The sequence below is a fragment of the Anolis sagrei genome, chromosome 12 (assembly GCF_037176765.1).
Source record: "Anolis sagrei isolate rAnoSag1 chromosome 12, rAnoSag1.mat, whole genome shotgun sequence".
Lineage (NCBI taxonomy): Eukaryota > Metazoa > Chordata > Lepidosauria > Squamata > Dactyloidae > Anolis > Anolis sagrei.
In genome coordinates this window covers 6,124,531-6,196,619 of record NC_090032.1, presented here as the reverse complement: position 1 = coordinate 6,196,619, position 72,089 = coordinate 6,124,531, and the positions used below count along the sequence as shown (strand labels likewise).

Sequence of the window (72,089 nt, the reverse complement as noted above, 5' to 3'; positions counted from 1 at the left end):
TGGATGGCCATCTTTCGGGAGGATTTGATAGTGTCTTTCTGTCTGGAAGAATGGCTTTAGACTGGATGGCGCTTGGGTTTCTCTACTATGATTCAGAGGCTGGATGGCCATCTGTTAGGAGGGCTTTGATAGTGTCTTTCTGCCTGGAAGTATGGGTTCAGACTGAATGGCCTTTGGGGTTCTTTATGATTCAGAGGTTGGATGGCCATCTGTAGGGAGAGCTTGGATAGTGTCTTCCTGATTGGAAGAATGGGTTTAGACTGGATGGCACTTGAGGTTCTCTACTATGATTCAGAGACTGGATGGCCATCTGTTGGAAGGACTCTGATGGCGTCTTCATGACTGGAGGAATGGTTTTAGACTGGATGGCCCTTGGCATTCTCTACTATGCTTCAGAGGCTGGATGGCCATCTGTTAGGAGGGTTTTGATGGTGTCTTCCTGCCAGAAGGGGGTTGGACTGGATGGTACTTATGGGAGCCAACTCTAGGCTTCTATTATTATTGTTAAGCAGAGGCTGGATGGCCATCTGTTGGGAGGACTTTGATGGTGTCATCCTACCTGGAATAATGGGTTTAGACTGGATGACCCTTGGAGTTCTCTACTATAATTCAGAGGCTGGATGGCCATCTGTTGGGAGGGCTTTGATAGTGTCGTTCTGTGGGGAAGAATGGCTTTAGACTGGATGGCCCTTGGGTTTCTCTACTGGACATCCATCAGTCGGGAAGGCTTTGATTGTGTTTTTTTGCCTGGCAAAATAGTTTTAGACTGAATAGCCATTGGGATTCTCTACTATGACTCAGAGGTAGGGTGGCCATCTGCTGGGAATGCTTGGATGGTGTTTTTGTGCCTGGAAGAATGGTTTTAGACTTAGGTTTCTTTACTATGCTTCAGAGGCAGGATGGCCATCTGTCGGGAGGACTTTGATAGGTCTTCCGCCTTGGCAGAAGGAGGCTGGACTGGATGGCCTTTGGAGTTCCCTTTGTCTGCCCTTAACCGAATGCCATGCGAGGTCCCCTTGAATCCAGAAATGCCGTCCATTGTGTGGCTTCCTAAGCAGCGGGCGAATTAGTGGCCCATTTGTAGGTCACCCGGCACTTAGTTTTCTAAAGATAGATCTCGTAACGAGAAGGCAGCGAGCCAAGACGAAGGTCAGCAGCCGCCACGCCAGGAAAGGAAGGTCAAGGGAAGAGCCGAGGTCTCCGAAGGAGAAGGCGAGACGAGGCCGATGGGTTTGATGGGATCGCCCGGATCCATGTCCTGTCCTTACGCGGTCTCGGGATCTCTCTTTCGTGCTGGTTTGAGTCCTCAAAAGAGATGACGAAAGCAAGCCGGAGCCGAGACAACAAGCTCTAGGCTTGAGTTCGGATCACCTATTCTCAGGGCGTTCTATATCCGCGGTACATCTAATTGAGGCACCATTATCTTGAAGGCACTCAGAGACAAAATGGAACCAGTTTACCGAGAGAACAGGCCTCGAAATGCAGCAAGGACTCAATATCCACGAAAATGTGACTCGACTCTAGGTTTGAGTTCGGATCACCTATTCTCAGGGTGTTCTATATCCGCGGTATATCTAATAGAAACACCATTATCTTGAAGGCACTCAGAGACAAAATGGAACCAGTTTACCGAAAGAACAGGCCTAGAAATGCAACAAGGACTCAATATCCACGAAAAGGTGACTCGACTCTAGGTTTGAGTTCAGATCACCTATTTTCAGGGCGTTCTATATCCGTGGTACATCTAATTGAGACACCATTATCTTGAAGGCACTCAGAGACAAAATGGGACACCCAATACCAAGAGAACAGGCCTCGAAATGCAGCAAGGACTCAATATCCACGAAATTGTGACTCGACTCTAGGTTTGAGTTCGGATCACCTATTCTCAGGGTGTTCTATATCCGTGGTACATCTAATTGAAACACCACTATCTTGAAGGCACTCAGAGACAAAATGGGATGTCCAGTTTACTGAGAGAACAGGCCTTGAAATGCAGCAAGGACTCAATATCCACGAAACAGTGACTCGACTCTAGGTTTGAGTTTGGATCATCTATTCGCAGGGCGTTCTATATCCGCGGTACATCTAATTGAAACACCACTATCTTGAAGGCACTCAGAGACAAAATGGGACGTCCAGTTTATCGAGAAAACAGGCCTTGAAATGCAACAAGGACTCAATATCCATGAAAAGATGACTCGACTCTAGGTTTGAGTTCGGATCACCAATTCTCAGGGCGTTCTATATCCGTGGTACATCTAATTGAAACACCATTATCTTGAAGGCACTCAGAGACAAAATGGGACGTCCGGTTTACCAAGAGAACAGGCCTCGAAATGCAGCAAGGACTCAATATCCACGAAAAGGTGACTCGACTTTAGGTTTGAGTTCGGATCACCTATTCTCAGGGCGTTCTATATTCGCGGTACATCTAATTGAGACACCATTATCTTGAAGGCACTCAGAGACAAAATGGGACATCCAGTTTACCGAGAGAACAGGTCTCAAAATGCAGCAAGGACACAAAATCCATGAAAAGGTGACTCGACTCTAGGTTTGAGTTCGGATCACCAATTCTCAGGGCGCCCGATATCCGCGGTACATCTAAATGAAACAACATTATCTTGAAGGCACCCATAGACTAAATTGAAAACTATAGGGAAAAAGTGTAACAAGGACATCCAGTTCACCGAGGTCTCCGAAGGGTAAGGTGAGATGAGGCTGATGGGTTTGATGGGATTGCCCAGATCCATGTCTTGCCCTTACGCGGTCTTGGGATCTCTCTTTCGTGATGCTTTGAGTCCTCAAAAGAGGTGAAGAGAGCAAGCCAGAGTCTAGAGAACAGGCCTCAAGGTGCATCAAGGACTCAATATCCACGAAACGGTGATTTGACTCTAGGTTTGAGTTCGGATAACCTATTCTCAGGGTGTTCGATATCCGCGGTACATCTTATTGCAACGCCATTAACTTGAAGGCACCCAGAGACTAAAAATATTTTGGTTTGAGTTCTGATCACCAATTCTCAGGGTGTTCGATATCCGCGGTACATCTAATTGAAACGCCATTAACTTGAAGGCACCCAGAGACTAAAACCATTTAGGTTTACATTCGGATCACCAATTCTCAGGGCGTTCAATATCCGAGGTACATCTAACTGAAACACCATTAACTTGAAGGCACCCAGAGACTAAAACCATTTAGGTTTGAGTTCGGATCACCAATTCTCAGAGCGTTTGATATCCACGGTACATCGATTTGAAACGCCATTAACTTGAAGGCACCGAGGGACTAAAACCATTTAAGTTTGATTTCTGATCGCCAATTCTCAGGGTGTTCGATATCCATGGTGGATCTAATTGAAACGCCATTAACTTGAAGGCACTCAGAGACTAAAACCATTTAGGTTTGAGTTCGAATTACCAATTCTCAGGGTGTCCCATATCCGCGGTACATCTAATTGAAACGATATTAACTTGAAGGCATCCAGGGACTAAAACCATTTAGGTTTGAGTTCGGATCACCAATTCTCAGGGTGTTCGATATCCGCGGTACAAAGAATTGAAACGCCATTAACTTGAAGGCACCCAGAGAATAAAACCATTTAGGTTTGAGTTCGGATCACCAATTCTCAGAGTGTTCGATATCCATGGTGGATCTAATTGAAACGCCATTAACTTGAAGGCACTCAGAGACTAAAACCATTTAGGTTTGAGTTCGAATTACCAATTCTCAGGGCGTCCCATATCCGCGGTACATCTAATTGAAACGATATTAACTTGAAGGCACCCAGAGACTAAAACCGTTTAGGTTTGAGTTCGGATCACCAATTCTCAGGGCGTTCGATATCCGTGGTACATCTAATGGAAATGCCATTAACTTGGAGGCACCCAGGGACTAAAACCATTTAGGTTTGAGTTCAGGGCATCCCATATCCGCAGTACATCTAATTGAAACAATATTAACTTGAAGGCACCCAGGGACTAAAACCATTTAGGTTTGAGTTTGGATCACCCATTCTGGGGGCGTTCGGATTGCCAATTCTCAGGACGTCCCGTATCCGTGGTACATCTAATTGAGACGCCATTAACTTGAAGGCACCCAGGCACTAAAACCATAGGAAAAAGTGTAACAAGGACATCCAGTTCAATGCAAAAAGCCAGCTCGACTTTTCAAGCCGTGCTCTTTGCAAAGCCTAATAATAATCTGCCAACTCTAAATAGCCTTCCTCAATAGCGCAGCCAGGATTTAAGACGATCCGGTTCTCTTTGTCCAATGCAAACCTGGCACCGAAACGAAGCTGGGATCAATGGGGGGAAAAATAAATCCCTGCATCAAGGGAATGTCACACCTCCATGGAGCCAAGCACGGCAAAGGCCCTGCGATCCAAGGCCTGCAGAATTGGCAGCCGTTCCCCGGCTCGAACTCGGCCAGGTTGAAGTAAAAGGAAGCATTGTAGGATCGTACCGCAAAACGGAATATTTTGGGACAAGGCACCATTCAGAATTTCCCCCTCGCTTTCCTCTATCTACAGACATATTACTATCTATAGACAAGCTGTCTGGAGAGAAGGCCCCAGATTGTGTCTGGCCTGGTGAAGCTAAGCAGGGTCAGCCATGGTTAGTGCCTGGATGGGAGACCGCCGAGAAATTCCGGGCTCCGTAGAAAACCATATAAAAATGTATGGGATCTCCATAAGTTCCAGAGAATGGGATAAGGTGCCTTTGAGCCACAGGGAGATTTATTATTATTATTATTATTGTTATTATTATTATTATTATTATTATTATTTTGTTGTTGTTGTTGTTGTTGGACTATCACTCCCAGATAGTGATGGAGGATGCTGGGAGTGAGAGTCCAAAAAGAAGAAACTTCCAAAGCCCAGAAGGGCTGCTAAATATGTATATAGGCTTTATATATAAACACTATCAATCTCTACCTATATATTTTATCTGTCTATTATCTATCTATCTATCTATCTATCTATCTATTATCTATCTATCTTATCTATTATCTATCTATATCATATGTCTATATATCTATCATCTATCTATCCATCCATTTGCTGTTGGTGATATGTTCACAAGGAAGGAGGGAGGAAAAGGAAAGAAGGAAAAGAAAGGAAGAAGGAAAGTAAGGGAGGGAGGGTGGGAAGGAAGGAAGGAAGTAAAGGGAAGGGAAGGGAAGGGGGAAAGGAAGGAAGTGGATGGAATGAAGGGGAGGAAAGTAAAAGAGGGAAGGAAAGAAGGAAAAGGAAGCAAAGTAAAGGAGGGAAGGAAGGAAAGGAAAAAAGGAAAGGAGAGAGGGAAGGAAGGAAGGAAGGAAGGAAGGAAGGAAGGAAGGAAGGAAAAGGGAGGAAAGTGAAGGAAGGAAGGAAGGAAGGAAGGAAAAGAAAGAAAAGTAAAGGAGAGAGGGAGGGAAGGAAGGAAGGAAGGAAGGAAGGAAGGAAGGAAGGAAGGGAGGGAGGAAAGGGAAGGGAAGGAAGGAAGGAAGAGGAGGAAAGTAAAGGAGGGAAGGAAGAAAGGAAAAGGAAGAAAAGTAAAGGAGGGAAGGAAGGAAGAGAAAAAAGTAAAGGAGAGAGGGAAGGAAAGAAGGAAGGAAGGAGGGAGGAAAGGAAATGGAAGAAAAGTAAAGGAGGGAAGGAAGGAAGGAAAGAAGGAAGGAAGAGAAAAAAGTAAAGGAGGGAAGGAAGGAAAATAAAGGGAAGGAAAAGGAAGAAAGGACGGAAGGAAGGAAAGGGGAAGGAAGGGAAGGAAGGAAGGAAAGGGAAGGAAAGTAAAGGAGGGAAGGAAGGAAAAGAAAAACGTAAAGGAGGAAGGAAAGGAAGGAAAAGGAAGAGAAATAAAGGAAGGAAGGGAAGTAATGGGAAGGAAAAGGAAGGAAGGGGAAGGAAGGGAAGGAAGGAAGGAAGGAGCCACAAAGAGAGCCTGCCCACGATGGCCTTTTCCATCCTGCCTCTGCACATTTTCATACTGCCGTCCTTCTACGTACTTGTGAAAAATGTTTATTTTCTTGCCTGTGCGCCGTAGAGGGCCCTGTGGACAACATGTCCCCGAAGCGTGTGCCGTGGCTCTTCTTCCAGCCCAAGGCTTGGCTCCGCGTCTGCTGTTTTCCGTGTAATTTCAACCCCTTGGCACGGAAAACCCCGCTAGCTTCCAAATCTGGCACCAAAAAGCAAGAGGGAGAACAAGCAGGGAGCCCGCCTGGCCCCTCGGCATCTTCCCCGCCTCACACCATGTGCAAGCACTTATTCTCTTTTGCTGGTCCCAAAATGTCGTTGTTGTTGTTGTTGTTGTTGTTGTTGTTACCCTGCAATATCTCTCAAAATATGTCAACACTCTAAGCGTAGGCCAACAAAGGGCACGTCCAACTTCTCTCTAGATAGATGGATGAACTTTTTGGATAGGATAGCCAAACCCATCAGCTCGATATCACCAGCATGATGGGAGTTGTAGTGCTGCAACTCAAGAACGTGCCCACAATGAGAATCCAGTATATGCTATTACCAAGACACAACCCTTCTCTATCCTCATTCACCAGCATGATGGGACTTGTAGTATGACAACTTGGGAAAGTCACCGCAACTCGAAAGCTAGCAATTAGCAATTCTTCTTTCTTTACCAGCATGATGGGAGTTGTAGTACTACAACTTGGGAAAGTCCCCATAACTGTAAAGTTAGCATATGCTATTCCCAAGTAACAATCCTTCATTATTCACCAGCATGATGGGAGTTGTAGTACCACAGCCTGAGAAAGTCCCCATAACGGGAAATCTAGCATATGTTATTCTCAAGTGACTAATTTTTATTTCACTCACATGCATGATGGGAGTTGTAGTACCACAACTTGGGAAAGTCCTATAACAGGAAAGATAACATATGCGATTCTCAAGCGACTAACCTTCATTTATCACCAGCATGATGGGAATTGTAGTACTACAAGTTTGGGGAAGTCCCCATAACTGGAAAGCTAGCATAGGCAATTCTCAAGTGACTATCCCTCTTTATCCTCACTAACCAGCATGATGGGAGTTGTAGTATGATTCCTATTTCTCCCACTCACCATCATGATGGGAGTTGTAGTACTACAACTTGGGAAAGTCCCCATGACTGGAAAGCTAGCATGTGCAATTCTCAAGTGACTATCCCTCTTTATCCATGCTAACCAGTATGATGGGATTTGTAGTATGATTCCTATTTACCCCACTCACCAGCATGATGGGAGTTGTACTACAACTTGGGAAAGACCCCATAATATAAGAACTCACATATGCTGTTTTCAAGTGACTCTCCTTCTTTATCTCAGTCACCAACATGATGGGAGTTGTAGTACTGCAACTTGGGAAAGTCCCTATAACTGGAAAGTTAGCATTTGCTATTCTCAAGTGACTACCCTTCTTTATCCCCACTAACCAGTATGGTGGAATTTGTAGTATGACCCCTATTGACCTCACTCATGAGCATGATGGGAGTTGTAGTACTGCAACTTGGGAAAGTCCCCATAACTGGAAAGTTAGCATATGCAATTCTCAAGTGACTACCCTCTTTTATACCCACTAACCAGTATGGTGGAATTTGTAGTATGACCCCTATTGACCTCACTCATCAGCATGATGGGAGTTGTAGTAGTACAACTTGGGAAAGTCCCCATAATGGGAAAACTCGCAGATGCTATTCTCAAGTGACTCTTTTTCATTATTCACTAGTATGATGGGAGTTGTAGTACTACAACTTGGCAACATCACCTGCATGATGGGAGTTGTAGTACCACTTTTCGAGAAAAATGTCCAGGACTGGAGAGAAGCTATTTCCAAGGAACAATCCCTGTTTTCGAATTGTTTCGGATGAGAAGAAGCAGCAGCGGGATGGGAGCAGGGAGCGATGAAAAACACCGGATTCCTTTCTGGGCTTGTAATCGAAGGAAGCGTGTAATTTATTAGAGGCAATTACAGGTCTGGAAGCTCTTCCTTAGGAGAGAAAGGCTCCAGGAGTCAGTGGGGAAAGGCTCGCATTTGGGGGGAAACACAATCCTTCTTTCAGAGAGGCCTGCTCTACCCAAACTACAACTCCCAAGTCTCCATAGCAGGCAAAGTGGGCTCAGACTGCATCAGTTCTATGGCATTGCTTGAGTGTGGTTGGGAGGGCACGTACGTTGCATCCCTTGCCTTCTTTTACTGTTATTATATTAATTTACTAGCTTTACCCTCCTTCTTTCTTTCTCTTCTTCCTTCCTTCCCTTTTTTCTTTCCTTCTCTCCTTCCTTCCATCCTTCTTTCCTTCCTTCGCTTTTTGTGTCCATCCTTCCTTTTCTCTTTCCTTCCCTCCCTCCTTCTCTCCTTCCTTCCCTTTTTTCTTTCCTTCTCTCCTTCCTTCCTTCCATCCTTCTTTCCTTCCTTCGCTTTTTGTGTCCATCTTTCCTTTTCTCTTTCCTTCCCTCCCTCTTTCTCTCCTTCCTTCCCTTTTTTCTTTCCTTCTCTCCTTCCTTCCTTCTCTACCTCTTTCCTTCCTTCGCCCGTTCCCTTCTCCTTTCTTCCTTCTCTACTTCCTTCCTTCCTTCTGCATTTTGTTTCCATCCTTCCTTCTCTCTTTCCTTCTCTCCCTCTTTCTCTCCTTCCTTCCCCCCTCATTCTTTCCTTCCCTTTTTCTTCTCTCCTCCCTCCCTCCGCATTTTGCGTCCATCCTTCCTTCTCTCTTTCCTTCCCTTCCTCTTTCTCTCCTTCCTTCCCTTTTTTCTTTCTATCTCCCCTTCCTTCTTTCTCTACCTCTTTCTATCTCCCCTTCCTTCTTTTTCTACGTCTTCCTTCCCCCTTTCCCTTTCCCTTCCTCTCCCTCTCCTTTCTTCCTTCTCTACCTCCTTCCTTCCTTCCTTCTGCATTTTGCTTCCTTCCTTCCTTCCTTCCTTCCTTCCTTCCTTCCTTCCTTCTGTGTTTTGCTTCCATCCTTCCTTCGCTCTTTCCTTCCCTCCCTCTTTCTCTCCTTCCTTCCATCCCTCTCTCATTCCTTCCTTCCCTTTTTTCTTTCCTTCTCACCTTCCTTCTCTACCTCTTTCTTTCCTTCCCCCTTTCCCTTCTGCTTTCTCTCCTTTCTTCCTTCTCTACCTCCTTCCTTCCTTCTGCGCTTTGCTTCCATCCTTCCTTCTCTTTCCTTCTTTCCTTCCCTCCCTCTTTCTCTCCTTCCTTCCATCCCTCTCTCATTCCTTCCTTCCCTTTTTTCTTTCCTTCTCACCTTCCTTCTCTACCTCTTTCTTTCCTTCCCCCTTTCCCTTCTGCTTTCTCTTCTTTCTTCCTTCTCTACCTCCTTCCTTCCTTCTGCGCTTTGCTTCCATCCTTCCTTCTCTTTCCTTCTTTCCTTCCCTCCCTCTTTCTCTCCTTCCTTCCCTTTTTTCTTTCCTTCTCTCGTTCCTTTCTTCCTTCACTTTTTCATCCATCCTTTCTTCTCTCTTTTCTTCCCTCCCTCTTTCTTTCCTTCCTTCCTCCCCTTTCTTTCTTTCCCCCTCTCCTTCCTTCCTTCTCTTCCTCTTCCCTTCTTCCCCCCTTTTTCTTTCCCTTTCTCTTTTCCCCCTTTCTTCCTTCTCTACCTATTCTTGGACTGCAACTCCCATCAGTCCTCCCAATCAATCTATTTACCTACCTACCTATCTGTCTCTATCTAATCTATCTATTTGGAGGATTGCTGGGAGTTGCAGTCCAGGAATAGGAAATTGGAAATATGCCGGGATTGGGATGCTCTCAAAGGAATCCAAGGAGGAGAAAGCTTGCATCTTGGAAGATGTGCATTTGGATCGCCCTCCTCTCCTAAAGGGCCTGGTCTAGGGGATGCTGGGAGTTGTAGCGTTCATCTCTGCACTTGAGATGCCAAACCAAACCCTTTGCCTTACCTTCTAAGGCAGCCGAAGCCCTTTTCCAGGCCAAACTCCATCAACTCTCCCAATGGCACCTTGAACCCTTCCGCAACAGGTGAAGCTGATCACCAAAACCATCGCTTGCACAATATTAAAGGCACAGACCCAAAAGTTGTGTCTATTCCCCCATTTGGAACCAAATTAGATGGATGGACATATGACGGGAGGGCTTGGATTGCATCTTCCTGCATGGACTAGATGGCCTTTGGGGTCTCTCATTTGCTATCAGCCATTGATTGAAGTTCTGGGTTTGAGCCTGCCACTTTTGGACTCTCGCTTGCTGAGGTGTTCCAGCAAGTGTCTCCGTAGATCTTGGAAAACTATGTCTTGATTTAAGTCTGGCTGATACCCAAACAAGGGATGAGCTGGAGATGTCTCTGCCTTGGTCCTTTCACTATTGGCTGCCACTTCCCGGCGGATGTCAGGTGGTGCGATACTGGCTAAATAGCGTAATTTCTCCAGTGGTATAGGGCACAGACACCCCGTGATAATGCGGCATGTCTCATTAAGAGCCACATCCACTGAGATGTGTTCCACACTGGGCATTCGTACTCAGCAGTAGAGTAGCACAGTGCAAGGGCAAATGCCGTAATTGTGTCTGGTTGTGATCCTCAGGTTGTGCCAGTCAGCTTTCGTATGATATTGTTCCTAGCGCCCACTTTTTGCTTGATGTTCAGGCAGTGCTTCTTGTAGGTCAGAGCAAAGTTTATGACAATTTCGTAAATTTTTGCATTTTATGCTTTTATTATATCTGTCGTTTTCAGGGATTTGGGGAACGGTCACCGCAAAACAATCCCTTTTGGCTGAATTTGGCAGCCAACTAGGGGTCAATTGGGGTCACTGTCCGGTCTCGGCCGGGACCCGGGCCCTCTTATCATCTTAACTCTCCACTTCGAGATATTTTGGACGCGAGAGCGTGGGTGTCTCCATCTGTCCCGTTGTTCAAAGAGTCCTCGGATCAGCGGCGGGCTGTTTGCTTGGGAGCCGTGCCCACCCTGAAGCCGAGCCTTGCCAACCCGCCGACCTTGGCACCCGCCGCGAAGTGTTTGCTTGAAACCCAGCGAGAGCCAAGTTCCCTTTTCGGCCCCCGTTAATTCGCCCGCCTCTCCTCCTCCTCCTGCCATTCCTGCAGCGGAGCCAAAATAAACTGGAGCCCGATGGGGTCATGAGTTAAATAATAATAATAATAATAATAATAATAATAATAATAATAGAACTGCAAAGACGCTTTCACAAGCCAGGAAAAGTGGTCCCATTGCTGATCAGCACACTGGGTGCAGCGCCTCAAGACCTTGGCCTGCACTTAAAAACAATTGGCACTGACGAAATTATTATCTGCCAGCTGAAAAAGGCCACCCTACTTGGATCTGTATTCATGATTCGCCAATACATCACACAGTCCTAGATACTTGGGAAGTGTCCTAAGTCAAGGTTAACCCAGTGCTGATCAGCACACAGGGTGCAGCGCCTCAAGACCTTGGCCTGCACTTAAAAACAATCGGCACTGACAAAATTACGATCTGCCAGCTGCTAAAGGCCACTCTACTTGGATCGGTATTCAATATTCGCCAACACATCACACAGTCCTAGACACTTGTGTCAGTCAAGGTGGTCCCAGTGCTGATCGGCACACTGGGTGCAGCGCCTCAAGATATTGGCCTGCACTTAAAAACAATCAGCACTGACAAAATTCCCATCTGCCAGCTGCAAAAGGCCACCCTACTTGGATCTGTATTCATTATTCGCCGATACATCACACAGTCCAAGACACTTGGGAAGTGTCCGATGTGTAATCCGATCAAGGTGGTCCCAGTGCTGATCAGCACACTGGGTGCAGCGCCTCAAGACCTAGGCCTGCACTTAAAAACAATTGGCACTGACAAAATTACCATCTGCCAACTGCAAATGAATCTGCAAGCATTATTTGCCAATACCTGACACAGTCCTAGACCCTTGGGAAGTGTTCAACATGTGATCCGATACAACAGCCAGCAGAGTGTCTGCTGTGGACTCGTCTTGTTGTGTTTCTAATAATCATAATAATAATAATAATAATAATAATAATAATAATAATTATTATTATTATTATTTAAAGATCGAACTGCAAAGACTCTGGCACAAGCCAGTAAAGGTGGTCTCAGTGCTGTTTAGCACACTGGGTGCAGCGCCTCAAGACCTTGGCCTGCACTTAAAAACAATCAGTGCTGACAAAATTACCATTTGTCAGATGCAAAAGGCCACCCTACTCGGATCTGCGCATATTATTCATCAATACATTACACAGTCGTAGACACTTAGGAAGTGTCCGACGTGTGATCCAATACAACAGCCAGCAGAGCGATCTTGTCTGTTGTGGACTCATCTTGTTGTGTATCAAATAATGATGCTGCTGATGATGATGGTGATGATGATGATCATCATCATCATCTTGTTGTGTTTCAAATTATGATAATAATAATCATCATCATCACCATCATCATCATCTTGTGTTTCAAATGGTGATAATAACAATAACAATCATCATCATCATCATCACCACCATCTTGTTGTGTTTCAAATGGCAATGATAATCATCATCATCATCATCATCTTGTGTTTCAAATAATAATAATAATAATAATAATAATATCATCATCATCATCATCATCATCATCTTGTGTATCAAATAATAATCATCATCATCATCATCATTATCTTGTTGTTGTGTTTCAAATGATAATAATAATAATAATAATAATAATAATAATAATAATAAACCTGCAGTCAAGGTGGGCAACTCTGGAAATCAACTAATACGCTGTCCCAAAATCCAGTGGGGTCTCCTTCTCTGGAGGTTTTGAAGCAGAAGCTGGATGGTCATCTGTTGGGAGGGGTTTGATGGTGACTTCCTTCCTGGCAGAATGAGGTTGGACTGGATGGCCCTTGGGGGTCCCTTACAACTATGATCCAAACTTCCCCAGAAGAATCATAAAAACATAGACCTACAGCCCCATTCTGCCAGGTAGGAAGACACAATCAAAGCACTCCCGACAGATGGCCATCCATCCCGACGCTCTGCTCGTCTCTGCATCCACCTTCTTGACCGAGATCAAAGATGGGATGAATGTGGTCTGACACCGCTTGAAACTGCCATGGGAGTTGTAGTTTTACAAGGTCTTCTTTCCCCAAGAGGATGGATCCTCACCAAAATGTAGTCCCCGGGATCCCGTAGCATGGCGGTTCAAGTGGTGTCAAACTGCATTAATTCTACTGTGCGGACGCACCCTCAATGTGCTTTATCCTCTCGCTTAGTAAGTGAGAAGGGCTAATCCTCTTTCTTCACCTTGATCTGAGCGCAGGCACCTTAAGGAAGATTTCTCTCTCGGTTTCCAAACAGGGAATTATCTCTCTCTTTAAGCCATTTGGTGGACGGTACTTAAGGGATCACGCTTAACGGCACTTTCCTTGGCACGCCACATGGGAGCTGTAGTTTGGCGAAGGTCCGGCACTCTTTTGCAGAGAAGACCATGTCAAACTATAACTTACACGATTCCATCATACTGAGCCATGACAACTTATTTATTTGTTTGTTTATGTACTGTATTTCATTGGCAAGCCTCATGGGAGCTGTAGTTTGGCGAAGGTCCAGGACTCCTTTGCAGAGATGACCACGTCAAACTATAACTTGCACAATTCCATAGTACAGAGCCATAGCAACTTATTTATTTGTTTGTTTATGTACTGTATTTCATTGGCATGCCTCATGGGAGCTCTAGTTTGGCGAAGGTCCAGCATTCGTTTGCAGAGAAGACCATGTCAAACTATAACTTGCACAATTTCATAGTACTGAGACAACCATTTTGTACATGAAACTATAACTTGCACGATTCCAAAGTCCTGAGCCATGGCGACTGGTAGCACTTTCATTGGCATACCTCATGGGAGCTGTAGTTTGGCGAAGCACCGGCACTCTTTTGCATGTGAAACTATATCATGCGGAGGCAACTATGTAAAACTATAACTTGCACAATTCCATAGTACTGAGCCATGGTGACTGGTAGCACTTTCATTGGCATGCCTCCTGGGAGTTGTAGTTTGGTGAAGCACCAGCACTCTTTTGCATATGAAACTATAACTTGCGGAGACAACTATGTCCAACTATAATTTGCACGATTCCATAGTACTGAGACGATTCACCATTTTGCACGTGAAACTATAACTTGCATGATTCCAAAGTCCTGAGCCATGGCAAGTGGTAGCACTTTCATTGGCACGCCTCGGGAGCTGTAGTTTGGCGAAGCACCGGCACTCCTTTGCATGTGAAACTATAACTTGCGGAGACAACTATGTCCAACTATAATTTGCACGATTCCAAAGTACTGAGACGACATTTTGCACGTGAAACTATAACTTGCATGATTCCAAAGTCCTGAGCCACTGGCACACCTCATGGGAGTTGTAGTTTCGCAAAGCACCGGCACTCTTTTGCATGTGAAACTATAACTTGCGGAGGCAACTATGTCCAACTATAATTTGCACGATTCCATAGTACCGAGATGACCATTTTGCATGTTAAACTATAACTTGCACGATTACGAAGTCCTGAGCCATTGGCACCCCTCATGGGAGTTGTAGTTTGGCGAAGCCCCGGCACTCTTTTGCATGGGAAACTATAATTTGGGGAGACAACTATGTCCAACTACAATTTGCACGATTCCATAGTACTGAGACGACCATTTTACATGTGAAACTATAACTTGCACAATTCCAAAGTCCTGAGCCATGGCGACTGGTAGCACTTTCATTGCCACGCGTTATGGGAGTTGTAGTTTGGTGAAGCACCAGCACTCTTTTACAGAGACGACCATGTCAAACTATAACTTCTACGATTCCATGATACTGAGCCATGGCAATTGGTAACTAATCCATTGGCAAGCCTTGTGGGAGCTATAGTTTAATAAAGCACCAGCACTCATTTGCAGAGACGACCACGTCAAACTATACCTTGCACGATTCCATAATACTTAGCCATGGCAACTGGTAGCACTTTCATTGGCACATCTCATGGGAGCTGTAGTTTAGTAAAGTACCAGCAATCTTTTGCAGAGATGACCATGTGAAACTATAACTTGCATGATTCCATAGTATTGAGCCATTGCAACTGGTAGCACTTCCATTGGCACGCCTCATGGGAGCTCTAGTTTAGCGAAGCACCAGCACTCTTTTGCAGAGATGACCACGTCAAACTATAACTTGCACAATTCCATAGTACTGAACCATGGCGACTGGTAGCACGCCTCATGGGAGCTCTAGTTTAGCGAAGCACCAGCACTCTTTTGCAGAGACGACCACGTCAAACTATAACTTGCACAATTCCATAGTACTGAATCATGGCGACTGGTAGCACGCCTCATGGGAGTTGTAGTTTAGTGAAGCACCAGCACTCTTTTGCAGAGACGACCACTTCAAACTATAACTTGCACAATTCCATAGTAATGAGCCATGGCAACTTATTTATTTATTTATGTACTGTACTTCATTGGCATGCCTCATGGGAGCTGCAGTTTGGCGAAGTACCAGCACTCTTTTGCAGAGACGACCACGTCAAACTATAACTTGCACCATTCTTAAGCCATGGCAGATCAATTGGGTCTCAAACTGCACTAATTCCTACAGTGTAGATGGCGCTTTGTCCCAGATTTTGGCTCTGCAAGGAGAGCGAAAGCCTAAAAGTATAATTTTTTACTTTCCGTCTCTCTCCAAGAACTTGCTCTTTTGCTGTGGCCAGGTTGACGTAAACCAGGCCGCATATATATATATATATATATATATATATATATATATAATGCGCCAAGGCAGATGTCTTCTGTCATTCTCAAGTCTATCAGATGCAGGGGAAGAGTGGGTGGGAAAACGAAGGAGAGGACAACGCTTGTCATTCCCAACGGCTCTACGCCTATCTCCAGCGATCTGTGCAACGTGGTTGCGGCCAAGAAAACTTTGGCCATGCCCAAGAGAGCCTTGGAGGCCTTGCAGAGATGCCGAGATGCCCCCTGGCGGCGATAATTATTGATATATTCAAATAATTTGACAAATTGGTTGCTGTGAGTTTTCCGGGCTGTCCGGCTATGTCCCAGCAGCATTCTCTCCTGACGTTTCTCCCACATCTATGGCAGGCATCCTCAGAGGTTGTGAGGTCTGTTGGAAACTAAGCAAGTGGGGTTTATGACATCATTCCACAGATATATCAACCCCCCACTCGCTTTGGTTGTGTCTCCTTGCATGGCAAAATGGGGTTGGACTGGATGGCCTTTGGGGTCTCTTCCAAGTCTAAGTGTCTATGATTCAAAGGCTGGATGGCCATCTGTCGGGAGGGCTTTGTATGTGCTTTTCTGACATGGCAGAATGGGGTTGGACTGGATGGTCTTTGGGGTCTCTTCCAAGTTTAAGTGTCTACGATTCAGAGGCAGGATGGCCATCTGTCAGGAGGGCTTTGGTTGTGTCTCACCTTGCATGGCAGAATGGGGTTGGACTACATGGCCTTTGGGGTCTCTTCCAAGTCTAAGAGGCTGGATGACCATCTGTCGGGAGGGCTTTGCCTGTGTCTCCCCTTGCATGGCAGAATGGGGTTGGACTGGATGACCTTTGTGGCCCCTTCCAACTCTTTAAAACTCAGAATATATTGGGAGTTCCCTTCTCTGGAAGTTTTTAAGCAGAGGCTGGATGGCCATCTGTCAGGAGGGCTTTGTGTGTGCTTTTCCAACATGGCAGAATGGGGTTGGACTGGATGGCCTTTGGGGTCCTTCCAAGTCTAAGAGTCAATGATTCAGAGGCAGGATGGCCATCATTCGGGAGGGCTTTGGTTGTGTCTCCCCTTGCATGGCAGAATGGGGTTGGACTGGATGGCCTTTGGGGTCTCTTCCAAATCTAAGAGTCTATGGTTGAGAGGCAGGATGACCATCTGTCGGGAGGCCTTTGCCTGTGTCTCCCCTTGCATGGCAGAATGGGGTTGGACTGGATGACCTTTGTGGCCCCTTCCAACTTTTAAAATTCAGAATACATTGGCGTCTCCTTCTCTGGAAGTTTTTAAGCAGAGGCTGGATGGCCATGTGTCGGGAGGGCTTTGTGTGTGCTTTTCCAACATGGCAGAACGGGGTTGGACTGGATGACCTTTGTGGCCCCTTCCAACTTTTAAAATTCAGAATGTATTGGAGTCTCCTTCTCTGGAGGTTTTTAAGCAGAGGCTGGATGGCCATGTGTCAGGAGGGCTTTGGTTGTGTCTCCTTGCATGGCAGAATGGGGTTGCACTAGATGGCCTTTGGGGTCTCTTCCAAGTCTAAGAGTCTATGATTGAGATTCTGGATGACCATCTGTTGGGAGGGCTTTGGTTGTGTCTCTACTTGCATGGCAGAATGGGGTTGGACTGGATGGCTTTTGGGGTCTCATCCAGGTCTAAGAGCCTATGATTCAGAGGCAGGATGGCCATCTGTCGGGAGGCCTTTGCCTGTGTCTCCCCCCTTGCATGGCAGAATGGGGTTGGGCTGGATGGCCTTTGTGGTCCCTTCCAACTCTTATAAATCAGAATATATTGGATTCTCCTTCTCTGGAGGTTTTTAAGCAGAGGCTGGATGGCCATGTGTCGGGAGGGCTTTGTGTGTGCTTTTCCAACATGGCAGAACGGGGTTGGACTGGATGACCTTTGTGGCCCCTTCCAACTTTTAAAATTCAGACTGTATTGGAGTCTCCTTCTCTGGAGGTTTTTAAGCAGAGGCTGGATGGCCATCTGTCAGGAGGGCTTTGGTTGTGTCTCCTTGCATGGCAGAATGGGGTTGCACTAGATGGCCTTTGGGGTCTCTTCCAAGTCTAAGAGTCTATGATTGAGATTCTGGATGACCATCTGTTGGGAGGGCTTTGGTTGTGTCTCACCTTGCATGGCGGAATGGGGTTGGACTAGATGGCCTTTGTGGTTCTCTTCCAAGTCTAAGAGTCTATGATTCAGAGGCTGGATGACCATCTGTCGGGGGGGCTTTGGTTGTGTCACCTTGCATGGCATAATGGGGTTGGACTGGGTGGTCTTTGTAGTCCCTTCCAACTCTTAAGACTCAGAATATATTGGGAGTCCCCTTCTCTGGAAGTTTTTAAGCAGAGGCTGGATGGCCATCTGTCAGGAGGGCTTTGGTTGTGTCTCCCCTTGCGTGGCAGAATGGGGTTGGACTGGATGGCCTTTGGGGTATCTTCCAACTCTAAGAGTCTATGGTTGAGAGGCTGGATGACCATCTGTCGGGAGGGCTTTGGTTGTATCTCCCCTTGCATGGCAGAATGGGGTTGGACTGGATGGCCTTCGTGACCCCTTCCAACTTATAATTCAGAATATATTGGACTCTCCTTCTCTGGAGGTTTTTAAGCAGAGGTTGGATGGCCATCTGTCGGGAGGGCTTTGTGTGTGCTTTTCCGACATGGCAGAATGGGGTTGGACTAGATAACCTTTGTGACCCCTTCAAACTTTTGAAATTCAGAATATATTGGTGTCTCCTTCTCTGGAAGTTTTAAAGCTGAGGCTGGATGGCCATCCCCCAGGAGGGCTTTGCCTGCGTCTCCCCTTGCATGGCAGAATGGGGTTGGACTGGATGGCCTTTGTGGCCCCTTCCAACTCTAAGGGCCCTTCCACACAGTTATATATGTCCCAGAATATCAAGGCAGAAATGGGGAGTCTCGTCCAACTCGCCCATTGTTATTGTGTTGTGTTTACTGCAATTTTATATTGTTATGTATTCATATGTTTTATGTAATTATGATGTTGTTTATTGTTTGCATTTTCGGTTCGCGTTTTCGGTTTCTCTTTATTGTAATTGTTGTTTAGGCTTGGCCTCATGTAAGCCGCTCCGAGTCCCCATCGGGGATATGGTGGCGGGGTACTAAATAAATAATAATTATTATTATTATTATTATTAATAGACAGAAGCCGGAGCGAAAGAGCAATTTTTTTTGCAAAAGAGGTTTATTTTGAAACGTTTTTGCTTCCAAGCAAAGCGTTTGACGAAGCCGACGTCGAGCGAGGAGGCTGCGAAGGCGAGGAAGGCGAGCACGTTTCTCCTGACGGGGAATCGGGCGGATGTTTACGAACCCCGTCTTTCATTTAAAGCGTGCGCTGCGTCGCCTAAGCTTTGCAAGAAAAGAAATAAATACTCCTCTCCCTTCTGCAAATCCTTCAGGTTTGTTGGGGGGTCTTCTTCGTCCCCAAAAGTGCCCCCCCAAAGCCCCAAACCCTTAGCATCCTAATGGGCATCCGCATCCGCAGGAATGACCATATGTGCAATTCACAGGGACCACGACGGAGAAATATTTACTTTTGCTGGTTGCAGGAAGGGGACTTGGGACAAAAAAAAGAAAGATATTTACCGTATATACCGGTGTATAAGCCTAGAAGCATTAGGTAAACAGATCAACCCCCCAAAACTGACTTATCGGTGGGTAAATACTATGCGGTACGGCTTATCTAACATCTAAGAAGGGAATTAGTTTGGTGTATAAGCTCTAAATGACTTATCCATGTGTCATTATCAAAACTCTTGGCCCCCAAATCTGCCTCGTACACAATATATATGGTAATTTACTCCCTGATTATCTATGGGTCCTATCAAAATCCATAATCTTGGCCCCCAAATCTGTCCTCGACTCGTACAGAAAGTTGCCTTATACATGGATATATATGGTAGTTTACTCATCGATATTGACAGGTACTATCAAAATCCATAATCTTGGGCCCTTATGTTGATTTATACACGAGGTCGACTTATACACAAATAAATCAACTACTCAATTTATCTGCCTTCAACTTATACATGAGGTCGACTTATACACAAATGCATATGGTAATCTACTCCTCAATTTGTCTACCCTTGATTTACACACAAGGCCGACTTATACACTAATATATACGGTAGTCCATGCCTCGATTTATCTGCCCTTGACTTATACATGAGGTTTACTTATACATTACTATATATGGTAATCCACTCCTCAATTTATCTGACCTTGATTTATACACGAGGTTGGCTTATACACAAATATATATGGTAATCCATTCCTCAATTTATCTGACCTCGACTTATAAACAAAGTTGGCTTATACACAAATATATATGGTAATCCACTCCTCAATTTATCTGACCTTGATTTATACACGAGGTTGACTTATACACTAATATATATGGTAATCCACTCCTCAATTGATCAATGAGTCCTATCAACTTGGTTCCTAAACCAGCCCTCAAATTAAACATGGAGTCGACTTATATACTAATATATACGGTAATCCACTCCTCAATTTATCTGCCCTTGACTTATACATGAGGTTGACTTATACACTAATATATATGGTAATCCACTCCTCAATTTATGCCTGAGGTTGACTTATACACTAATATATACGGTAATCCACTCCTCAATTTATGCCTGAGGTTGACTTATACACTAATATATACGGTAATCCACTCCTCAATTTATGCCTGAGGTTGACTTATACACTAATATATACGGTAATCCACTCCTCAATTTATGCCTGAGGTTGACTTATACACTAATATATACGGTAAACCACTCCTCAATTTATGCATGAGGTTGACTTATGCGCAAATATATATGTGTATATATTGATCAATGAGTCCTATCGACATCCGTAATCTTGGTTCCTATATGTCCCCTCAACTTCTATACGAGGTCGACTTATACACTAATATATATGGTAATCCACTCCTCAATTTATCTGCCCTTGACTTATACACGAGGTCAATTTATACACAAATATATACGGTAATCCGTTCTGCAAGTGATCAATGACTCCTATCAATGTCCATAATCTTGGCTCCTAAACCTGCCCTCGATTTACACACGAGGTCGACTTATATACGAGTATATACGGTCCCCCACTCTGAGCATAGGGAAAGGGCTGAAGACATGCGCAGTCAGGGGAAACTTTTTTGCGACGCGGAAATAATTCAGTTGGAATTTCGATGGCAATCTCCCCAATTCTGAGCATAGGGAAAGGGCTGAAGACATGCGCAGTCAGGGGAAACTTTTTTGCGACGTGGAAATCATTCGGTTGGGATTTCGATGGCAATCTCCCCCACTCTGAGCAAAGGAAAAGGGCTGAAGACATGCGCAGTCAGGGGAAACTTTTTTGCGACACGGAAATCATTCGGTTGGGATTTAGATGGCAATCTCCCCCACTCTGAGCATAGGGAAAGGGCTGAAGACATGCGCAGTCAGGGGGAACTTTTTTGCGACGCGGAAATCATTTGGTTGGGATTTCGATGGCAATCTCCCCAACTCTGAGCAAAGGAAAGGGCTGAAGACATGCGCAGTCAGGGGAAACCTTTTTGCGACGCGGAAATCATTCGGTTGGGATTTCTATGGCAATCTCCCCCACTCTGAGCAAAGGAAAAGGGCTGAAGACATGCGCAGTCAGGGGAAACTTTTTTGCGACGCGGAAATCATTCGGTTGGGATTTCGATGGCAATCTCGGTGGGGTCGGGGAGGAGTTCGGCGACGCCGGCGAGAGGGAGGGTGCCCAGGTAGTTGGCATCGAAGCAGGTGTCCCGGGGGGCGTCTCCCGCTTGGGCGCAGCACTGCTGGGGGTCCCTCCAGGTGTTCCTCCGGGAGGTGCAAAGAGTGGCCACCAACTGGGATTTCTGGGGAGAAGAAAGGATGGGTCAGCTTTTGGGGACCAATATCACTCACCTTTAGGGTCGCCGGTTCATGGCAACCCCTTGCCAAGCAGGGAAAGCACCATCAAAACACCCCCGACAGATGGCCATCCAATGCCATTAAGTGCTCTCCATTAGGGATGGATATCAATAATAACAATGCTATTAAATATTATCCATACAAGGTGGATATCAATAATAGCTACGTCATTAAGTGCTCTCCATTAGGGCTGGATATCACTAATAATAATGTCATTAAGGGTTATCTATTAGGGCTGGAGATCAATAATAACAATGTCATTGATTATCCATAATGGTTGGAGATCAATAATAACAATGTCGTTAAGTGTTATCTATCAGGCCTGGAGATCAATAATAACAATGTCATTAAGTGTTATCTATTAGGGCTGGAGATCAATAATAATAATGTCATTGATTATCCATAATGGTTGGAGATCAATAATAACAATGTCGTTAAGTGTTATCTATCAGGCCTGGAGATCAATAATAACAATGTCATTAAGTGTTATCTATTAGGGCTGGAGATCAATAATAATAATGTTATTAATTATCCATAATGGTTGGAGATCAATAATAACAATGTTATTAAGTGTTATCTATTAGGGCTGGAGATCAATAATAACAATGTCATTAAGTATTATCTATTAGGGCTGGAGATCAATAATAATAATGTTATTAATTATCCATAATGGTTGGAGATCAATAATAACAATGTTATTAAGTGTTATCTATTAGGGCTGGAGATCAATAATAACAATGTCATTAAGTATTATCTATTAGGGCTGGAGATCAATAATAATAATGTTATTAATTATCCATTAGGACTGGAGATCAATAATAACAATGTTATTAAGTGTTATCTATTAGGGCTGGAGATCAATAATAACAATGTCATTAAGTGTTATCTATTAGGGCTGGAGATCAATAATAATAATGTTATTAATTATCCATTAGGACTGGAGATCAATAATAACAATGTTATTAAGTGTTATCTATTAGGGCTGGAGATCAATAATAACAATGTCATTAAGTATTATCTATTAGGGCTGGAGATCAATAATAATAATGTTATTAATTATCCATTAGGACTGGAGATCAATAATAACAATGTTATTAAGTGTTATCTATTAGGGCTGGAGATCAATAATAACAATGTCATTAAGTATTATCTATTAGGGCTGGAGATCAATAATAATAATGTTATTAATTATCCATTAGGACTGGAGATCAATAATAACAATGTTATTAAGTGTTATCTATTAGGGCTGGAGATCAATAATAACAATGTCATTAAGTGTTATCTATTAGGGCTGGAGATCAATAATAATAATGTTATTAATTATCCATTAGGACTGGAGATCAATAATAACAATGTTATTAAGTGTTATCTATTAGGGCTGGAGATCAATAATAACAATGTCATTAAGTATTATCTATTAGGGCTGGAGATCAATAATAATAATGTTATTAATTATCCATTAGGACTGGAGATCAATAATAACAATGTTATTAAGTGTTATCTATTAGGGCTGGAGATCAATAATAACAATGTCATTAAGTATTATCTATTAGGGCTGGAGATCAATAATAATAATGTTATTAATTATCCATTAGGACTGGAGATCAATAATAACAATGTTATTAAGTGTTATCTATTAGGGCTGGAGATCAATAATAACAATGTCATTAAGTATTATCTATTAGGGCTGGAGATCAATAATAATAATGTTATTAATTATCCATTAGGACTGGAGATCAATAATAACAATGTTATTAAGTGTTATCTATTAGGGCTGGAGATCAATAATAACAATGTCATTAAGTATTATCTATTAGGGCTGGAGATCAATAATAATAATGTTATTAATTATCCATTAGGACTGGAGATCAATAATAACAATGTTATTAAGTGTTATCTATTAGGGCTGGAGATCAATAATAACAATGTCATTAAGTATTATCTATTAGGGCTGGAGATCAATAATAATAATGTTATTAATTATCCATTAGGACTGGAGATCAATAATAACAATGTTATTAAGTGTTATCTATTAGGGCTGGAGATCAATAATAACAATGTCATTAAGTGTTATCTATTAGGGCTGGAGATCAATAATAATAATGTTATTAATTATCCATTAGGACTGGAGATCAATAATAACAATGTTATTAAGTGTTATCTATTAGGGCTGGAGATCAATAATAACAATGTCATTAAGTATTATCTATTAGGGCTGGAGATCAATAATAATAATGTTATTAATTATCCATAATGGTTGGAGATCAATAATAACAATGTTATTAAGTGTTATCTATTAGGGCTGGAGATCAATAATAATAATGTTATTAATTATCCATAATGGTTGGAGATCAATAATAACAATGTTATTAAGTGTTATCCATAATGGTTGGAGATCAATAATAACAATGTCATTAAGTATTATCCATTAGGACTGGAGATCAATAATAACAATGTCATTAAGGCTCCATCTACACTGCCACAGAAAATCCTGATTATCTGCTTTGAACTGGATTAAATGGCACTGTAGACTCATATAATCCAGTTCAAAACGAATAATGTACATTAAGGGCTTCTGGTGCAGATTTGTGACTTGATGCACATTAGGGACTTCTCGTGTACATTAATGACTTTAATGCGCATTAGATACTTTTGGTGCACATTAATGAGTTTTGACATGCATTAAGGACTTCTGGTGCACATTAATGACCTTTGATACGCATTAGGGAATTCTGGTGCATATTAATGACTTTGATGCACATTAGGGACTTCTGGTGCACATTAAGGACTTTTGATGCGTATTAAGGACTTCTGGTGCACATTATTTACTTTTGATGTGCATTAGGGACTTTTGGTGCACATTAATGACTTAATACACACTAGGGACTTCTGGTGCACAACAACAACAACAACAACAACAACACTTTATTTACATTCCCACTTCTCACCCCGAAGGGGACTCAATTAATGACTTCTGATGGGCATTAGCATCTCTTGGAGCACATTAATTACTTTAATGAACATTAGATACTTTTGGTGCACATTAATGACTTTCGATGCGCATTGAGGATTTCTGGTGTACATTAATGACTTTTGATGCGCATTAGGGGCTTTTCATGCACATTAATGACCTTTGATGTGCATTAAGGAGTTCTCATGCACATTAGGAAATGATAATAATAATAATAATAATAATAATAATAATACTAACACGTTATTTATATTCCATCCTTCTCACCCCGAAGGGAACTCAATTAATGACTTTTGATGCGCATTAGCATTTTCTGGTGCACACTAATTACTTTAATGAACATTAAATACTTTTGATGCACATTAATTACTTTCGATGTGCATTGGGGACTTCTGTGGCACATTAATAACTTTTGATGCGCATTGAGGATTTTTGGTGTACATTAATGATTTTTGATGCGCATTAGGGACTTCTCGTGCACATTAATAATAATAATAATAATAATAATAATCTAATAACACTTTATTTATATTCCACCCTTCTCACCCCGAAGGGGACTCAATTAATGACTTTTGATGCGCATTAGCATCTTCTGGTGCACATTAATTACTTTAATGAACATTAGATACTTTTGGTGCACATAAATGACTTTTGATGCGCCTTGGGGACTTCTGGTACACATTAATGACTTTTTATGTGCATTAGCGACTTCTGGTGCACATTAATGACTTTAATGCTCATTAGATACTTTTGGTGCACATCAATTATTTTCAATGCACATTGGGGACTTCTGATGCACATTAATGACTTTTGATGCGCATTAGCGACTTCTGGTGCACATTAATTACTTTTGATGCACATTAGCGACTTCTGGTGCACATTAATGACTTTTGATGTGCATTAGCGACTTCTGATGCACATTAATGACTTTAATGCACATTAGATACTTTTTGGTGGACATTAATGACTTTTGATGCGTGTTCGCGACTTCTGGTGCACATTAATGACTTTTGATGCGCGTTAGCGACTTCTGATGCACATTAATGACTTTAATGCACATTAGATACTTTTTGGTGCACATTAATGACTTTTGATGCGTGTTAGCGACTTCTGGTGCACATTAATGACTTTAATGCACATTAGAGACTTTTTGGTGCACATTAATTACTTTTAATGCACACTAGTGACTTCTGGTGTACATTAATGACTTTTGATGCACGTTAGCAACTTCTGGTGCACATTAATGACTTTAATGCACATTAGATACTTTTGGTGCACATTAATGACTTTTGCTGCACATTAGCGACTTCTGGTGCTCATTAATGACTTTAATGCACACTAGCGACTTCTGGTGTACATTAATGACTTTTGATGCGCGTTAGCAACTTCTGGTGCACATTAATTACTTTAATGCACATTAGATACGTTTGGTGCACATTAATGACTTTTGATGCACATTGGGTCTTCTGGTGCTCATTAATGACTTTAATGCACATTGGGTCTTCTGGTGCACATTAATGACTTTTGATGCACATTGGGTCTTCTGGTGCACATTAATGACTTTTGATGCACATTGGGTCTTCTGGTGCACATTAATGACTTTTGATGCACATTGGGTCTTCTGGTGCTCATTAATGACTTTAATGCACATTAGATACTTCTGGTGCACAGTAATAACTTTCAATGCACATTGGGGATTTCTGGTGCACATTAATGACTTTTGATGCGCATTAGGGACTTTTGATTAACAGTGGGAGCGTCTAGTGTGCACCGAGAATGTTTAATGCACCCTGATGCACCTGGAAGACTTCTGATGCGCATTGAGGACTTGAGAGGGCCATTGGGCTTCAGCACTTTCCAACCAGGGTCCGGATGCATATCGAGGAGTGCGCTAATGCTTTCCCCACCATAACCATCCCTTAAATTTGAGTAATGCTTTCCTTCCAACCAGTTACTCACCGCATCCTTGGCGCACTGAATCCGCTCACCGCCTTGCAGTTGGCAACAGGACTCGGTGATATTCTGGATGAGGCTGGGGAGTTGTTTCCTGGAGAAAGAAGAAATCGACTTTTGTATGATATGTAATTTAATGTATATTTAACGTAATGTATATTCCTCATCAATGCTTCTCGGGCCTTGGGAAGACGGGGCGTGCTTTGCATTGTGCCCGCAAGAGGGAGCAGCACACCCACGAGTGATTGCATCCATCCAAATGGTGTATCTCACACCCACTCACAGCATTCTCGGGACATGCATGTGTCCTTTGTGGTTTCTCTTAAGCAAACCAGAAATGCCGCATGGCGCACTCATTTTCTCGTCTCTCACGCTTAACTGGAAGAATGATCATTATTATGATATGTAACCCTATCGTTGATTTGCAAGTCTTTGGAAGGCGGTTTGCATATGATCTTTGTCACCTGCCAAACAGCCCTGCATTGTAGGCAGTGTGGATGCAGATACGCCATAGATAAAGTCATATCGATATACAGGAAGTTGTCCATAGACACCTCCAAGGTCATGTGGCCAGCATGATTGCATTGAGCGCCGTTATAGCACCCCCCAGTTCTGTGTGCAAGAAGATTGGTGACTTACTGTTTGCTCAGAAGCGTGACCTGGCCGCAGAGCGTGTCCAGGAGCGGGGAATTGATCTCGGCCAGGTTGACCGACTGGATCTCCATATCGTAAGCGGGGAAAGGGGCCAGGTCGGTGAAGCAGCCGAAGCGGTCCTTCTTGTGGTGCTTCAGGCAGCATTCGTGGGGCTTGGTCTTGACGGAGAATTCCCACCCACAGTAGTGCGTGAGGACTTTTTCCCACTGGAGAAGAAAAGAAAAATAATATTGTTATTAGTACTATTAATAACAATATTAATAACATTAATTACAATATTAATAATATTAATAATATCAATACTACCACTGCTACTACAAAGAATAATATTGTTATTAGTACTATTAATAACATTCATATTAATAATAATAATATTGCTACTACAAAGAATAATATTGTTATTAGTACGATTAACATTAATATTATTAATATTATAATATTAATACTGCTACTGCTACTACAAAGAATAATATTGTTATTAGTACTATTAATAACTTCAATATTAATAATATTAATTATAATATGAATAATATGAATACTACTACTACAAAGAATAATACTGTTATTAGTACTATTAATAAAATTAATATTAATTATAATATTAATATTATTAATGCTACTACTGCTACTACGAAGAATATTGTTATTGGTACTATTAATAACATTAATATTAATTATATTAATTATAATATTTATAATATTAATACTACTGCTACTACAAAGAATAATATTATTAGTACTATTAATAACATTAATATTAATTATATTAATTATAATATTAATAATATTAATACTACTGCTACTTCAAAGAATAATATTATTAGTACTACTAACATTAATATTAATAATATTAATTATAATATTAATATTACTACTGCTACTACAAAGAATAATATTGTTATTAGTACCATTAATAACATTAATATTACTATCATTAATTATAATATGAGTAATATTAATATTACTACTACTGCTACTACAAAAATAATATTGTTATTAGTACTATTGATAACATTAATATTAATAACATTAATTATAATATTAATAATATTAATACTACTACTACTGCTACTACAAAAATAATATTGTTATTAGTACTATTGATAACATTAATATTAATAACATTAATTATAATATTATTAATATTAATACTACTACTACTGCTACTACAAAGAATAATATTGTTATTAGTACTATTGATAACATTAATATTAATAACATTAATTATAATATTAATAATATTAATACTACTACTACTGCTACTACAAAAATAATATTGTTATTAGTACTATTGATAACATTAATATTATAACATTAATTATGAATATGAATACTACTGCTACTAAAAAGAATAATAATAATATTAATACTACTACTGCTACTACAAAGAATAATATTGTTATTAGTACTATTAATAACATTAATATTAATAATATTAATTATAATATGAATAATATTAATACTACTACTGCTACTAGGGTTTAGTATAGTGGTATAGTACCATATAGTAATATATAATAATAATACGGTGCTATGCTAATAACCTCCCATGGCTCAAGGCTATGGGATTTTGGGAGTGGTAGTTTGACAATGTTTTCCGCCAGCTCTGCGCAAGAAGAGAGGCGTTTGCACGGCCTTCTTTATTGCTTCTTGCAGGAAGCAAACAAACCAAGCCTTGCAAATTGAGAAGAGTGCTTTGACATCGAGAGCTGTTCAGCAGCAGGATGTGCTGCCCAGGACTCTTGTGGGGTCTCCTTGTCAGACTGTAGGAACTATATAGCAATATTAAATAACCACTCACAAGCCGGTTTTGCTTTGAAATGGATATATTGCTTGTATCTCTGCAATATATCAGCAATATATCAATATACCAGCAAAGGAAGACACTACTGACTTTTTCCCACCACCACTTCCTTTTATACATCTTTCCTGCCCATCTCCTCCCTCTTCTCAGAAGGTCATCTGTTGGGAGGGCTTGGATGGTGCCTGGCAGGAAGGGGTTGGAATGGATGGCCCTCGGGGGCCTCTTCCAACTTGAGGATCCTATGATTCAGAGACTGGGTGTGTTTGGATGCGATTCTATGATTGTACGACCCACCCATTGACGGTATGAATCCGTGCCTTTCCAGAAGTCCATGGTTGGCTCAAACTCACCCCTTTGAGGGCATCCGACAGCACTTCTTGAATGAGCTCTCCAAGCCGCGTCCGGTGCACAAACAAGGTGGAATCCTGCAAAGTGACCGTGGCGGAGATGGATCTCCATAATATTCGTAGCTTGCAGATATTCTTGGTTGGGAACCTCAGTGCACTAGGGTCGTATCCCCATATAACCACAGTATCACTTTCTGTCAAAGCATCCTTATGCTCTTTCAACCAGGCCTTCGTTGGCCTCCTCCTGCAATTCCTTGGCCATCCCTATCTTATTTCCTTTGTTCTCCTTCTTAGACACCATGTAGCCGGCAGCTACCAAGCCCAAGTGCTGCCAGCCAAACACTGTGCCCACTACTTCCGGGGGATTTTTATCTGCCTATGATATTCTGGATACAGCATCTGACAAGAAATTCTGTTTATGCAGCAACGTGAAGTTGAAATGGCTAAAGAAGTGCGCCCAGCGTAGCTGCTGCAGAGATGGTGGCGGGGTATAAATAAAGTTGATATTATTATTATTATTATTATTATTATTATTATTATTATTACAAGAAGCACTGCCTGAATATCAAGCAAAAAGTCTGCGCTAGAAACAATGTCCTACGAAAGCTGACTGGCACAACCTGGGGATCACAACCTGACACAGTGAAGGCATCTGCTTTTGCGTTGTGCTACTCTGCTGCTGAGTACGCATGCCCAGTGTGGAACACATCTCACCACACTAAAACAGTGGATGAGGCTCTTAATTAGACACGTCGCATTATCATGGGGTGTCTGCGCCCTACACCACTGGAGAAATTACACTGTTTAGGTGGTATTGCACCACCTGACATCCGCCAGGTAGTAGCAACCAATAGTGAAAGGACCAAGACAGAGACATCTCCAGCTCATCCCCTGTTTGGGTATCAGCCAGCACGCCAACCACTTAAATAATGAAATAGTTTTCTGAAATCTACAGAGACACTCGCTGGAGCACATCAGCAAACGAGAGTCCAAAAGTGGCAGGCTCAAACCCAGAACCTCAATCAACGGCTGATACCCAATGAGAGACTCCTCCCTGGGCACACAGAAAACTGGGCGACTTGGAAGGCGCTGAACAGACTGCGCTCTGGCACTACGCGATGCAGAGCCAACCTTAGGAAATGGGGCTACAAAGTGGAATCCACAACATGCGAGTGTGGAGAAGAGCAAACCACTGACCACCTACTGCAATGCAACCTGAGCCCTGCCACATGCATAAGGGAGGACCTCCTTGCGGCAACACCAGAGGCACTCCAAGTGGCCAGATACTAGTCAAAGGACATTTAATCAACTACCAAGCTTGCAAACTTGGTGTTTTGTATGTATGTATGTATGTATGTTTGTTAAAAAATGCAATACAACTGTTTGGTTTGCTCCAGACATGATAAATAAATAAATAAATAATTATTGTGGGAGGCTTCTCTCATGCCCCTGCATGGGGAGCTGGAGCTGACAGAGGGAGCTCAACCCGCTCTCTCCAGATTCAAACTGCTGACCTGATGGTCTTCAGTCCTGCCAGCAAAAGGGTTTCAGCCATTGTGCTACCGGGGGACTCGACACATCAGTAGCGTTGCTTTTACTGCAAATGATTCTTTCTCCAAGGATGGGCTGGGTTGTAAGCAGGGTTTCAAGTTGTTCAAACGCTTGTTGGCATTCTGATTGTATATTTTTGTATGGTTTCAATACTATGTGCTAATGTTTTTAAACTTTATTTTATGTTTGTTGTGGCATCAAATTGCTACCAACTTGTAAGCCTCCTTGAGTTGCCTTCTGACTGAGAAAGGCAGGATATAAATGCGGTAAATAAATAAATAATAAATAATTCTGGTGTCCAATTTAACTTTGCTCTGGTCTCTCCCCTCCCCTTAGGTTTCAATAGATCGGTTAGTGGAAACACAATCCTAGGAATCCCTGAAATTTTACATCCTACACTTTGCTGGGAGATATGTGGAACCCAAGATAATCAAATTCTTATGAAATCTGCCTTTTGACAGTTTGGCACAGCTGTGCTTCCCACCGTTTTCCCATCACCTTTCTTACTAATGTGACATGTTCATCTAAGAATTTCCCAACATAAGGATATCAACAAGGTAGACTAGAATTCTCTTGTACAACTATGGAGTAAGTCATTGATGAAGTGTATGAAAATATGAGGTGCGTCTTTTAACCCAAAGGGCATCACTATATACTGGAATGAGCCCAATGGGCAATTGAATGCTGTTTTCTCCTCATCCTCCCCTCTTAATTCTGATCCTATAGTACACCTCTCGCAAATCTAGTTAGGTGACTATTGTGGCCTAGGCTAGATAGGCTAGGATGTATTTGATCAATGGTAAGATATATTTATTTGTGGTACAAATAGCGTTCAGACCATGATAATCAGTACACAATGCTGAAGTAAAGGTTGTTTCCAGAAGAGATAAGTCCGTGAACGCTAGCAGTCTCTGAGAGTGGGTTCATCGGAAAGGAACGAGAGATCCAGCATCTTCTGTCTCGTGCATCTGGGGCAAGAGGAGGAGGTTTGTCCCTAGAAGTTGTATTGCGGGAAGGGAGTCCCTTGGACGAAGCAGCGTTCCCGACTGCGACCCTCCAGCTTGCAGCAGTGGTAGGGGGTGGTCTTCACGGCGAATTCGGACAAGCAGAAGTACTCCAAGGCTTCAGACCACTGGGGCAGGATTGGAGAGATGGAGGAGGGTCAGTGGCAGGAGGAACCGAGGGTCAACGGATTCAAATTGCAGCACTTAAACATTGAGAAAAACTTCCTGATGGCGGAGTCTCCTCCTCTGGAGGTTTTTAACCAGAGGCTGGAAGGCCATCTGTCGGGAGGGATTTGGTTGTGTCTCCCTGCATAGCAGAATGGGGTTGGACTGGATGGCCTTTGTGGCCTCTTCCAACTCTTAAGATTCAGAATATATTGGAGTCTCCTTCTCTGGAGGTGGAATATACTGACTTGGAGTCTGGTGGAGTCTCCTCCTCTGGAGGTTTTTAACCAGAGGCTGGAAGGCCATCTGTTGGGAGCGCTTTGGTTGTGTCTCCCTGCACAACAAACTCCTTGGGATGCCCAAAAGGAGAAGAGGAATGGCTTCCCTTGGAGTATGCCAAGAGAACATAAATACACCATTTGACATGGAAGAGGAACTTTTCATGCCTTCGGACACACAATCCTTTGCTGATGTCCGCTACAAACATTGGAGCGCACCGTGATGGACATCATTGTAACGTCATAGGAATGACATTACAAAGGTGATCTCATGCAGCATGGTATTTCCACTATCGATCCAGACCAAACAAACGAATTACGAAATGTGAAGGAATTAGGGAGAAGGTAGATGAAAAGCAGAGTAGAGGGTGAGTCCTGGCACCACAAGTACCAGGAGGAAAGATGGAAGTTACGTAGGCAAATGCATACTACACTGGGTTGTTGTGAGTTTTCTGGGCTGTCTGGCCATGTTCCAGAAGCATTCTCTCCTGACGTTTTGCCCACATTTATGGCAGGCATCCTCAGAGGTTGTGAGGTCTGTTGTAAAGTGAGGTTGATGTCCAGGGTGGGAGAAAGAACCCTTGTCCGCTTGAGGCAAGTGTGAATGTTGCCACTGGCCACCTTGATTAGCACTGAATGGCCTTGCAGCTTCAAAGCCTGGCTGCTTCCTGGCTAGGGGAATCCTTTGTTGGGAGGTGGGTGGGAGAAAAAAAACTCTTGTCTGCTTGAGACACATGTGAATGTTGCAATTGGCAAGCTTAATTAGCATGGAATGGCCTTGCAGCTTCAAAGCCTGGCTGCTTCCTGCCTGACTATAGTTGAAGACTATTTTAAAAATCTGATGGGCAAGTCACACACTCTCAGCCTCAGAAGAAAGCAAAGGTAAACTGGAATGGCTCTGGGTTTTTTTTCTTCCAACAGACCTCACAACCTCTGAGGATGTCTGACATAGATGGGGGCAAAATGTCAGGAGAGAATGCTTCCGGAACTTGGCCAGACAGCCCAGAAAACACCCAAAAGCCAAGTGATTCCGGATTTTTTCCCCAAATTTTGTTACATAGCGTAATCTGGGATCTCTTGAGCTGAAGTGGACAGCGGAAAGAGTTGCCAACTTACCACATCGACGCAGCAGGGCAGCTTTTCTCCCTCGTCCAGTTGGCAGCACGTCTTCACTCCGGCCTCCAGCTCGTTGAGGGCCTCTCCTTGCCGGGAGAGGTGGCTGAAGCTGGTCTGGGGCAGGTTCCAGGGCCCGTAGGAGAGCTTCTTCCGGCCTTCGCTGCAGATGTTGGCGATGTTGGAGGGGGCCGGGCGGGCCGGGGGGAACTCCGCCAGGCTGAATCGGGGGATCTTTGAATTCTGGAGGGGATTGTGTCCTCTGGGGTTGAGTGGAGTCGAGGGCCGATTCTGGACTTGCATGGGGAGGTCAAGACCTACACAAGACCAAAATGTCGTCAATATTATTATTATTATTATTATTATCGTCATCATCATCAAGTTGGAAGAGACCCCAAGGGCCATCCAGTCCACCCCATTGTCCTACGCAGGTAGACACCATCAAAGTCCTCCTGACAGATGGCCATTCAGTCTGTCATATAGACACCATCAAAGTCCTCCTGACAGATGGCCATTCAGTCTGTCATATAGACACCATCAAAGTCCTCCTGACAGATGGCCATTCATTCTGTCATATAGACACCATCAAAGCCCTCCTGACAGATGGCTATTCAGTCTGTCGTATAGACACCATCAAAGCCCTCCTGACAGATAGCCATTCAGCCTGTCATATAAACACCATTCAGTCTGTCAAAGCATCATCGAATCCTAGAGTTGGAAAAGACCCCAAGGGTCATCCAACATCCAGTCCAACCCCATTGTCCTACCATCAAAGCCCTCCTGACAGATGGCCATTCAGTCTGTCAAAGCATCATCAAATCCTAGAGTTGGAAGAGACCTCAAAGTTCATCCAGTCTAACATCCAGTCCAACCTCATTGTCCTACTCAGGTAAACACCATCAAAACCCTCCTGACAGACGGCCATTCCGTCTGTCAAAGAATAATCAAAACCTAGAGTTGGAAGAGACCCCCACGAGGAGGCAGGGCCTAAGGAGGCAGGTCTGCGACCCCTCAAGAATTGCCAAATGACCCCTCTGGGGGTCGCAACCCCCAGGTTGAGAACCGCTGTTCTAAAGTAAAACTCAATCTCTTTGGAGCCTTACCGTCCGATAAGTCCATTTCTTGCTGGAGGAGAAACTCCAGCGGGATGTTTTCGGGGCGCACTTGCTCTTGGAGGACGCCATCGAAGGACACCGGCGGAGGAGGCTGCTCATCGCTGACCCCTGGAAAAAAACCCAGAAATACGGGATTCGAATCACGGACTGGTGAATACTAGCAAGTGGCACTGAAAGATACACCTGAGCTTCGAAGCCCGCCAAACTGCATTAAACGCAACAGTGCAGATGCAACTTTCCGGGAGCTGCAGTGCAAAAAATAATAATAAAGTAAATACACAAAACGTTGCGCAAAGCCTTTTGGGCGTTTTGCAGCGTTGTCATCATCTCTGATGATTGTGACACCCATTTCCTCCGAGAGGATCTGCGGCTTGTCAATATTTTCCTTTCAAACGCATCCAATCAAGACTATTTGAGGATGTCAAGAAGTCAGAGAGCGGGGGAAAAAACAAATATTAGCAAGGAACCAATGGCAGTTTTTGATCCGTTTCAAGGGCTTCTTCTCCCTATCTGTCTGATATACGGATCAGAGCAAACAGGAAAATCCGGCTCCGCTTCCTCGACGGATTAATCTTCTTCCTCTTTGCAGGAATTGGGGCGGCAATCCGCAAATAAGGTGCAAATTTGCTTTGGCGGCCAAGGATGGCAGGCCTGGCGCCTTCCTGGGGCCGTTCCCTGTTTTCTTTGCCAATAGGATGGGTACGTTTCCCATAAGCTAATCCTCTGCAGTCCCATTTCACCAGCAAATGTTAAAATGTCCTGGTTTCTTTCCCCTTGCAAGGGCTGCAAATGCAACTCAAAGGAGAGGAGCAAAAAAACTCAATGCAATCCCAGGCTGCATCACGAAAATGATAGAATCAAGATCAAGTGCAACTAATTCTCTGCCGTCCCATTTTCCCAGCAAACGTTAAAATGTCCCGGTTTCTTTCCCCTTGCAATGGCTGCAAATCCAACTCAAAGGAGAGGAGCAAAAGACACCAATGCGATCCCAGGATGCATCATGAAAACTATAGAATCGAGATCAAGGGCAACTAATCCTCTTCCGTCCCATTTCCCCAGCAGAGGTTAAAATTATTATTATTATTATTATTATTATTATTATTATTAAATGTCCTGGTTTTTTTCCCCTTGCAATGGCTGCAAATCCAACTCAAAATAGAGGAGCAAAAAAACCCAATGCAAACCCATGCTGCATCATGAAAACTATAGAATCGAGATCATGGGAAACTAATCCTCTGCCGTCCCATTTTCCCAGCAAACGTTAAAATGTCCCGGTTTCTTTCCCCTTGCAATGGCTGCAAATCCAACTCAAAGCATCACGAAAACGATAGAATCAAGATCAAGGGAAGTCATAGTCCCACTTTATTCTGCTTAGGTATAAAGTTAGTTGCATTAAATCACTACTGACTGAGAGCTCATGAGTTCGAAGCCAACCCGGGTCAGAGTGAGCTCCCAACCATTAATAGTCTAGCTTGCTGTCGACCTACGCAGTTGTATCTGTCAAGTAGACAGTTGTATCTGTCAAGTAGACATTAAGTCCAGTCGTGTCCAACTCTGGGGGTTGGTGCTCATCTATATCAATGTTTAAGTCGAGGAGCCAGCATTGTCCATAGACACCTCCAAGGTCATGTGGCCAGCATGACTGCTTGGAGCGCTGTTACCTTCCCATCTATTGATCTACTCACATTTGCATGTTTTCAAACTGGTTGGCCTTACCGTGGGAAGTCACCCCGCTCCTCAGATAAGCTGGGGCTAATAGCGGGAGCTCACACCGCCCCCCAGATTCAAACCTGCAGGAAGCAGCCAGGCTTTGAAGCTGCAAGGCCATTCAGTGCTAATCAAGGTGGCAAGTTGCAACTTTCACACGTGCCACAAGCAGACAGGAGTTTGTTCTCCCACCGGGACATCATTCTATAGATATATAAATGCCACTTGCCTAGTTTCCAACGGACCTCACAACCTCTGAGCATGTCTGCCATAAATGTAGGCGAAATGTCAGGAGAGAATGCTTCTGGATCATGGCCAGACAGCCCGGAAAACTCACAGTAACCCAAAGGTAAGGCTGTTTTGAGGATTTGGCCAAAAGACCTGACAATCTCTGAGGATTCTTGCCATGAATGTAGGCGAAACGTCAGGAGAGAATGCTTCTGGGACATGGCCAGACAGCCCGGAAAACTCACGGCAACCCAATAATAATAATAATAATAATAATAATAATAATAATAATAATGGGTTGCTGTGGATTTTCAGACCTGGAAACCTCACAACCTCTGAGGATTCGCCTGCCATAGATGTGGGCGAAAGGTCAGGAGAGAATGCTTCTGGATCATGGCCAGACAGTCTGGAAAACTCACAGCAACCCAATAATAATAATAATAATAATAATAATAATAATAATAATGGGTTGCTGTGAATTTTCAGACCTGGAAACCTCACAACCTCTGAGGATGCCTGCCATAGATGTAGGTGAAAGGTAAGGAGAGAATGCTTCTGGGACATGGCCAGACAGTCCAGAAAACTCACAGCAAGCCACACATTGATTGTGCAATATAAACGCAGCCTACCCAGTGAGATGTCAACATGCAGTTTGTTTGCTGCAGAAAAAAGTGACCAATTATTATTATTATTATTAATAATAATAATAATAATGATAATTTTATTTATTTACGGCACTTATATGCCGCCCTTCTCACCTCGAAGGGGACTCAGAGTGGCTTACAATATATATCTATTTATTATTATTATTATTATTATTATTATTATTATTATTATTATCATCATCATTATTATTATTATTTATTTATTTTGGAAATGTTGCACAATTGCGCAACTGCAGGAGTCGCATTTAAAGGGAAACACATGCAACGAATCCCTGGCTGGCCTGCAAGCAAGAGCAAAACAAACACAGACCGGGAGTCACAAGACCGCTGCAAATCACAACCCGGAAGAGCGGGCTCTCTCCCCCCCCCCCCGCCCCATTAAAAGGGGAAACTAAGACAAAAAACCTCTTTTATGCAACGATATTTTGATTTTGGACACATTACGATGCAAGCCGTGGGTTTGCAAACGTCTGATCGGATGAAACATTTCAATAGATGGGGCTTAATTCCAAATAGAGGAGCGAATTGTTCAGTTTGGAGAATGGAATGTTCAAAAGGGCTGGATGGGCATCTGTCGGGAGGGCTTTAATGGGTGCCTAGGTTGTATTGGATGCGCTCTAGGATTCTAGAAACCTTCATTGTGGGAATAATTGACCTGACAACCTCTGAGGATGCTTGTCGTAGGTGTAGGCGAAACGTCAGGAGAGAATGCCATCTGTCTATGGGGTTTTGATGGTGTCTCCCTGCCCAAGAGAATGAGGTTGGATTGGATGGCCTTTTTGGGTTCTCTTCTATGATTCTACGATCAGATTGCTATAATGATTAAAGTTTTGTACTATGAGCGGTACCAAAGGCTGGATAGGCATCTGTCAGGAGGGCTTTAATGGTGTCTTCCTGCCTAAGAGAATAGGGTTGGACTAGATGACTTTTTAGGATTGCCTTCTATGATTCTTACTTCCGACTCAATGATTCTACAATCAGATTGATATAACTACTAAGGTTTTGTATTATGAGCCGTACCAAAGTTTGGATGGGCATCTGTCGGGAGGGTTTTATTGGTGTCTTTCTGCCTGAGAGAATGGAGTTGGGTGGCCTTTTAGGGTTCCCTTCTGATTCAATGATTCCTACAATCAGATTGATATAACTACTAAGGTTTTGTATTATGAGCTATACCAAAGTTTGGATGGGCATCTGTCGGGAGGGTTTTATTGGTGTCTTTCTGCCTGAGAGAATGGAGTTGGGTGGCCTTTTAGGGTTCCCTTCTGATTCAATGATTCCTACAATCAGATTGATATAACTACTAAGGTTTTGTATTATGAGCTATACCAAAGTTTGGATGGGCATCTGTCGGGAGGGTTTTATTGGTGTCTTTCTGCCTGAGAGAATGGAGTTGGGTGGCCTTTTAGGGTTCCCTTCTGATTCAATGATTCCTACAATCAGATTGATATAACTACTAAGGTTTTGTATTATGAGCCGTACCAAAGTTTGGATGGGCATCTGTCGGGAGGGTTTTATTGGTGTCTTTCTGCCTGAGAGAATGGAGTTGGGTGGCCTTTTAGGGTTTCCTTCTGATTCAATGATTCCTACAATCAGATTGATATAACTACTAAGGTTTTGTATTATGAGCCGTACCAAAGTTTGGATGGGCATCTGTCGGGAGGGCTTTAATGGTGTCTTCCTGACTGAGAGAATGGGGTTGGGTGGCCTTTTAGGGTTCCCTTCTGACTCAATGATTTCTACAACCAGATTGACATAACTACTAAGGTTTTGTATTATGAGCTGTACCAAAGTTTGGATGGGCATCTGTCAGGAGAGTTTTATTGGTGTCTTCCTGACTGAGAGAATGGAGTTGGACTGGATGACTTTTTAGGGTTCTATGATTCTATGATCAGATTGATATAATGATTTAAGGTTTTGTACTATAAGCTGTACCAAAGGTTGGATGGCCACCTGTCGGGAGGGCTCGGATGGTGCCTTCCTGGAATGGTGAAAGGGGTTGGACTGGTCTCTGCAAGCTCTATGAATGTCAAAGATTAAAACATTCAAGTTGGAAAGTCTGACGGTGGGGGTCTCCCCATTTGGAGGCTTTTAAACAAGGGCTATATGGCCATCTGTCAGGAGGGTTTGGAAAGTCTGGCGGTGGAGTCTCCCCGTTTGGAGGCTTTTAAATAAGGGTTGGATGGCCATCTGTTGGGAGGGTTTGGAAAGTGGCAGTGGAGGCTTTTAAACAAGAGCTGGATGGCCATCTGTCAGGAGGGTTTGGAAAGTCTGGCGGTGGAGTCTCCCTGGTTGGAGGCTTTTAATTGGGCTGGATGGCCATCTGTCAGGAGGGTTTGGAAAGTCTGGCAGTGGAGTCTCCCTGTTTCGAGGCTTTTAACTGGGCTGGATGGCCATCTGTCGGGAGGGCTTGGAAAGTCTGGTGGTGGAGTCTCTCTCTTTGGAGGCTTTTAAATAAGGACTGGATGGCCATCTGTCAGGAGGGTTTGGAAAGTCTGGCGGTGGAGTCTCCCTGTGTGGAGGCTTTTAAATAAGGACTAGATGGCCATCTCTGGGGAGGGTTTAGAAAGTGGCGGTAGAGGCTTTTAAATAAGGGCTGGATGGCCATCTGTTGGGAGGGTTTGGAAAGCCTGTCAGTGGAGTCTCCCCGTTTGGAGGCTTTTAATTGGGCTGAATGGCCATCTGTCAGGAGGGTTTGGGAAGTCTGGCAGTAGAGTCTCCCTATTTGGAGGCTTTTAAACGGGGGCTGGATGGCCATCTGTCGAGAGGGTTTAGAAAGCCTGGCGGTGGAGTCTCCCTGTTCGGAGGCTTTTAAATAAGGACTGGATGGCCATCTGTCGGGAGGGTTTGGATAGTATCCAAACCCGATAGATGGCCATCTAGTCCTTTGGCAGAGCAAGGACTGGATGGCCCTTGGGGTGTCTTCAGACTCTAGGAGTCTATGTTTCTATTTGGGATGGGCTCCAAACCCTCCCGACAGATGGCCATCCAGCCTTTGGTTCCTCTTCCCACTCTAGGATTCTAGGATTTTCTTTGGGAGGAAGAAAGTGGGAAGGCAGAGGAGGAATGGCAGAGGAGGACTCACCTCTGGGGGCCAAAGTGGCCGACTTGGCCAGGACCAGGCAGGACGTCAGGAGGAGAGCCAGGAACATCTTGAGAACTTCGTCTTCTGGAGAGATGAGTCTGCAGATGCTTCCTCTTCCTTGCCTTCTGCCCAAGCCGTGCGCTTCCAGCTCTTTTATAAGGCAGGATCCAGGCTCCGGCGGGCCAAAATTGAGTCACGGCATGACGTGGGCTCTGTGTCCCGCCCAGGGCCACAAGGCCACCCCCAAAACCACACAAGGGGGAAGGAGAAGAAGAAGGAGAACTCAAACAAGAACTCGAACAAGGCAGACTCATTCTTCTCCTCTCGAAAAGTACACAAGGGGCAGGCAAGCAGGCAGAGCTGTCAAGAGACAAGAAGGGAGAGGAAAGGGAGGAGGAAATCGCAGGCAACAATGTTGAACTTGTCCCAACTGGCTGGGAAGAAGAAAAAAAAGGAACATATTTCATAGTATTGGGATCTCCAAAGGCCATCCAGTCCAACCCCCATTCTGCCCTCCAAGGGGACACAACCAAAGCCCTCCTGACAGATGGCCGTCCAGCCTCTGCTTAAAAACTTCCAGCAAAGGGGACTCACAATATATTCTGAGTTGGAAGAGACCCCAAAGGCCATCCAGTCCAACCCCGTTTCTGACCTGCAAGGAGAGACACAATCAAAGCCCTCCTGAGAGATGGCCATCCTGACTCTGAATCATGGACTTTTAGATTCAGAAGGGATCCCAAAGGACAACCAGTCCAACCCCATTCTGCCATGCAAGGAGAAACACAACCAAAGCCCTCCCGACAGATGGCCGTCCTGCCCCTGAATCATAGACTCTTAGGAGTTGGAAGAGACCCCCAAAGGGCATCCAGTCCAACATCATTCTGCCCTGCAAGGAGAGACACAATCAAAGCCCTCCTGAGAGGTGGCCATCCTGAGTCTGAATCATAGACTTTTAGACTTGGAAGAGATCCCCAAAGGCCATCCAGTCCAACCCCATTCTGCCATGCAAGGAAAGACACAATCAAAGCCCTCCCGACAGATGGCCATCCTGACTCTGAATCATACACTTTTAGACTTGGAAGAGACCCCCAAGGGTCATCCAGTCCAACCCCATTGTGCCCTCCAAGGAGAGGCACAACCAAAGCCCTCCTGACAGATGGCCATCCTGCCTCTGAATCATAGACTTGGAAGGGACCCCAAACGCCATCCGGTCCAGCCCCTTTCTGACCTGCAAGGAGAGACAAAATCAAAGCCCTCCCGACAGATGGCCACCCTGCCTCTAAATCATAGAGTCTTCGAGTTGGAAGAGACCCCCAAAGGCCATCCAGTCCAACCCCATTTTGCCATGCAAGGAGACACCACAAAATCCCTCCTGACAGATGGCCATACAGCCTCTGCTTTAAAACAGAGAAGGCGACTCACAATATATTCTGAGTTGGAAGAGACCCCAAAGGCCATCCAGTCCAACCCCATTTTGCCCTCCAAGGAGACACAACCAAAGCACTCCCGACAGATGGCCATCCTGCCTCTGAATCATAGACTCTTAGGAGTTGGAAGAGACCCCAAAGGCCACCCAGTCCAACCCTATTGTGCCATGCAAGGAGAAACACAACCAAAGCCCTTCCCAATAGATGGCCATCCTGCCTCTGAATCATACACTTTTAGACTTGGAAGAGACCCCCAAGGGCCATCCAGTCCAACCCCATTCTGCCAAGAAGGAGAAACATAACCAAAGCCCTCCTGAGAGATGGCCATCCTGCCTCTGAAACGGACTCTTAGGAGTTGGAAGGGACCCCAAAGGCCATCCAGTCCAACCCCATTCTGCTACGCAAATTGACACAACTAAAGCCCTCCTGACAGATGGCCATCCAGTCTCTGAATCACGGACTCTTAGAGATGGAAGAGACGCCAAAGGCCACCCAGTCCAACCCCATTCTGCCATGCAAGGAGAGACACAACCAAAGCCCTCCCGACAGATGGCCATCCAGCCTCTGCTTGAAAACCTCCATTGTGCTCCAAGATATACAATGCATTCTAACTATTGTATTATTATTATTACTATTATTATTATTATTAGTATGTCACAGCAAACAAGATCTATTATTATTATTATTATTAGTTTATTTACATCCTGCTCATTCTTTCCACAAAAGGTATTATTTTTTTCCTACACTATTTGTTGTTGTTTTGGGCCTTCAAATTATTTCTGGCCCTAAAGCAAACCCAAAGCAGGGTTTTCTCCCCAATATTGATCCAGAAGATCAATACCATTGACGTCTCCTGAGGCCGAGAGAGTGTGACTTGCCTCTGTGTGTCATTCCCTCCATGGCCTTTGCTCTATAGTTTTGGGCATGATTCATGCCAAGTCCATCTGACAGAATTATGATCTGTATTCAGCGACATAATTGCTCTTCCAGCAAAACATGCAATTATCAATTATTTTCCAAAGTTAAAGGAAGTGGCTCTTTTGGGGCCAGAACTCCCAGAATGTGTCTCGATTTGGGATGCCACTGCAGACCTTCCCTTTGGGGTGGAATACAATGGAAAGAAGTAAATACGGTTGTGTTTCTCTTTCGTTCCTAGTGTAAAATGACCCTTTTCTTCCTTAGCTGGCCCTTTCTTGCCAGGGATCAGATAGCCGCCTAAACAAACAGCGGAATCCAAGCTAGATCTCTTTTTTCCTAGATCCAAGTGCGCTTGGTATCTGGTGAAACGAGATTCTGGCCTTCCAAGGCGGCGAGGAGGCGCCTCTCCATCCAAGTGTGTACGGGGTTGTCTTAGGCCAGGAATCCTTGGTCAATGCGCATCTTGCATGTATGTGTATGTATGCATGTGTGCACGCGCATATATACATATAAACACAAACACATACACATACATGCAAGATGGCACTGATAGTCTAAAGGCACTCAATCCCACCAGATCCCTGCTGGCCAGCCTTGGTGGCTCCTTGGATGGGAGACCGCCAGTGAATCCAGAACTCTATTTCGGAGGAAGGAAACGGGCGCATTGACCAACACACACACAAGCTTGGGTACCAGGCGTTGCCCGGGTTATTAGAAGTCATATTTTCATTTTACAAGTAAGTGTGTGTGTGTGTATACACACACACACATATATATACACACACACAAATATATATTTGCATACGTGTGTGAGTATATATATATACTCAAACACATACACAAACACACACACATATACACACAAACAGACACACATATACACACATAAACACACACGTATACACACCCATGTATATACACACACATATGCAAGCAAACACACACACATATATACACACATACATAAACACACACACATATATACACACACATATACTCACACACATGTATATACACACATATACACACAAACACACACATATATACACATATACTTACACACATATGCAAACAAACACACACACATATATACACACACATATACACACAGACACACATATACACACATACACACATGTATATTCACACATATATACACACATATACACACACATATGCAAGCAAACACACACACACATATATACACACATACACAAACACACACACACATGTATATACACACATATACACACAAACACACACATATATGCACATATACTTACACACATATGCAAACAAACACAAACACACATATATACACACATACACAAACACACACACATATATATACACACACATATACTCACACACATACACACTCACACATATATACACACACAAGCTTGGGTACCCGGCATTGCCTGGGTTATTAGAAGTCATATTTTCATTTTACAAGTATGTATGTGTGTGTGCATGTGTGTGTGTACACACACACATATACTCACACACATACATATATACACACACATACACACACACACATATACACACAAATGTATACGCACACACATATATACACACACACATACACACAAACACACACACATATATACACACATACACTCACAAACAAACACACACACAAGTTTGGGTACCCGGCATTGCTCAGGTTATTTGAAAAAGTCAATTATTTAATGGCGCAAAATGCATAAGGTTGTGGGTGAACAATCAGGGGTGGCTGAACCATTCGGCCAATTACGCATCTGCGTATAGCGCAAAATCCCCCAGGGGCGTTCTTGAGGCCCGTTGGAAGTCACTTTAAAGCAAACCATTTTTTTTGTTTTTGTTTTCATTTCAGGAGCGACTTGAGAGAACTACAACTCCCATCATGCCAGGTCAACACCCTGAAACTCCATCAGTACTTCAAGTTTGTTATGTTGGGCAAGTTTGCTCTAGATGCATCATCGATGGGGTTGAGTGTGCTCTCTGGCTGGAGGGTAAACTACAACTCCCACTATGGTGAGTCAGTCCCCTCAAACCCCTCCAGTAGGTTGAATCAGTCATGGGGGTTCTCTGTGCCAAGTTTGGTCCAGGCCCATCATCGGTGGAGGTCACCGTTTCTTTGGTTGTGGGTGAACTACAACTCCCCAAAAGGCCATCCAGTCCCTATCGGCTCAGGTAAAAAACAAACCGCTGCAGCAAACCGTTTGCTGGTCTGTTTTCCAAATGGATACCTTTGGCTCTCCCTGGACATATTTTTGCATTGCCAGGTCTTACCTGTCCCAGTTTTGACCTGCAACATATGTGCGTTGCAACATGTTATTATTCCCTGCAGGGTGCACATTTTTGGAGGAAGATATCAAGGGCTTGCAGAGACTTGGAAAGAGGGCTTGTTTTGGAAAATTCCAAGTCACCTTTCAAACCCGTCCCAGGACTCTTTTTGCAGAAGGTTAAGGTTGTGCTTTGAAGCAAGAGACTGGGCGGCCATCTGACGGGAGTGCTTTGATTGTACTTTGAAACAAGAGACTGAGTGGCCATCTGTCAGGGGTGCTTTGAAACAAGAGACAGAGTGGCCATCTGACAGGAGTGCTTTGATTGTGCTTTGAAACAAGAGATTGGGTGGTCATCTGTCAGGGGTGCTTTGATTGTGCTTTGAAATGAGAGACTGGATGGCCATCTGTCGGGGCTGCTTTGATTGTGCTTTGAAATGAGAGACTGAGTGGCCATCTGTTGAGGGTGCTTTGAAACAAGAGACTGGGTGGCCATCTGTTGGAGGTGCTTTGATTGTGCTTTGAAACAAGAGACTGGGAGGCCATCTGTCGGGGGTGCTTTGATTGTGCTTTAAAACGAGAGACTGGATGGCCATCTGTTGGAGGTGCTTTGATTGTGCTTTGAAACAAGAGACTGGATGGCCATCTGTTGGGGGTGGTTTGAGTGTGCTTTGAAACCAGAGTCTGGGTGGCCATCTGTCAGGGGTGCTTTGATTGAGCTTTGAAACAAGAGACTGGGTGGTCATCTGTCGGGGTGCTTTGAAACAAGAGACTGGGTAGCCATCTGTTGGGAGTGCTTGGATTGTGCTTTGAAACAAGTGACTGGGTGGTCATCTGTCAGGGGTGCTTTGATTGCGCTTTGAAACAAGAGACTGGATGGCCATCTGTTGGGAGTGCTTTGATTGTGCTTTGAAATGAGAGATTGGATGGCCATCTTTCAGGGGTACTTTAAAACAAGAGTCTGGGTGGCCATCTGTTGGGGGTGCCTTGATTGTGCTTTGAAAACAGACTGGAAGGCCATCCGTTGGGAGTGCTTTGATTGTGCTTTGGAACAAGAGTCTGGGTGGTCATATGTCGGGGGTGCTTTGATTGTGCTTAGAAACGAGAAACTGGGTGGCCATCTGTCGGGGGTGCTTTGATTGTGCTTAGAAATGACAGACTGGGTGGCCATATGTCAGGGGTACTTTGGAACAAGAGTCTGTGTGGCCATCTGTCGGGGGTGCTTTGATTGTGGTTTGAAACAAGAGACTGGATGGCCATCTGTTGGGAGTGCTTTGATTGTGCTTTGGAACAAGAGACTGGGTGGTCATATGTCGGGGGTGCTTTGATTGCGCTTTGAAACAAGAGATTGAGTGGCCATCTGTCAGGGATGCTTTGCTTGTGATTTTCCTGCATGGCAGGGGGTCGGACTAGATGGCCCCTGTGGTCCCCTCCAACGTTGTGATTCAGTGACACATTGCACATATATTGTGTTTCTCAGGCCTTTCTTTAAAAAAGCCAAGCTTGCTTCACCTTCGGACATGCGTCCGGCCCGCTCTCGGCGTCACCCAAACCGCCAACATGACGGTTTGTGTGATGCACGGGGACAACATGCGCCCAGCAAATGCATGCTGGAAACCACAAATCCAGGTGAAAGACCAGCGCTGTCACAAGGATGGTCAGACGCCTGTCTATGGCGTGATGACAGACTGTCATCGTGTGCCTTCAAGTCCTTTCTGACTTATGGCAAACCTATTCGTAAACAACATTTAAGCGGTCTTTCTCCAAGCAGAGACCGGATGGCTATCTGTCGGGAGGGCTTTGATTGTCTTCCAACATGGTTGGACTGGATGGCCTTTGTGGCCCCTTCCAACTCTTAATACTCACAGCGGGTGCTTCAAAGCTGAAACTGGATGGCCATCTGTCGGGAGGGTTTTGATTGTCTCCCAGCAGGGTTGGACTGGATGGCCTTCGTGGCCCCTTCCAACTCTTAAGACTCACAGTGGAGGCTTCAAAGCTGAAACCGGATGGCCACCTGTCGGGAAGGCTTTGATGGCGTCACCTTGCATGGCTGGACTGGAGGCTTCAAAGCCAAAACTCGATGGCCATCTGTCATGAGGGCTTTGATTGTCTCCCTGCATGTTTGGACTGGATGGCCTTCGTGGCCCCTTCCAACTCTTAAGACTCACAGTGGAGGCTTCAAAGCCGAAACCAGATGGCCATCTATCGAGAGGGCTTTGATGGTGTCACCTTGCATGGTTGGACCGGAGGCTTCAAAGCTGAAACTGGATGGCCATTTGTCAGGAGGGCTTTGATGGCGTCACCTTGCATGGCTGGACTGGAGGCTTCAAAGCCGAAACCGAATGGCCACCTGTCGGGAGGGCTTTGATTGTCTCCCTGCATGGTTGGACTGGATGGCCTTCGTGGCCCCTTCCAACTCTTAAGACTCACAGTGGAGGCTTCAAAGCCGAAACTGGATGGCCACCTGTCGGGAGGGCTTTGATGGTGTCACTTTGCACGGTTGGAGGCTTCAAAGCTGAAACTAGATGGCCATCTGTCGGGAGGGCTTTAATGGTGTCACCTTGCATGGTTGGACAGGAGGCATCAAAGCCGAAACTGGATGGCCATTTGTCGGGAAGGCTTTGATGGTGTCACCTTCCATGGTTGGAATGGAGGCTTCAAAGATGAAACTGGATGGCCACCTGTCGGGAGGGCTTTGATGGTGTCACCTTGCATGGCTGGACTGGAGGCTTCAAAGCCAAAACTGGATGGCCATCTGTCGGGAGGGCTTTGATGATGTCACCTTGCATGGCTGGACTGGAGGCTTCAAAGCCGAAACTGGATGGCTATCTGTTGGGAGGGCTTTGATTGTCTCCCAGCATGGTTGGACTGGATGGCCTTTGTGGCCCCTTCCAACTCTTAAGACTCACAGTGGAGGCTTCAAGGCCGAAACTGGATGGCCACCTGTCAGGAGGGCTTTGATGGTGTCACCTTGCACGGTTGGAGGCTTCAAAGCTGAAACTAGATGGCCATCTGTCGGGAGGGCTTTAATGGTGTCACCTTGCATGGTTGGACAGGAGGCATCAAAGCCGAAACTGGATGGCCATTTGTCGGGAAGGTTTTGATGGTGTCACCTTCCATGGTTGGAATGGAGGCTTCAAAGGAGATTCCATCTGAACATTAGGAAGAACTTCCTGACTGTGAGAGCCGTTCAGCAGTGGAACTCTCTGCCCCGGAGTGTGGTGGAGGCTCCTTCTTTGGAAGCTTTTAAACAGAGGCTGGATGGCCATCTGTCAGGGGTGATTTGAATGCAATATTCCTGCTTCTTGGCAGGGGGTTGGACTGGATGGCCCATGAGGTCTCTTCCAACTCTTTGATTCTATGATTCTATGATTCTATGATTCTAAAGATGAAACTGGATGGCCACCTGTCGGGAGGGCTTTGATGGTGTCACCTTGCATGGCTGGACCGGAGGCTTCAAAGCCAAAACTGGATGGCCATCTGTTGGGAGGGCTTTGATGGTGTGTTCTGCCAGGTGGGGAAAGCCCAAAGCACCCCCGACAGATGCCACTCAGCATGGGATCAAAATCAGCTCATTCGTTGACCCATTCACAATCCACATGGACGCAGAAGTGGGGCAATTCTAAGATGTTTCCTGCTTGCAAGTGGCGGAAAAATGAGCTCAGATTCAGAAGAAATCCTAGAAGTCGTGCCTCAGTTTCCCCTTTGGGTCGGAGAAATGGCCACTCACCTCGCCTTCCTTCCCCACATCGAGAAATGAGACAGAGAATGGGTGTCTAGGGATGATTCACTCAAGTCGCCAGTCATCGTCCAATGTGGCAACTGCTATGCTATGTTGGTACTCTTTTCCAACATAGTGTGCTCCCTGGGAGTCTGGATGGCCATCTGTTGGGAGTGTTTTGATAGTATCTTCCTACACCATCTGGGACGGGACTGGATTGCCTTTGGGGACCCTTCCAACTCTGTATGATTGCATGAAAATCCTTCCTGGGAGTGCTTCCTGGGAGTCTGGATGGCCATCTGTCGGGAATGTTTTGATGGTGTCTTCCTGCACCTTCTGGGGTGGGACTGGATTGCCTTTGGGGTCTCTTCCAACTCTGTATGATTGTATGAAAATCCTTCCTGGGAGTCTGAATGGCCATCTGTTGGGAGTGTTTTGATGGTGTCTCCCTGCACCGTCTGGGGTTGGACTGGATTGCCTATATGTATGTATGTGGATATGTATATATGTGTGCATGTGTATATGTATATATGTATGTGTGCATGTATATGTGCATGTGTGTGTGCGTGTTTGTGCGTATTTGTGTGTGTTTGTGCATATATATACGTGTGTGTGTATGAATGTGTGCATGTGCATATGTATATGAGTGTATGCGTATATGCATATGTATACGCATACACTCATGTATGTACATGTATACATATGTGTATGTACATTGTGTATATGTGTGTGTTTGTGCATATATCTACGTGTGAATGAATGTGTGCATGTGCATATGTATATGAGTGTATGAGTATATGCATATGTATACGCATACACTCATGTATGCACATGTATACATATGTGTATGTACATTGTGTATATGTGTTTTGTGCATATATATACATGTGAATGAATGTGCACATGTGCATTTGTATATGAGTGTATGCGTATATGCATATGTATACGCATACACTCATGTATGTACATGTATACATATGTGTATGTACATGTATGTGTATATTTGTGTGTGTTTGTGCATATATCTACGTGTGAATGAATGTGTGCATGTGCATATGTATATGAATGTATGCGTATATGCATATGTATACGCATACACTCATATATGTACATGTATACATATGTGTATGTACATGTATGTGTATATTTGTGTGTGTTTGAGCATATATATATGTGTGGATATAAATGTGTGCATATGCATATGCATGTATGTGTATATGTATGTATGGTGTATTTTTTGGGTTTTTAAGTCTTCCGCTGGATTGTTGTGTGTGTATGTGTATGCGTGTGCGCGTGCACATATGTGTGTTTATGGCCTGATGGGTGTCTTGTGTCCAAATTTGGTGTCAATTTGTCCAGTGGTTTTTGAGTTATGTTAATCCCACAAACGAACATTACATTTTTATTTATATAGATATATATATATATACACACACACCCATATATATGCAATCACACATATATACACAAATATATGCACATACAAAATACATATATACCCAGACACAACACGTATACACAGACTGGGCCACAGCAACGCGTGGCAAGGGATGGCTAGTTTTAAACTAAGTTTAAAGGATGCGCAAATGCATGCAAACCAACCCAAGGGCCGGGAATGCGCTCCGACCCTCTTGCAGCACCCATTTCCAGGATTCCTCGCACATGGAGATGCGCTCAGGTGGTTTCCTTGCTCACAAGGATATTACTCATCCGGGTTTATCTCCTCCGATCTCCCCCTTGGAGTAAACCCGCCGAGAGTTTCATCTTACCGGAGAGAAAGGAATGTTTACAGGAAAATAAAAATAAAAGAAAGCAAGCCGTAAGCAGGCTTTCGAAAGGCTGTCGCAATGTTGTTGTCGTTTTGTGGTTTCTGGTGGCGGGACGGCAGGAGGAAAGGTTCCCCATACCTTTGGAGGGTTTCAATCAGAAACAAGGTGTGCTCCGGGTTCAACAATTTGGATGAATGGGAGGCGGCCCTGAAACAATATCATTGTGTGCTCTTTGTTCGGGGACAAGGAAACGTCTCCCTTTGAAAAGAGTCCCAATTTTGCAACTTGTCAACAAAAGGGGGGATTGTGGGTGTCACTTTAGAAACGTTTTGTGTGCAAACGGGCCCCGAATCAGGGAACGTCCCGAACTCGCACGTCTCCAACAATGGGCACAGTATCCCTTTGACATTTACTCTATTCAATGTGCATTTATTTTATTTATCATGTCCCATGCTTTTGAACATCTACATGAAACCACTGGGAGAGGTCATCCAGAGTTTTGGAGTTGGGTGCCATCTCTACGCAGATGACACGCAACTCTACTACTCTTTTCCACCTAATTCCAAGGAAGCCCCTTGGGTGCTGGACGAGTGTCTGACCGCTGTGGCTGTCTGGATGAGGACGAACAAGATGAAGATCAATCCCGACAAGACAGAGGTCCTCCTGGTCAATCGTAAACCGGATTGGGGTATAGGGTGGCAACCTGTGCTGGACGGGGTTGCACTCCCCCTGAAGTCACAGGTCCGCAATTTGGGTGTCCTCCTCGACTTACGCTTGAAGCTCAGGCATCGGTGGTGCCCGGGAGGGCCTTTGCACAACTAAGACGCATGCGCCAACTGTGATCGTACCTCGCGAAGGCGGATCTGGCCAGGGTGGTCCACACCTTTCCGCTTCCGTTTGCGATCGCGAACAGCGTTTCCAGTAAAATGACAAGAAAGAGGAGGAAAACCCTCTGTTTACTTGAGAGGGTTGCACTCTGCCCATGCACAGAGGCCCTTTCCGGGACAAACAATGGCATTCTGAATGAACGGGAAATTAATTGTCTGGATGTTTCATCAAAGTTATTATGTGTATAGAAGATTCTTATTGCAAAGGCTGTATGCCCATCTGTTGGGGATGCTTTGATTGTGCTTTTCCTGCATGGCAGAAGGAAGTTGAACTGGATGCTCCCTGGGGTTTCTGCTATAATAATAATAATAATAATAATAATAATTATTATTATTATTATTATTAAGACTGGATGCTCCCTGGGGTTTCTGCTATAATAATAATAATAATAATAATAATAATAATAATAAAAATAATAAAATTAATATTATAATTATTATAATTATAATTATAATTATTATTATTATTAAGACTGGATGGCCCCTGTGGTTTCTGCTATAACTATAATAATAATAATAATAATAATAATAATTATTATTATTATTATTATTATTATTATTAGAAAGGCTGGATGGCCATCTGTCAGGGATGCTTTGATTGTGCTTTTCCTATATGGCAGAAGGGAGTTGAATTGGATGGCCCCTGGGGTTTCTATTATAATAAAAATTATTATTATTATTATTATTAAGACTGGATGGCCATCTATTGTGGGTGATTTAATTGTGCTTCCTTTGCATGGCAGAAGGGAGTTGAACTAGATGGCCTCTGGGGTTTCTATTATTATTATTATTATTATTATTATTAGTCACTTCCAGATTGGACTACTGTAATGTACTCTACGTGGGGCTGCCCTTGAAGACGGCTCGGAAATTTCAGTTGGTCCAACGGGCGGCAGCCAGGTTACTTACTGGGGCGACTTACAGGGAGCGGTCAACCTTCCTGTTTAAGGAGCTCCATTGGCTGCCATTCATTTTCTGGTCTCAATTCAAGGTGCAGGTTCTTACCTACAAAGCTCTGAACAGTTTGGGACCCTCCTACCTGTGTGACCACACACAATCTCTTCGATCATCTGGAGAGACCCTACTCGCGCTCTCACCTCCATCGCAACCGCGATTGGTGGGGACGAGGGACAGGGCCTTCTCGGTGGTGGCCCCTCGACTCTGGAACTCAAGGACATCAGGCATGCCTCAACTCTGGCGGTCTTTAGGAGGAGCTTGAAAACGTGGTTGTTCCAGTGTGCCTTCCCAGAATAAGGAACCCTTAGCACTTCATCCTCCAAAGCACTTTATACTGATTTGAACTGCTTGTACGTTTCCACCAACGCCCCACCTCCTCTATCTTGTTCATGCCCAGCATTATTTTTTAATTTTAATTACATTTGGCCCAGCCGCAGATTTTAAATGTGTGTTGTGCTATTGTTCAAGGTTTATGCTATTTATGTATGAGATTTATTTTAATTGCTTTGTATTAGTAGTTGTATTTTGCTTTGTATTGCGGTTGCATTGCTCGTATTGATGTATTGTGGGCTCGGCCTCATGTAAGCCACACCGAGTCCCTTGGAGAGATGGTAGCGGGGTATAAATAAAGTTTTATTATTATTGTTATTATTATTATGGTGCCAGAAAGGCCAGAGAGTTTCATCTATGCTGACGATCATGCCATCACCGCTCAAGCAGGGAGCTTTGAAATGGCTGAACAGAAGCTATCTGAAGCTTTAGGTGCTCTTACTGGCTATTACAAGGAGAACCAGCCGATTCCTAATGTTTAACATTGACACAAATGACCAGCCATTGCCAGAAGGGACAGAGGGTGTCATCTATGCTGACGATCATGCCATCACCGCTCAAGCAGGGAGCTTTGAAAAGGCTGAACAGAAGCTATCTGAAGCTTTAGGTGCTCTTACTGGCTATTACAAGGAGAACCAGCCGATTCCTAATGTTTAACATTGACACAAATGACCAGCCATTGCCAGAAGGGACAGAGAGTGTCATCTATGCTGACGATCATGCCATCACCGCTCAAGCAGGGAGCTTTGAAAAGGCTGAACAGAAGCTATCTGAAGCTTTAGGTGCTCTTACTGGCTATTACAAGGAGAACCAGCCGATTCCTAATGTTTAACATTGACACAAATGACCAGCCATTGCCAGAAGGGACAGAGAGTGTCATCTATGCTGACGATCATGCCATCACCGCTCAAGCAGGGAGCTTTGAAAAGGCTGAACAGAAGCTATCTGAAGCTTTAGGTGCTCTTACTGGCTATTACAAGGAGAACCAGCCGATTCCTAATGTTTAACATTGACACAAATGACCAGCCATTGCCAGAAGGGACAGAGGGTGTCATCTATGCTGACGATCATGCCATCACCGCTCAAGCAGGGAGCTTTGAAAAGGCTGAACAGAAGCTATCTGAAGCTTTAGGTGCTCTTACTGGCTATTACAAGGAGAACCAGCCGATTCCTAATGTTTAACATTGACACAAATGACCAGCCATTGCCAGAAGGGACAGAGAGTGTCATCTATGCTGACGATCATGCCATCACCGCTCAAGCAGGGAGCTTTGAAAAGGCTGAACAGAAGCTATCTGAAGCTTTAGGTGCTCTTACTGGCTATTACAAGGAGAACCAGCCGATTCCTAATGTTTAACATTGACACAAATGACCAGCCATTGCCAGAAGGGACAGAGAGTGTCATCTATGCTGACGATCATGCCATCACCGCTCAAGCAGGGAGCTTTGAAATGGCTGAACAGAAGCTATCTGAAGCTTTAGGTACTCTTACTGGCTATTACAAGGAGAACCAGCCGATTCCTAATGTTTAACATTGACACAAATGACCAGCCACTGCCAGAAGGGACAGAGAGTGTCATCTATGCTGACGATCATGCCATCACCGCTCAAGCAGGGAGCTTTGAAAAGGCTGAACAGAAGCTATCTGAAGCTTTAGGTGCTCTTACTGGCTATTACAAGGAGAACCAGCCGATTCCTAATGTTTAACATTGACACAAATGACCAGCCATTGCCAGAAGGGACAGAGAGTGTCATCTATGCTGACGATCATGCGATCACCACTCAAGCAGAGAGCTTTGAAATGGCTGAACAGAAGCTATCTGAAGCTTTAGGTGCTCTTACTGGCTATTACAAGGAGAACCAGCCGATTCCTAATGTTTAACATTGACACAAATGACCAGCCATTGCCAGAAGGGACAGAGAGTGTCATCTATGCTGACGATCATGCCATCACCGCTCAAGCAGGGAGCTTTGAAATGGCTGAACAGAAGCTATCTGAAGCTTTAGGTGCTCTTACTGGCTATTACAAGGAGAACCAGCCGATTCCTAATGTTTAACGTTGACACAAATGACCAGCCATTGCCAGAAGGGACAGAGAGTGTCATCTATGCTGACGATCATGCCATCACCGCTCAAGCAGGGAGCTTTGAAAAGGCTGAACAGAAGCTATCTGAAGCTTTAGGTGCTCTTACTGGCTATTACAAGGAGAACCAGCCGATTCCTAATGTTTAACATTGACACAAATGACCAGCCATTGCCAGAAGGGACAGAGGGTGTCATCTATGCTGACGATCATGCCATCACCGCTCAAGCAGGGAGCTTTGAAAAGGCTGAACAGAAGCTATCTGAAGCTTTAGGTGCTCTTACTGGCTATTACAAGGAGAACCAGCCGATTCCTAATGTTTAACATTGACACAAATGACCAGCCATTGCCAGAAGGGACAGAGAGTGTCATCTATGCTGACGATCATGCCATCACCGCTCAAGCAGGGAGCTTTGAAAAGGCTGAACAGAAGCTATCTGAAGCTTTAGGTGCTCTTACTGGCTATTACAAGGAGAACCAGCCGATTCCTAATGTTTAACATTGACACAAATGACCAGCCATTGCCAGAAGGGACAGAGAGTGTCATCTATGCTGACGATCATGCCATCACCGCTCAAGCAGGGAGCTTTGAAATGGCTGAACAGAAGCTATCTGAAGCTTTAGGTACTCTTACTGGCTATTACAAGGAGAACCAGCCGATTCCTAATGTTTAACATTGACACAAATGACCAGCCACTGCCAGAAGGGACAGAGAGTGTCATCTATGCTGACGATCATGCCATCACCGCTCAAGCAGGGAGCTTTGAAATGGCTGAACAGAAGCTATCTGAAGCTTTAGGTGCTCTTACTGGCTATTACAAGGAGAACCAGCCGATTCCTAATGTTTAACATTGACACAAATGACCAGCCATTGCCAGAAGGGACAGAGGGTGTCATCTATGCTGACGATCATGCCATCACCGCTCAAGCAGGGAGCTTTGAAAAGGCTGAACAGAAGCTATCTGAAGCTTTAGGTGCTCTTACTGGCTATTACAAGGAGAACCAGCCGATTCCTAATGTTTAACATTGACACAAATGACCAGCCATTGCCAGAAGGGACAGAGAGTGTCATCTATGCTGACGATCATGCCATCACCGCTCAAGCAGGGAGCTTTGAAATGGCTGAACAGAAGCTATCTGAAGCTTTAGGTGCTCTTACTGGCTATTACAAGGAGAACCAGCCGATTCCTAATGTTTAACATTGACACAAATGACCAGCCATTGCCAGAAGGGACAGAGAGTGTCATCTATGCTGACGATCATGCGATCACCACTCAAGCAGAGAGCTTTGAAATGGCTGAACAGAAGCTATCTGAAGCTTTAGGTGCTCTTACTGGCTATTACAAGGAGAACCAGCCGATTCCTAATGTTTAACATTGACACAAATGACCAGCCATTGCCAGAAGGGACAGAGAGTGTCATCTATGCTGACGATCATGCCATCACCGCTCAAGCAGGGAGCTTTGAAATGGCTGAACAGAAGCTATCTGAAGCTTTAGGTGCTCTTACTGGCTATTACAAGGAGAACCAGCCGATTCCTAATGTTTAACGTTGACACAAATGACCAGCCATTGCCAGAAGGGACAGAGGGTGTCATCTATGCTGACGATCATGCCATCACCGCTCAAGCAGGGAGCTTTGAAATGGCTGAACAGAAGCTATCTGAAGCTTTAGGTGCTCTTACTGGCTATTACAAGGAGAACCAGCCAATTCCTAATGTTTAACATTGACACAAATGACCAGCCATTGCCAAAAGGGACAGAGAGTGTCATCTATGCTGACGATCATGCCATCACCGCTCAAGCAGGGAGTTTTGAAATGGCTGAACAGAAGCTATCTGAAGCTTTAGGTGCTCTTACTGGCTATTACAAGGAGAACCAGCCGATTCCTAATGTTTAACATTGACACAAATGACCAGCCATTGCCAGAAGGGACAGAGAGTGTCATCTATGCTGACGATCATGCCATCACCGCTCAATCAGGGAGCTTTGAAATGGCTGAACAGAAGCTATCTGAAGCTTTAGGTGCTCTTACTGGCTATTACAAGGAGAACCAGCCGATTTCTAATGTTTTACATTGACACAAATGACCAGCCATTGCCAGAAGGGACAGAGAGTGTCATCTATGCTGACGATCATGCCATCACCGCTCAAGCAGGGAGCTGTGAAATGGTTGAACAGAAGCTCCACCAAGGCGCCATGACCGCCATCAGCTTCCACGAGGTGGACCTCACCTTCGAGAAGGCCGTCCTGGCCAAGATCCTCCACGAGTGCTGGGATTTGCTGCTCAAGCTGGTGGAGAAGCACCTGACGCCCAAGTCCCACGGGAGGATCCACCACGTCTTTGACCATTTCGCCGACCCAGAGCTCCTCGTTCGAGCCTACAGTCCCGGAGAGCCTTACCAACCACGTTTGAAGAAGATCTGTGAGGGGTTGAACCGGTTGATCGACGATCCCTTATTGTGCATGAATTCCAAGAACAAGAAGCAGAGGCTGGACGGCCATCTGTCAGGAGGGCTTTGATAGTGTTGAACGCGACGGCACTTGGAGGCCACTTCCAACTGTAGGACCCTATAAGAACGACTCTACAATTCCCATTCATTCGCTCCTGATTTTTCAGTTCTTAAGTTGGAGTCTCTTCCAACTTTGTAGTTCTCAGATCGAAACAATTACACTATGGAGCAAATTTTTTGAAATTCTGTTCCTGGTGTGAAAATGTTATTTCCTGTTAAATTGTGGGGTGCAACCTATATATTCCCAGGATTGGGTCTTGATGGGGAAAACTGTATCACATAGGGTTATGGGAACTGTTGCAGTAGGCAATATTTGGGGAGGAAGGGATCAGCAAGACGCTCTCTTGCTCAAGAACGCCCCATGAAATCACCCATTGTGCTCGGGACGATGGGAATTGCAACTCCTTAAGGTCTGTGATTCATGTCATAAGGAAGAGGCAGCAGGCTTATTTTCTACCCCTTTGGCCAATGAGGATTCAGAGCAACGGGTTCAGGAGATTTCACCTGAACATTAGGATTTATTATTTCCCATACTTGCACTCCGCCCTTCTCACTCCAGAGTGTTTTCAAATCCTGGTTGTCTGACCGTAAGATCTGTTCAACAGTGGAACTCACTGCCTTGGGAGTCCTTTAAATGGAAGGCGGATGGTCATCTGTCAGGAGGTCTTTGATTATCAGAATGGGGTTGGACTGAATGGCCCTTGGGGTCTCTTACCACTCTAGATTCTGTGAATCAGAGACTGGATGGCTATCTGTTGGGAGGGCTCTGATTGTGTCTTCTGACTTAGCAGAAGGGGGTTAGACTGAATGGCCCTTGGGGTCCCTTACAACTCTAGATTCTGTGAATCAGAGGCTGGATGGCCATCTGTTGGGAGGGCTCTGTGTGTCTTCTGACTTAGCAGAAGGGGGTTAGACTGAATGGCCCTTGGGGTCTCATACAACTCTAGATTCTGTGAATCAGAGGCTGGATGGCCATCTGTTGGGAGGGCTCTGATTGTGTCTTCTGACTTAGCAGAAGGGGATTGGACTGAATGGCCCTTGGGGTCTCATACAACTCTAGATTCTGTGAATCAGAGGCTGGATGGCCATCTGTTGGGAGGGCTCCGATTGTGTCTTCTGACTTAGCAGAAGGGGGTTAGACTGAATGGCCCTTGGGGTCCCTTACAACTCTAGATTCTGTGTGTCAGAGACTGGATGGCTATCTGTTGGGAGAGCTCTGATTGTGTCTTCTGACTTAGGAAAAGGGGATTGGACTGAATGGCCCTTCGGGTCTCTTACAACTCTAGATTCTGGGATTCAGAGATCGGATGGCCATCTGTTGGGAGGGCTTTGATTGTGTCTTCTGACTTAGCAGAAAGGGGTTAGACTGAATGGCCCTTGGGGTCTCATACAATTCAGAGGCCCAATGGCCATCTGTTGGGAGGGCTCTGATTGTGTCTTCTGACTTAAGCAGAAGGAGATAGGACTGAATGGCCATTGGGGTCTCATACAACTCTAGATTCTGTGATTCAGAGACTGGATCGCCATCTGTTGGGAGGGCTTTGATTGTGTCTTCGAACTTAGCAGAAGAGGGTTAGACTGAATGGCCCTTGGGGTCCCTTCCAACTCTAGATTCTGTGTGTCAGAGTGGATGGCCATCTGTTGGGAGGGCTTTGATTGTGTCTTCCGACTTAGCAGAAGAGGGTTGGACTGGATGGCCTTTGGGGGTCCCTTCCAACTCTAGGACTCTGTGATTCAGCTCTTGATGGGAGTGGAAACTCCACATATCTTACTGTTCAGCTTATCTTCCCTGTGATCGCTGGGGATGAGGGGAGCTGCAACTCCCACTTGTTGGTATTATTTAGACTGCATCTATTTTCGACCTGGGGAGGGGGAAGTAGGCGAAGGCGGCCTCCTTGCCAGAGAGTGTGCATTGCACAAGGGGAACAAAGCCATGCATTGAGTGAAAAGGTTCCTCTGAAACGTTTGCACAAGGCCCTCCAAAAGTCATCCTTTACTCACATGGAGGATCCCAGCCACTCCTTCCTTGTGCAAGAAAAAGGCATCGGTTGCACGTGGTGAATGAAAGACAACAGGGATCGCAAAGCCCCAAAGTGTTTGGAGCATATCCCACTGGATGAATTGACACCAAATTTGGACACAAGACACCTAACAACCCAATGTATGTCCTTCACTAAAAAAAATGATTTTGTCATTTGGGAGTTGTAGTTGCTGGGATTTATAGTTCACCTACAACCAAAGAGCATTCTGAACCCCACCAACGATGGAATTTAACCGAACGTGGCACACAGGACTCCCCTGACCAACAGAAAACACTAGAAGGGTTTGGTGGGCACTGACCTTGAGTTTGGGAGTTGTAGTTCACCTACATCCAGAGATCACAGTGGACTCAAACAAGGATAGATCTGGACCAGACTCTACACGAATACTCAATATGCCCAAATGTGAACACTGGTGGAGTTTGGGGGAAATAGAATCTTGACATTTGGGAGTTGTAGTTGCCGGGATTTATAGTTCACTTATAATCAAAGAGCATTGTGGACTCCACCAATGATGGAATTGAACCGAACTTGGCACACAGGACTCCCCTGACCAACAGAAAACACTACAAGGGTTTGGTGGGCATTGACCTTGAGTTTGGGAGTTGTAGTTCACCTACATCCAGAGATCACTGTGGACTCAAACAATGATGGACTTGGACCAAACTCGGCGTGAATACTCAATATGCCCAAATGTGAACACTGGTGGAGTTTGGGGAAAATACAATCTTGACATTTGGGAGTTGTAGTTGCTGGGATTTATAGTTCACTTATAGTCAAAGAGCATTCTGGACTCCACCAATGATAGAATTGGGCCAAACCTCCCACACAGAACCCCCATGACCACCAGAGTGGGCCACAGCAATGCGTGGCAGGGGACGGCTTATATATATATAATAGGTGGTACTGCTCCAGCGGGAACGGCGCTCCATGTGGTCATGCTGGCCACATGACCTTGGAGGTGTCTATGGACAACGCTGGCTCTTCGGCTTAGAAATGGAGATGAGCACCACACCCCAGAGTCAGACATGACTGGACTTAATGTCAGGGGACAACCTTTACCTACATGTATGTATGTATGTATGTATGTGTGTGTGTGTGTATATATATATATATATATATACATACATACATACACATGAGGATTAGCACTCCCCAATTAATATTATGAAGTGAGCAGACTGAGATTGGTTATAGAAGGAATGATAAAATATGAGGGAATAGATTGGCTAAGAAAGGATTTGGAAAAAGTGATTAAAAGTATGATTCAGAGGCTGGATGGCCATCTGTTGGGAGGGATTTGACTGTGTCTTTTTACCGGGTTGGACTGGATGATCTTTGGGATCATTTCCAACTCTTAATGGAATGTAGATTGCCTGGAGTCTCCTTCTCGATACATTCTGAAACACAGACGGGGATGGCCGTCTGTCGGGAAGGCTTTGATTGTGTCTTCATGCATCTTCGCTACTTTGACCCCGTTCCGATGTTATTTGGTGACATATCTTTCCATCTGTGGAATGCGTGGTGCCGTCTTTCGGGGATTTCTCCACCTCCGTTGGATGTACACTCATGAGCGAACGCTGCGTTTGCGCCAATCTTGGGCGCCGCGTCAGGCTCCCCATACGACGTGAGCACACCATTTCACTATCTCATGGCACTGACTCACCAAAGGCTGAAGCCCTCGCCGACTGGTCTGTCCCAATTCACCTTTCCTTGCAACGTTCGTTCGGGACCTTTGAGCCCCTTCTCCATTTTTAACAAGTCTCCGCAACCCGTAAAAATGATGACTCCGCTTCCGTTTGCGATCGCGAAAGGCAGCGTTTCCCGTAAGATGACAAGAAAGAGGAGGAAAATCCTCTGTTTACTTGAGAGGGTTGCACTCTGCCCATGCACAGAGGCCCTTTTCGGGACAAACAGTTGGCATTCTGAATGAACGAGAAATTCACTGGCTGGATGTTTCATCAAAGTTATTATGTGTATAGAAGATTATTGTTGCAAAGGCTGGATGCCCATCTGTTGGGGATGCTTTGATTGTGCTTCCTTTGCATGGCAGAAGAGAGTTGAGCTGGATGGCCCCTGGGGTTTCTGCTATAACTATTATTATTATTATTATTATTATTATTATTATGACTGGATGGCCCCTGTGGTTTCTGCTATAACTATTATTATTATTATTATTATTGTTAAAACTGGATGGCCATCTGTTGGATGTGCTTTGATTGTGCTTCCTTTGCATGGCAGAAGGGAGTTGAACTGGATGGCCCCTGGGGTTTCTACTATAATAAAAGTTGTTGTTGCTATTATTATTATTATTATTATTATTATTAAAACTGGATGACCATCTGCTGTGGGTGCTTTGATTGTGCTTGCATGGCAGAAGGAAGTTGAACTAGATGCCCCCTGGGGTTTTTCTATTATTATTATTATTATTATTAATAATATTTATTATTATTATTATTATTAAGACTGGATGGCCATCTGTTGGAGGTGCTTTGATTGTGCTTCCTGTTATTATATTATTATTATTTATTATTATTAAGACTGGATGGCCATCTGTTGGAGGTGCTTTGAACTGGGTGGCCCCTGGGGTTTCTACTATAATAAAAGTTGTTGTTGTTGTTGTTATTATATTATTATTATTATTATTATTATTATTAAGACTGGATTATTATTATTATTATTATTATTATTATTATTATTATTATTAAGACTGGATGACCATCTGTTGTGGGTGCTTTGATTGTGCTTCCTTTGCATGGCAGAAGGAAGTTGAACTAGATGCCCCCTGGGGTTTTTCTATTATTATTATTATTATTATTATTATTTATTAAGATTGGATGGCCATCTGTTGTGGGTGCTTTGATTGTGCTTCCTGTTATTATATTATTATTATTATTGTTATTATTATTATTTATTAAGACTGGATGGCCATCTGTTGGGGGTGCTTTGATTGTGCTTCCTGTTATTATATTATTATTATTATTGTTATTATTATTATTTATTAAGACTGGATGGCCATCTGTTGGGGGTGCTTTGATTGTGTTTTTCCTGCATGGCAGAAGGGAGTTGAACTGGATGGCCCCTCGGGTTTCTACTATAATGAATATTATTATTATTATTATTATTATTATTAAAAAACTGGATGGCCATCTGTTGGGTGTGCTTTGATTGTGCTTCCTTTGCATGGCAGAAGGAAGTTGAACTGGATGGCCCCTGGGGTTTCTGCAATAATAATAATAATAATTATAATAATAATAATAATCTGATCTACACTGCAGAATTAATGCAGCTTTGACACCACTTTAACCACCATGGCTCAATATTATGAAATCATGACATGCACCCTGCGTCTCCCAAACGGGTGTAAACAACAGGCCAAAAACCCAAGGGAAGTCTGACGGAAAGCATCGAATCAGGCTCACATTCCCACGCAGAAACTTGCCGCTCCCACGCATTTTCTGCAACTTGATAAAGGGACAGTGAGTAATTTTTGACTCACAGGGAAGAAGAACGCAATTCCACTTTGCAACTTTGCAACGGCGCGTGGGCGTCTGCATGCAAATCTGGCTCGCTGGGTGCCAACATAGAGCCTAATGATAATGTGATTTTAGCTTTGTTGTAACCTGCCTCGAGCCACAAGGAGACAAGGGTTAAAACATTTTAAAAAAACTGGCTCCGAAAGTGCAGGGCCTCAAGGCCAGGCAGAGGAGCCAGAAGTAGCAACAGCAGATAAGGAATCGAGCGAAGAGCTGATTGAAAGTGCCAACATGGAGCACTAATAATTCTGCGATTTTAGCTTTGTTGAAACCTGCCTCCAGCCACGAGGAGACCAGGGTTAAGACATTTTAAAAAACTGTCTCGGAAAGTGCAGGGCCTCAAGGCCAGTCAGAGGAGCCAGAAGTAGCAACAGCAGAGAAGGAATCGAGTGAAGAGCAGATTGAAAGTGTCAACATGGAGCCTAAGGATTCTGCGATTTTAGCTTTGTTGTAACCTGCCTCGAGCCACAAGGAGACGAGGGTTAACACATTTTTAAAAAACTGTCTCGGAAAGTGCAGGGCCAGAAGTGCAGGGCCAGAAGTAGCAACAACAGATAAGGAATCAAGTGAAGAGCTGATTGAAAGTGCCAACATGGAGCTTAATAATTCTGCGATTTTAGCTTTGTGGTAACCTGCCTCAAGCCACGAAGAGACCAGGGTTAAAAAAAAACTGTCTCGAAATGTGCAGGTCCTCAAGGCCAGTCAGAGGAGCCAGAAGTAACAACAGCAGATAAGGAATCGAGTGAAGAGCTGATTGAAAGTGCCAACATGGAGCCTAATAATTCTGTGATTTTAGCTTTGTTGTAACCTGCCTCAAGCCACGAGGAGACGAGGATTAAGATATTTAAAAAACTGTCTCGGAAAGTGCAGGGCCTCAAGGCCAGTCAGAGGAGCCAGAAGTAGCAACAGCAGATAAGGAATCGAGTGAAGAGCTGAGTAAAAAGGAGGGTTCCACCTGTAGCTATGGAGTTCAACCAAAGTCTTTGTTTACAAATGAGAGCTGTAAATAGATTACGTCTGTTGGAAAGATTACGTGGAAAAGTTGGGGAGAAAATTCATGGGAGACATAATGCTTTCATGGGTGTCTATTAAACAAGTTGTTTACCTTAAGGGCAGTTCAGGCAACGCTGTGTTAGAGTGAGAATCTAATCCTGAATTCTCTTGTTCTTGGTTCAAGTCAAGCCTTGGTTTTGGATTTTAATATCCTGGAAGTTTTCTATGTTGCTAAACCTATTTGGACATTTAAAAATTATTATTATTATTATTATTATTATTATTATTATTATTATTATTATTGCTATTACTATTGGAGGCTCACCTGACCTGGCTCATCTTGTCTGTTTCGAACCAAATTTTGCTGAAATATGTCGGAAGATCTATCCTTTTCTTCCTACATCACTTCTACCTCCGAGTTGCACCTGTCAAGTAACAATTGAAGTCTATTATATTAATAGTCTAGCTTGCTGTTGACCTAAGCAGTCCAAAAGAGAGTTGCATCTATCATGTAATAATTGAAGTCTATTACATTAATAGTCTAGCTTGCTGTTGACCTATGCAGCACGAAAGACAGTTGCATCTGTCATGTAACAATTAATATTCTAGCTTGCTGTTGACCTATGCAGCCCGAAAGACAGTTGCACCTGTCAAGTAACAATTGAAGATTATTACATTAATAGTCTAGCTTGCTGTTGACCTATGCAGCTCGAAAGACAGTTGCACATGTCAAGTAACAATTGAAATCTATTACATTAATAGTCTAGCTTGCTGTTGACCTATGCAGCATGAAAGACAGTTGCATCTATCAAGTAACTATTGAAGACTATTACATTAATAGCCTAGCTTGCTATTGACCTATGCAGCCCGGAAGACAGTTGCACCTGCCAAGTAACAATTGAAGACTATTACATTAATAGTCTAGCTTGCTGTTGACCTACGCGGCCCAAAAAACAGTTGTATCTGTCAAGTAACAATTGAAGACTATTACATTAATAGTCTAGCTTGCTGTTGACCTATGCAGTCCGAAAGACAGTTGCATCTGTCAAGTAATAATTGAAGTCTATTGCATTAATAGTCTAGCTTGCTGTTGACCTATGCAGCCCGAAAGACAGTTGCATCTGTCAAGTAATCATTGAAGTCTATTGCATTAATAGTCTAGCTTGCTGTTGACCTATGCAGCCCGAAAGACAGTTGCACCTGTGAAGTAACAATTGAAGTCTATTACATTAATAGTCTAGATTGCTGTTGACCTATGCAGCCCGAAAAACAGTTGCACCTGTCAAGTAATAATTGAAGTCTATTGCATTAATAGTCTAGCTTGCTGTTGACCTATGCAGCCCGAAAGACAGTTGCATCTGTCAAGTAATAATTGAAGTCTATTGCATTAATAGTCTAGCTTGCTGTTGACCTATGCAGCCCGAAAGACAGTTGCATCTGTCAAGTAATAATTGAAGTCTATTGCATTAATAGTCTAGCTTGCTGTTGACCTATGCAGCCCGAAAGACAGTTGCATCTGTCAAGTAACTATTGAAGATTATTACATTAATAGGCTAGCTTGCTGTTGACCTATGCGGCCCGAAAGACAGTTGAATCTGTCAAGTAGGAAATTTAGGTACCACTTTTTTACTATTTTACAACGCCATAAAACCTTCTAGGAGCATGCACAAGAATGAGGAAGTACTCCATCAAATGACCCAGTGTCACAAGTGGATAGTGAAGCAGCTCCCCCTGTGGTTGGAATCGGGCATACCCTCATGAAGCTGGAAAAAGCTGGAATGTTAAATTGCCTCTGGGTCTGTCTATATATGTTGTATGTCTACACAGCATTGAATGTTTGCCATGTATATGTGCCTTGTGATCCGCCCTGAATCCCCTGCGGGGTGAGAAGGGCGGAATATAAATACTGTAATAATAATAAAATAAAAATAAATAAATAAATATAAAATAATAAAATAAATAATAAATAATAAATAAATAAAATAAATAACAATAAAATAAAATTAATAAATAATAATACAATACAATAAATAATAAAAGCATGATCAATTGGGGAGATGCGGAAATATTTTAATAATATTTATTATTATTTTTGTATTGCCTAGGGTGCGTTTTTGTGGTTCTGGAAGGCCCTCAAGATAGATCTCAAGTAATAAATAAATAAACAGAAAATAAAATGAGCCCGCAGCATCCAATTCTTTGCCCCAAACTCCAATTCCATCGGCTTCAGTGGAATTGCAGGCGCAGCGTAGAAAATTCCAAGTCTGCAAATGAGTCTCCCAGACTTCTCGCTTCGTGGCACAATGAGGACTAGGATCTTGAGACAGAGACAAAACTTGTAGGGACGTGGCGAAACCAGCAGCCTTGCACTCACTTTGGTTTGCTTCTTGCCTTGTGCAGATGCTATAAATCAGCTCCAAAGAGCTCCTCGGCGTTCCTGGCCCGAGTCTCCTGCAACTCTTTGAGCCGGCATAAGACCGCGTTGACATCCCGTTCGCCGTGTCGGTGACCATCTCGGCTACGGACGTTCAGGGTGCGGTTGGACATCTCTTTCCGCCCGACGACTGGATGAGAAACAGGGAGGAAAAGAAGGGAAAGGCATCTAATGTCACAAAGGCGACTTTGATGTTGCAAAGATAACACAAAACGGGTGTATTTGCAGAGCCTCAAGGCCAGTCAGAGGAGCCAGAAGTAGCAACAACAGATAAGGAATCGAGTGAAGAGCTGAGTGATAAAGAGGGAGAACACAAAACAGGTGTATTTGCAGGCCTCAAGGTCAGTCAGAGGAGCCAGAAGTAGCAACAGCAGATAAGGAATCGAGTGAAGAGCTGAGTGATAAAGAGGGAGAACACAAAACGGGTGTATTTGCAGGCCTCAAGGTCAGTCAGAGGAGCCAGAAGTAGCAACAGCAGATAAGGAATCGAGTGAAGAGCTGAGTGATAAGGAGGGAGAACACAAAACGGGTGTATTTGCAGGCCTCAAGGCCAGTCAGAGGAGCCAGAAGTAGCAACAGCGGATAAGAAATCGAGTGAAGAGCTGAGTGATAAGGAGGAAGAACACAAAAAGGGTGTACTTGCCTTGGGAAAGGTTATGAGAGCTGTCGATCAGCCAGAGGCTGATGGGTTAACTGATAATTTAGAGAGGATTGTAGGCACAAAGTGATGAGCCCTCAAGTCTGGGAAATGATGGTTTCCTCTGTGATAAAACTGACTCAGAAAGTGCAGGGCCTCAAAGTGAATCAGAGGAGCCAGAAGTAGCAACAGCAGACAAGGAATCGGGTGAAGAGCTAAGTGATATGGAGGGAAAACACAAAATGGTGTATTTGCCTTGGGAAAGGTTTTGAGTGCTGCCAATCACCCAGAGGCTGATGGGTTAACTGATGATTTAGAGAGGATTGTGGGCACGAAGTGATGAGCCCTCAAGTCTGGGAAATTCAGGTCTGGGAAATGATTGTTCTCTCAGTGATAAAACTGACTTGGAAAGCACAGGGCCTCAAGGCAAGTTAGAGGAGCCAGAAGGAGCAACAGCAGATAAGGAATCGAGTGAAGAGTGAAAAGGAGGGTTCCACCTGTAGCTACAGAGTTCAACCAAAGTCTTTGTTTACAAATCAGAGCCGTAAATAGATTAATAAATGCTGCTCTGGCCAGAGTGAAAGGGGGGGGGGGGGGGAACAGTCGATCCGGATTTCCTAAAAATTTCCTAAAAACCAATGGATGAGCAGATCTTTCTGAAACTTGGCAGGAATGATGCCCTACTCCTGTTCTGTCGCTATGGAGAAATTCCAGGAGATACCTGTTTTGGTTTTTCTTTCAAAAAAATTATTCGAAAAAATGTAAAAACAAAATCTCAAAAATCAGTGGAAGAGCGAAATGTCACAAATCTTGGCAGACTTGCAGTCGTAAATGTGTGCTACAAGTGAGCCAAGTTTCAGCCTGATAGCTGTAAAAATAACAGGGAAACAAGCATGTCAGAGCTTGGAGGCAACCACCAAAAAGACCCATCTCCCTGCTCTGGATCTTAATTTTGCTCAGGGTGAATCTCAGCCATCTTTTGACCCCTCCCCTACCCAAAAAGGCACTCCCCGCCATCTTTTTCTGCCTTCTAGTGCAGCTTACCAAACTGGAAGTTGTACTGAGCCAGTTGGGCTTTCCAGATCTTGCGATTGAGGGTCGTTCCCGGATCCAAATCCACGTCAGTCGTGAATCCCGCTTGGTGGAAGATCTGGCGGATCTGAAATTTGACCACAAGGAACATCATAGCAATTTAAAAACTTTCCTCTTTAAAAATACATCTGAATAAGAAGGTTTTCACCTGCTGCCAGAAGGAGCTGAGGCTGGGTGGCTATCTATCTATCTATAGAGGCCGGATGGTCATCTGTCAGGAGGGCTTTGATTGTGCCTTCCTGCCTGGCAGAATAGGGCAGAACTAGATGACCTTTGTTGGACCCCTTGCAACTCTAGGATTTGATGATTCTCTTTCCATCTATCTATCTATCTACCTACCTACCTACCTACCTACCTATCTAGGCCAGATGGTCATCTGTCGGGAGGGCTTTGGTTGTGCCTTCCTGCCTGGCAGAATGGGGTTGGATTGGATGACCTTTGTTTGACTCCTTGCAACTCTAGGATTTGATGATTCTCTCTCTATCTATCTATCTATCTATCTATCTATCTATAGAGGCAGGATGGTCATCTGTTAGGAAGGCTTTGATTGTGCCTTCTGGCCTGGCAGAATGGGATTGGACTGGATGACCTTTGTTGGACCCCTTGCAACTCTAGGATTTGATTATTCTATCTCTCTCTCTCTCTCTCTCTCTCTCTCTCCCTTTTTGGGTGCCTTTAAATAGAGGCCAGATGGTCATCTGTCGGGAAGGCTTTGATTGTGCCTTCCTGCCTGGCAGAATGGGGCTGAACCTTTGTTGGACCCCTTCCAACTTTAGGATTTGATGATTCTATCTCTATTTAGCTATCTATCTATCTCCCTATTTGGGTGCCTTTAAATAGAGGCTGGGTGGTCATCTGTCAGGAGGGCTTTGATTGTGCCTTCCTCTCTCTCTCTCTCTCTCAAGGCCAGATGGTCATCTGTCAGGAGGGCTTTGATTGTGCCTTCCTGCCTGGCAGAATGGGGCTGAATTAGATGACCTTTGTTGGACCCCTTGCAACTCTAGGATTTGATGATTCTCTCTCTATCTCTCTCTCTCTCTATCTATCTATCTATAGAGGCCGGATGGTCATCTGTTGGGAGGGCTTTGATTGTGCCTTCCTGCCTGGCAGAATGGGGCTGAACTGGATGACCCTTGGGGGATCCCTTCCAACTCTCAAATGCTATGTTTTATGATCCATCGAGCAATGGCTCTTCCAGTCTCCGCCTTTTTCTTACCTCGTGGGCATAGCTCTCCGCGTCCGGCCCAACCGGGATCACCATGATTTGGGATGGCGACAACCAGAACGGCCTGCAGTGTCAACAGGAAGAGAACACATTCAATAGGGCTCAATTCCCATTGAAGAGTGTTTGGAGAACTCGATGAATGGTTTGGTCAATGATTTTCAGGCAGACAATGACAGAGAGTCCCCAGTGCAAAGGGCAGTTTCTCATGAGAATATCCCTGCTGGGCCTAGCAATGATGGCTCACTCCCTCTCTCTGTGAGCTCTCAAGATTTGGGTTTGGAAGAACTCTTGTCTGCTGGAGCTAGGTGTGAATGTTTCAACTGACCACCTTGATTTGCATTTGATTGCCTGGCAGTGCTTGGGGCAATCTTTTGTTAAGAGGTGATTAAATGTCCTTGTTTGTTTCCTCTCTGTTGTTGTGCTGTTCTAATTTTAGAGTTTTTTAATACTGGTAGCCAGATTTTGTTCATTTTCATGGTTTCCTCCTTTCTGTTGAAATTGTCCACAAGCTTGTGCTAATCACCTCTCAACAAAAGATTGCTCCAGGCACTGCCAGGCAAGCAAATGCAAATCAAGGTGGTCAGTTGAAACATTCACACCTAGTATTGTCGAAGGCTTTCATGGCTGGAATCACTAGGTTCTTGTGGGGTTTTTTCGGGCTATAGTCCTCACTACCTCACTACCTCTGAGGATGCTTGCCATAGATGCAGGCGAAACGTCAGGAGAAATGCCTCTAGGACATGGCTCTATAGCCTGAAAAAACCCACAAGAACCTACTTATTCACACCTAGCTCCAGTAGACAAAAGTCCTTTGTCCCACCCTGGTCATTCCAGAGATATATACACCCCCTTTTTTCCTACTTCCAACAGACCTCACAACCTCTGAGGATGCTTGCCATAGATGCAGGTGAAACGTCAGGAGAGAATGCCTCTAGAACATGGCCATATAGCCCGAAAAAACCTACAACAACCCAGTGATTCCGGCCATGAAAGCCTTCGACAATACAAATAAACTCAGTGTTTACGTTGCTCCGAAAGGCTTCGTCTGATAAGGGGTAAATGTGTAAAAGCGAAACCAATTTCTGAGTTTCGGGATATAAGGTTTACCTCAAGAGGAAGCCTGTTAGATTAGGCATCGTTTGGAAACTAAGTTCATGTGCCATGGAAATCCTGTTCAAGGGGGCTTGTTCCTTGGATTGTCTTTGCATCCTGTTGATTCCTGTCTGGATTAATGCTGTCTTGGGTTGCTTTTATTTCTTGTGTGGACATTGCTTTGTGTTACTGCCTTTTATGGACTCATTACTTTTTGGAACTTTCTTATTTTCTTACAAGCATTTATTTCTTCAGTAAACAGGGATCGAGAGAACGATACAGGCAACATATCCCACCGTCACTCACCATTTGCCGCCATAGTTCTCTGCCAAGACGGCCACCATCCTCTCCACGGAGCCCAGCACGGCGCGGTGGATCATCACCGGTCTCTCCGGCGTGGCACCCTCTTTGCTACATGGGTAGGAAGAACTATGTCTCATTGCCAAGGAAGATATATACAAACAGTTCCTGAGACCTCACAACCTCTGAGGATGCCTGCCATAGATGCAGGCAAAACGTCAGGAGAGAATGCTTCTAGAACATGGCCAGACAGCCCAGAAAACTCACAGCAACCCATTGTTGTTGTTCTTTCTCTCTACTATCTATATATGTTTGTTGGTTGGTTTGTCCCACAAAGGCTCCTCCGTGGCTTGATGGATCAGGACCAAACGTGGCACACAGACCATTCATGATCCAACTTAAGATACTGGCAGGGTTTTAACTAAAAGAATTATTTTTCAGATCCAGAGCAAGGAAAATGATTGGATTGGCTATGACTAGGTTGAGGATTGGTGGAATGGGATGGAAGGAAGGGGGAAGAGAGGGAGGGAAGGAAGAGAGAAAAAGAAGGGAAGAGAAAAAGGATACAGAAAGAGGGGAGGCGTGTGAGGGAAAACAAAGGAAGAAAAAGAAGAAATAAAGAAAGAAAAAGTGTAAGGTAAAGCAAGGGAAGAAGAAAAAGGAAGAAGGAAGGAAGAAAGACAGAAAGAAAGAAAGAAAGAAAGATGGAAGAAGAAAAAGAAAAAAAGAAAGAGGGAAGTTGGGGGAAAACAAGAAAAGAAGAAAAAAGGAAGGAAAGAATGAAGGAAGGGACAGAAGGTGTTTGAAAAGAAATAAAGAGAAGAAGAAAGGAAGGAAGGAAGGGAGGGAGGAAGGAAGGAGGTGTATGAGAGAAAGCAAGGGAAGAAGAAAAAGAAAAAAGAAAGAGGGAAGGTTTATGAGAGAAAGCAAAGGAAGAAGGAAAAGGAAGGGAAGGTGTGTGAAGGGAAAGCAAGGGAAGAAGAAAGAAAGAAAGAAAGAAAGAAAGAAAGGGAGGGAATGTGTGTGAAGGGAAAGAAAGGAAAGAAGAAAGAAAGAAAGAAAGAAAGAAAGAAGGTGTATGAGAAAAAGCAAGGGAAGAAGAAAAAGAAAAAAGAAAGAGGGAAGGTTTGTGAGGGAAAGCAAAGGAAGAAGAAAAAGGAAGGGCGGGAGGGAGGGAGGGAAGGGAAAGCAAGGGAAGAAGAAAGAAAGAAAGGAAAGGAAGAAGGGAGGGAAGGTGTGTGAAGGAAAAGCAAGGAAAGAAGAAAAAGAAAAAAAGAAAGAGGGAAGGTTTGTGAGAGAAAGCAAAGGAAGAAGGAAAAGGAAGGGAGGGAGGGAAGGTGTGTGAAGGGAAAGCAAGGGAAGAAGAAAGAAAGGAAGAAAGAAAGGAAGGAAGGAAGGAGGTGTATGAAGGAAAGCAAGGGAAGAAGAAAAAGAAAAAAGGAAGGAAGACAGAAAGAGGAAAGGTGTGTGAAGGAAGTTAAGGGAAGAAGAAAAAGGAAAGAAGGAAGGAAGGAAGGAAGGAAGGAAGGAAGGAAGGAAGGGGAAAAGCAAGGGAAGGAAGGGGGTGTATGAAGGAAAACAAGGGAAGAAGAAAAAGAAAAAAGGAA

The 72,089-nt window shown here is 44.1% G+C and overlaps 3 protein-coding genes across 3 annotated transcripts in view; 1 reads left to right on the top strand and 2 right to left on the bottom strand.

The window, feature by feature from the left end:
* Positions 1 to 18,858: 18,858 nt before the first annotated feature.
* On the bottom strand, positions 18,859 to 40,627 carry ECM1 (extracellular matrix protein 1). Its single transcript, XM_060758018.2, has 6 exons — positions 40,261 to 40,627; positions 34,567 to 34,686; positions 33,467 to 33,780; positions 27,187 to 27,407; positions 26,554 to 26,641; positions 18,859 to 21,568 (listed from the first exon to the last, which is right to left on the bottom strand). The coding sequence occupies exons 1-6, from the start codon at positions 40,325 to 40,327 to the stop codon at positions 21,371 to 21,373; spliced, it is 1,008 nt and encodes a 335-aa protein (XP_060614001.2). The 5' UTR covers positions 40,328 to 40,627; the 3' UTR covers positions 18,859 to 21,370.
* Positions 40,628 to 56,802: 16,175 nt separating this feature from the next.
* Positions 56,803 to 57,144, top strand: LOC137097749 (tumor necrosis factor alpha-induced protein 8-like protein 2). Its single transcript, XM_067472666.1, has one exon. It carries the CDS (start codon positions 56,821 to 56,823, stop codon positions 57,142 to 57,144), a length of 324 nt encoding a protein of 107 aa, XP_067328767.1. The 5' UTR covers positions 56,803 to 56,820.
* Positions 57,145 to 65,766: 8,622 nt separating this feature from the next.
* Positions 65,767 to 72,089, bottom strand: part of TARS2 (threonyl-tRNA synthetase 2, mitochondrial) — a 36,180-nt gene continuing 29,857 nt past the window's right edge. The window contains exons 14-17 of the mRNA XM_060758019.2: positions 70,489 to 70,593; positions 69,082 to 69,154; positions 67,818 to 67,932; positions 65,767 to 66,266 (exon numbers count right to left, since the gene is read on the bottom strand). Of these exons, the coding sequence (XP_060614002.2) occupies positions 66,106 to 66,266; positions 67,818 to 67,932; positions 69,082 to 69,154; positions 70,489 to 70,593 (454 nt within the window). The 3' untranslated portion in view covers positions 65,767 to 66,105. The remainder of the gene's footprint in view (positions 66,267 to 67,817; positions 67,933 to 69,081; positions 69,155 to 70,488; positions 70,594 to 72,089) is intronic.

Coding starts and splice junctions, on each gene's coding strand:
- ECM1 (XM_060758018.2), bottom strand. CDS start 40,327: ATGTTCCTGGCTCTCCTCCTGACGTCCTGCCTGGTCCTGGCCAAGTCG. Junction 33,781..34,566: donor AGAAATGGACTTATCGGACG/GTAAGGCTCCAA, acceptor GGTCTTGTGTAG/GTCTTGACCTCCCCATGCAA. Junction 27,408..33,466: donor TGCCCTGCTGCGTCGATGTG/GTAAGTTGGCAA, acceptor TTTCTTCTCCAG/TGGGAAAAAGTCCTCACGCA.
- LOC137097749 (XM_067472666.1), top strand. CDS start 56,821: ATGACCGCCATCAGCTTCCACGAGGTGGACCTCACCTTCGAGAAGGCC.